Source organism: Desmodus rotundus, chromosome 9, assembly GCF_022682495.2.
Source record: "Desmodus rotundus isolate HL8 chromosome 9, HLdesRot8A.1, whole genome shotgun sequence".
NCBI lineage: Eukaryota > Metazoa > Chordata > Mammalia > Chiroptera > Phyllostomidae > Desmodus > Desmodus rotundus.
Window position 1 is genome coordinate 41,675,601 of NC_071395.1, and position 72,089 is coordinate 41,747,689.

The 72,089-nt window shown below is 40.8% G+C and overlaps 4 protein-coding genes across 5 annotated transcripts in view; 2 read left to right on the top strand and 2 right to left on the bottom strand.

Annotated features, from left to right (window-relative positions):
- Positions 1-28,920: 28,920 nt before the first annotated feature.
- Positions 28,921-29,823, top strand: LOC128779220 (olfactory receptor 7C1-like). Its single transcript, XM_053911226.2, is given in 2 exon segments — positions 28,921-29,171; positions 29,174-29,823. Coding segments are annotated over 2 exon segments (861 nt in total). The 5' UTR covers positions 28,921-28,960.
- Positions 29,824-35,463: 5,640 nt separating this feature from the next.
- LOC128781564 (olfactory receptor 7E178-like) lies at positions 35,464-42,356 on the bottom strand. 2 transcript variants are annotated; one of them, XM_053930487.2, is made up of 2 exons: positions 42,038-42,356; positions 35,464-37,704 (listed from the first exon to the last, which is right to left on the bottom strand). In XM_053930487.2, exons 1-2 carry the CDS (start codon positions 42,153-42,155, stop codon positions 36,779-36,781), a joined length of 1,044 nt encoding a protein of 347 aa, XP_053786462.1. In that variant the 5' UTR covers positions 42,156-42,356; the 3' UTR covers positions 35,464-36,778. The 2 variants fall into 2 exon arrangements, with proteins under 2 accessions (XP_053786462.1, XP_053786463.1); XM_053930488.2 differs by lacking the exon at positions 42,038-42,356 and adding an exon at positions 41,302-41,348 and having other exon boundaries at positions 35,464-37,696.
- A 9,859-nt stretch (positions 42,357-52,215) lies between these two features.
- Positions 52,216-59,376, top strand: LOC112301390 (olfactory receptor 7C1). The gene is made up of 2 exons (XM_024556847.3): positions 52,216-52,333; positions 57,429-59,376. The coding sequence occupies exon 2, from the start codon at positions 57,455-57,457 to the stop codon at positions 58,385-58,387; it is 933 nt and encodes a 310-aa protein (XP_024412615.2). The 5' UTR covers positions 52,216-52,333; positions 57,429-57,454; the 3' UTR covers positions 58,388-59,376.
- A 12,425-nt stretch (positions 59,377-71,801) lies between these two features.
- The window catches only part of LOC128779221 (olfactory receptor 7E178-like), a 4,272-nt gene continuing 3,984 nt past the window's right edge, over positions 71,802-72,089 (bottom strand). Inside the window, exon 2 of the mRNA XM_053911227.1 lies at positions 71,802-72,089. This exon is cut by the window's right edge and continues 638 nt beyond it. Coding sequence (XP_053767202.1) covers positions 71,802-72,089 — 288 coding nt within the window.

Sequence of the window (72,089 nt, forward strand, 5' to 3'; positions counted from 1 at the left end):
TGCTACCCTCCGCTCTGCCTGCCCCGTTCTCTGCCATTCTGAGTCCGGCCCTCTCGGTTTATCTGTGTGCAAATGTAGGGCCCTAGGGTCTGCTAGCGGTCAGACTGCCTGCCTCGTTCATCCCACACTCTGCCAGTCTCGGTCCCGCCACAGCAACGTGAGTCCTCTCTGCCCCGGCTGCCCGTCTCTGCCCCACCTACCAGTCTGGGTGAATGTTTCTTTTTTATCTACTTTGTGTTGGACTTCCTTGCCGTTCGGTTTTCTGTCACTTCTGGTTGTGTGAGGATGCACAGTGTGTCTACCTACGCCTCCATCTTGGTTCTCTCTCTGTACTTGTCTTTTTTTTTATATTTTTAAATTTTGAATGATTATAGTTATCCTACCTTTCTCCCCATTGCCCTCACTTACCCCTTCCCCCCATGTCCCTCAATCAATCTGCTTCCAATTATCTGAGCCCACAAGTCCTCAATTTGTGTTCCTTTGTTTGCCTCTTACCCTTCCCCACTTATCTCACTCCCCATGTCCCTCTGGTCACTGTCATTTTGTTCTTTATTGCCAAGTCTCTGGTTCTATTTTGCTCTTTTGTTTGGTGGATTAGATTTCTAACTTTAAATGTAAAGCTGTTGTCATATCAAGTGTTGATTAAGTTTCCCAGAAAGTTGTCCTCACACCTGACTGATCTTCACCTAAATTTCTTTGTATTAATGGGTACTTCTGCCAGAAAAAATGGAGTGAAAATCACACTGCAATCAAAGCAACGTGATTACAGTGTCAGGACTCTACATGTTTCTCCACAGGAATGACTTCATTTCATGTTAAAACATTTTTGGAGGTATTTTCTCTTATTTGCTTCAATTTTAAAAAGAAAAGACTGAATTTCAGGTGGACTACAACCTGGACAGGTGATTTTGCTATTCTACCTTCCACAACAACAGTGATGTGATTTCAACTTCAAAGGAGGAATCTAGGTTTGAAAGGTGTTTTCTTCAGATGGCACAGAAAGCACTGACTGGGAACATTGATATGTGTCACTCCTTGTGATTGATTCTTCCATCCATCACCCTTCCTCTCCTATTTTCTTTGACCTTTGTTTTCCATTATTGCAATTTTGAGATATGCCTTCTAGGAACCAAAAACATGTAAAAATGAATACAATAAAGTAAGAATTGTTTTCTCCCATGTTTTAATAATTTTGGAACTCTGTGGGAGTGCATCGGGAATAGTTACAAATTTGTGGACCATGTTTAGAACTTTATTCACTGTAGAGGAAGAATGTTGCTAGAAGTGAGTCTGCAAGGAAGCATGGAGGAGTCCATGGTTCCTCCCACATTCCTCCCCCATTCCCTGGGATCCTCTGGCCACCTCCACTGTGTGGCTGCCAAGATCCAGCACCAGCTGGAACCTACTTTTCCTGACATGTGGCAGCAGAAGCAACAAAGAATTATGTAACTCCACTAAAAACTTTAAATTTTTTATTTTTTAACATTTTTATTGAGATATAATTTAAACACCGAAATTTACCTATTGATGTAGCAAGTCCAATATTCTTAGTAAATTTATAGATTTATGTGATCATTAACAAAATACAGTTTTAGGACATTTTTATCTCCTCAAGTAATATCTTTTTGCCCATTTATCACTCCAACCTTAGCTCCAGGAAACCACTCCCACCTCAGCCCTAGGAAACCACTGATCACTTTCTGTCTTTATAAATTTTTGTTTTCTAGATATTTTTATATAAATTGAATCATAAAATATGTGACCTTTTGTATCTGGCTTCTTCTACTTAGTGCATGTTTTTGAAGGTCATCCATGTGGGAGTATGTGTCTATATTGTCTTTTTGAATTAAAATGTTGGATTCTGTTGTATGTTTACACTTATTTTGCTTATCCATTCACAGTTGTTGAACACTTCGATATTCCACTTTAGAGATATTATGAATAGTGCTTCTGTGAACATCTGTACATGTCTCTTTGTGTTGATGCACATTTTCATTTACGTTGGGTAGGTATCTTGGAGTGCAGTTACTGGGTCATATGGTAAATTTATATTTAACTTTTTCAGAAACTGCCAAAATGTTTTCCCAAGTGTCTGCACCAATTTACTTTCCCACAATAAATTAATGAAAGTTCCAGATTTTCCACATCTTCACTACTACTTAGTATTCATGGAAAATTTCTCATAGGAGAATATGCTTGAGTATTGAATAAAAAATGGGTATAAATTTAACTGCAGAATATGTTTAGGTGACAATCAAGTGAATTTCAAGGGTATAATAATAAGGAAGACATATGGAACTATGACTGGGCTACTAGAAATAAGGTGGATACATAGATGGAAGTCAGACCATTGAGGTTTTTAAATGTTTTTCATTTGCTTATATAACATAGTATGGGTGCTTCTATTCCACCCCTAAGGACTTCTTCTCCATTCACCTACTGTCTTGGCTAGAGGCTAGTATTTTAGATTGCTTCTGCCTGAGCCTCAGCAAAACCAGGGTCTTCCCATAACTTCATTTTTTTAAAGATTTAATTAATTTATTTTCACAGAGATAGAAAAGGAGGGAAAAACAGAAAGAAAGAAACATCCATCGGTTGCCTCACACCTGAGCCCAAACTGGGAACCAAACTTGAAGCCCAGATATGTGTCCTGACTGGAAATTGAACCAGTGACATTTCAATCAACTGAGCCACACCAATCAGGGCACCTAACTTCATTTTTATCTGCATTGTACTTTCCTTCGATCTTCTCAGTCATGGTAGATCAGTGGTTCCATCCAGGAGTGATTTTGCTTTTTAAGAACATAGAGTGCACATTTGGCCTTAAGACCACCTACAGTAGCAGAAGCTATAGATTGTCCCACTGACCTTTCTCTTCTTAGTGTACCCTACTCCCACTCTCCCCTGCAAAAGACCAACAGAAATTGTCAAAGAGGTTCTCCCAAAACTCATACAAAAAGTTGATCCAAGTAAAGGTAAAATAATCACATATAAATCAGTGGGACCACATTCACCTGAAAAGCTTCTCAGAGCAAAGGAAGCCACTGACAAAAAGAAAAGGCAAAGTACTGAATAGGAGAAAATATTTGCAAATGTGATGAGGGGTTAAATCCAAAATGTATTTAAAAACTCATACAACTAAATAGCAAAATCTAAAAAAAAATCTAATTTAGAAATAAGCAGGGGATCTGAATAGACATTTTTCCAGAGAAGACATACAGTTGGCCAACAAGTACATGGAAAGGTGACTGAATCAAGATGGCGGCACAGTAGGTGGAAGGTACATTCCCCTCCTCCCAGGACCAAACTGGATTTTCAACTAAAATGTAAGACAATCAACCTTAGAAACTAACTGAACACTAGCTGAGCAGAAGTCTTATAACCTAGGATTTCCAAATAAAGCAACATCAGAACTGGAAGGAAGGTCAGAGATGAAAAAGAATCTAGCCCTGCTCCCACAGCAGCAGCTTAGATGCCAAAGGGATATCTCAATGGCAAAGGTTCCCCCTGTGAAGCATGGGTTCTCAATGTCAAGCAGAGCTCCTAGCCCAAAGCACCAGAGTTGGGAAGAGTTGCTCACATAACATCTGGCTGTAAACATTAGCGGGGATTCTGTCCACCAGAGAGACATGAGTCTGCTAGAGACACAGGTGCCCACTCATTAGGGACAATGCACATTTCCACATATGACTAAAATTATGAGATACTTATTCTTCTCTGACAGCCTGTTTCAATTAGCAAAATACTCTCTAGGCCAAAAAAGAAAAATTATAAAACACAAAAAAAATTAAAAAGTAAGAAAAAACTAAAAAGAAAAAATTTTCTTCAGGTCCCTACATGCTGTTGCCAGAGATAAAAGATTCATGTTCTTTTATTTTTTTTTCTTTCATTTTTTTTATAGCCATGTAGGATTTCATTGTGTAAATGCACAACAGCTTTTTTTTTATCCACTTTTCTTTTTTTTTAATTTTTAAATATTTCATTATTTTAAATTGAGGTAAAATACACATAATTTTATTTTTATTTTTTTAAAAAATTTTATTGTTATTCAATTACAGTTGTATGCCTTTTCTCCCCATCCCTCCACCCCACCCGAGCTGAACCCACCTCCCTCCCCCACCTCCACCCTCCCCCTTGGTTTTGTCCATGTGTCCTTTATACTAGTTCCTATAATCCCTTCTTCCCACTCCCCCCCCCCCCCGAGCTATTGTTACATTGTTCTTAACTTCAGTGTCTCTGGTTATATTTTGTTTGCTTTTCCTTAAAATTTTTATTGCTATTCAATTACAGTTGTATGCCTTTTCTCCCCATCCCTCCACCCCACCCCAGCTGAACCCACCTCCCTCCCCAACCTCCACCCTCCCCCTTGGTTTTGTCCATGTGTCCTTTATAGTAGTTCCTGTAATCCCCTCTTCCACTGTCCCCACCCTACTCCCCACTGGCTATTGTTAGATTGTTCTTAACTTCAATGTCTCTGGTTATATTTTGTTTGCTTTTTTCTTCTATTGATTATGTTCCAGTTAAAGGTGACATCATATGGTATTTGTCCTTCACCACCTGGCTTATTTCACTTAGCATAATGCTCTCCAGTTTTATCCATGCTGTTGCAAAGGGTATAAGCTCCTTCTTTCTCTCTGCTGCATAGAATTCCATTGTGTAAATATACCATAGTTTTTGGATCCACTGGTTTGCTGATGGGCACTTAGGTTGCTTCCAGTACTTGGCTATTGTAAATTGTGCTGCTATGAACATTGGGGTGCACAGGTTCTTTTGGATTGGTGTTTCAGGGTTCTTAGGGTATAATCCCAGCAGCGGAATTGCTGGGTCAAAGGGCAGTTCCATTTTTAGTTTGCTGAGGAAATTCCATACTGTTTTCCACAGTGGCCTCACCAGTCTGCATTCCCACCAACCGTGCACTAGGGTTCCCTTTTCTCCGCATCCTCTCCAACATTTGTTTGTGGATTTGTTTATGCTGGCCACTCTGACTGGTGTGAGATGGTACCTCATTGTGGTTTTAATTTGCATCTCTCTGATGGCTAGTGGTGCTGAGCATCTTTTCATGTCTCTGGGCCCTGTGTATGTCTTCCTTGGAGAAGTGTCTCTTCAAGTCCTTTGCCCATTTTTTAATTGGGTTGTTTGTCTTCCTGGAGTGGAGTCGTGTGAGTTCTTTATATATTTTGGAGATCAGGCCCTTGTCTGAGGTATCATTGGCAAATATGTTTTCCCATACTGTTGGTTCTCTTTGTAATTTGGCGCTGCCTTCTTTAGCCATGCAAAAACTTTTTATTTTGATCAGGTCCCATTTGTTTATTCTTTCCTTTATGTCCCTTGCTTTAGGGGACATGTCTGTGAGGATGTTGCTGCATGGAATGTCTGAGATTTTCCTGCCAATGTTTTCCTCAGGACTTTTATGGTGTTAGAACTTATATTTAAGTCTTTTATCCATCTTGAGTTTATTTTCGTGTATTGCGTAAGTTGGTGATCGAGTTTCATTTTTTTGCACGTAGCTGTCCAGATCTCCCAACACCATCTGCTGAAGAGGCTGTTTTTGCTCCATTTTATGCTCCTGCCTCCTTTGTCAAATATTAATTGACCATAAAGACTTGAGTTTATTTCTGGGCTCTCTGTTCTGTTCCATTGGTCTATGTGCCTGTTTTTATGCCAGTACCAGCCTGTTTTAATTACAGTGGCCTTGTAATATAGTTTGATATCAGGTATTGTGATCCCTCCTGCTTTGTTCTTCTTTCTCAAAATTGCTGCAGCTATTTGGGGTCGTTTATGGTTCCATATGAATTTCTGAAATGTTTGTTCTATATCTGTGAAATATGTCATGGGTACTCTAATAGGGATTGCATTGAATCTATAAATTGCTTTGGGTAGCATGGCCATTTTGATGATGTTAATTCTTCCAATCCATGAGCATGGTACATGCTTCCATTTGTTTGTGTCTTCCTTAATTTCTTTCTTCAGTGTTGTGTAGTTTTCTGAGTACAGGTCTTTTACCTCCTTGGTTAGGTTGATTCCTAGGTACTTGATTTTTCTTGTTGCTATATCAAATGGGATTTTTTTCCTGATTTCTGTTTCTGCAGTTTCATTGTTGGTGTACAGGAATGCCTTTGATTTCTGAGTATTGACTTTGTATCCAGCTGTTTTGTCAAATTCATTTATTAGGTTCAGTAGTTTTTTGGTGGAGTCTATAGGATTTTCCATGCACACTATCATGTCATCTGCAAACAGTGACAGTTTCATTTCCTCCTTTCCAATTTGGATGCCTTTTATTGCTTTTTCTTGTCTGATTGCTGTGGCTAGGACTTCCAATACTATGTTGAATAGGAGTGGTGAGAGAGGGCATCCTTGTCTTGTTCCTGATCTTAGTGGGAAAGCTCTAAGTTTTTGTCCATTGAGTGTGATGTTGGCTGTAGGTCTCTCATATATGGCCTTTATGATGTTGAGGAATGCTCCCTTTATTCCCACTTTGCTGAGTGTTTTTATCAGAAATGGGTGCTGTATCTTATCAAATGCTTTTTCAACATCTATTGATATGTTCATGTGATTTTTGTCTTTGCAGTTATTGATGTGATGTATTATGTTTATTGATTTGCGAATATTGTACCATCCTTGCATCCCTGGGATGAATATCCACTCTTCTAATGACAGGCACTTTGGCTGCTGTCAACTCTTATCTAATGTAAATAATGCTGCAAATGAACACATACAACGTCTGTCCAGAAAGTATCCACCCACGTACTAGGAAAAATAGAGACATTTATTGAAGAAGATCCAAAATACAAAAAACATTGTACATAGAAGAATGATGCCTTTGAATGATGCCTTCAAAGTAGGCGAGTTGGGACCTCAAACAGTTCTCCTGGAATCACTTCCACTGTTCAAAACATTCTGCAAAATCCTTTGAAGGAAGCACCATCATCTTCCCCATCATATTTTCCTGAATATCATGGATGGTCTGCAATCTCTTCCCTTTCAGAGATGATTTTAGTTTGGGGAAAAGCTAGAAGTCACAGAACACCAAATCTGGGCTGTAGGTGAGCTGAGTCACCTGGGTCACTTGATGTTTTGCCCGAAATTGTTTCATGAAATGTGATGAATAAGCAGTCATATAAATTGTGGTGAATCTCCCAATGACCAGTAGCCCATAGGTGTGGCCTTCAGAATCATCTGCATAGTTTCCACAGAGGAATGTTCAAGCTTAATGTAAAATTTGATGCAGATTCATTGCCTTATGTGCCCAGTCATTTTAAATGTGATGGCTACACACTACATATGCTCACTCTGTGGCGTCCACCCCCACGCCTGCCCGCCACAAACTAGTACAGTGAAGTTGTCCTTATTCAGGCATATGCAGTCCTGTCCACTCTCCTTGGCTGCCAGGTTACATCAATGTCAGGCAAACCATTCTCATTATATTAACAGTGGCTGGAATTTTTCAGGACAAACCTCATATATTCTTTTCAATTCGTGTTTGGGATTCTTCAGATACATTTCCAGAAGTGGAATTGTTGGGTCATAAGGCAGTTCTATTTCTAATTTTTTGAGGTAACTCCATACTGCTTTCCAAAGTGGCTGCACCAATTTGTATTCCATCAAAGTTCCAGAGGGCTCTATTGTTTATTGATTCATTGATGACAGGCATTCTGACAAGTGTGATGTGATAGCTTGTTGTGTTTTTAATTTGCATTTCTTTGATGATTAGTGACATTAAGCATTTTTCATGTCTATTGGCCATCTGTATGGCCGCTTTGGAGAAGTGTCTATTCAGGTCCTTTGGTCATTTTAAATTGGATTACTTAAGGTTTTTTATTTTTTTACTTGCATGACAATTTTATTTGTTGCATTTATTTATTTATTTACTTATCTATTTATTAATTGTTGATCAAGTACAGTTGTCTCCATTTTCCCCACACCACCCATCCCCACATCCCACCCTCCACCCTCGATCCTACCCCCTTTGGCTTTGTCCTCCATATATGTTCCTTGACAACCCTTCCTCTATTGTCCCCTATTATCCCTCATCCCTACCCTTCTTGTTACTCTCAGTTTTTTTCTTTATTTCAATGTCTCTGGTTATATTTTGCTTGCTTGTTTGTTTGTTGCTTGGGGAGGGGTTAATGTTGAGTTTTATTAGTTCTTTATAAAAGTTGAATATGAACCTATTGTAATTGGCAAATATAGTCTCCCATTCAGTGCACTGTCTTTTCATTTTGTAACTGTTGTCTTTGCTGTGCAAAACGTTTCTAGTTTGATGTGCTCCCATTTGTGTATTTTATTCTTTTGTTTGCCTTGCCTGAAGAGAGATAGCAGGAAAAAATATTGCCTTGAGAAATGTCTAAGATTTCACTGCCTATGTTTTCTTCTAGGATTTTTATTGTTTTGAGTCTGAAGTTTGTCTTTTATCCATTTTGAGTTTATTTTTGTGTATGCTATAAGAAGATTGTGTGTCATGTTTCATTTTTTGCACATATATATCCAATTTTCTCAACACTATTTATTAAATAGACTATTTTTAGCCCACTGAATTTTTTTGCCTCCTTTATCAGGAGTTACTAGACCATTTGGTGCGGGTTTATTTCTGGGTTCTATGTTTGTTCCATTAAGCTATGTTTCTTTTTTTCCTGTGAATACCATCCTGTTTTGATTACTAGGGCCTTGTAATATAGTTTAATATCAGGTATCATCACTCCTCCAAGTTTGTTCTTCTTTGTGAAGACTGCTGTGGATATTCAGGGTGTTTCGTGCTCCTATAATTTTGAAACATTTGTTCTAGTTCTGTGAAATGCACCATTGGTATCTTGCTAGAAATTGTATTGAATCTTATATTCAATCAACTGGATTGTTTTGGATTGTATGGACATTTTAATAATGTTAACTCTTTTATCCATGAACATGACATGTGCTTCTATTTATATTTTCTTCAATGTCCTTCTTCAGATTCTTATTATTTTCCAAGTACAACTTTTTAAAAATATATATTGTTATTCAATTACACTTGTCTGCCTTTTCTCCCCATCCCTCCACCCCACCCCAACTGAACCCACCTCCCTCCCCCACCTACACCCTCCCTCTTGATTTTGTCCATGTGTACTTTATAGTAGTTCCTGAAAACCCCTCTCCCCACTGTCCCTTCTCCACTCCCCCCTGGCTTATTTCATTTAGCATAATGCTCTCCAGTTCCATCCATGCTGTTGCAAAGGGTATAAGTTCCTTCTTTCTCTCTGCTGCGTAGAATTCCATTGTGTAAATGTACCATAGTTTTTGATCCACTCATTTGCTGATGGGCACTTATGTTGCTTCCAGTACTTGGCTATTATAAATTGTGCTGCTAGGAACATTGGGGTGCACAGGTTCTTTTGGATTGGTGTTTCAGGGTTCTTAGGGTATAATCCCAGCAGTGGAATTGCTGGGTCAAAGGGCAGTTCCATTTTTAGTTTGCTGAGGAAATTCCATACTGTTTTCTACAGTGGCCTCACCAGTCTGCATTCCCACCAACCGTGCACTAGGGTTCCCTTTTCTCCGCATCCTCTCCAACATTTGTTTGTGGATTTGTTTATGCTGGCCACTCTGACTGGTGTGAGATGGTACCTCATTGTGGTTTTCATTTGCATCTCTCTGATGGCTAGTGATGCTGAACATCTTTTCATATGTCTCTGGGCCCTCTGTATGTCCAAGTACAACTTTTAAAGCCTTGGTTAAATTTCTTCCTAGGTAGTTTTTATACAACTATAAATGAGATAATTTTTATCTTTTTTCTGATTGTTTATTGTTGGTGTATAAAAATGAAACTGATTTCTGGATATTTGTTTTGTATTCTGCTATTTTACTGAATTCATTTATCATTACTAGTACTTTTTGGTGGTATCTTTAGGGGTTTTTATAGCGTATCATGTAACCTGCAAATGAGTTTTGTTTTTCCTTTTCAATTTGGGTGCCTTTTATTTCTTCTTCTTGCCTGATTGCTGTGGCTAAGATTTCCAGTGCTAAATTGAATAAGAATGGTGAAAGCAGACATCTCTGTTTAGTGCTTTACCTTAAGAAAAAACTTTTAGGTTTGTCCATTGAATATGATGTTTGTTATAATTTTGTCATATATGGCCCTTATTCTGTTGATATATGTTGCCTCTATTCTGACTTTGCTTAGCATTTCTATCATAAATGGGTGTTCGATTTTATCAAATTCTTTTTCTGCATGTGTTGACATGATCATGTGATTTTTATCCTCCACTTTATTTATCTGGTGTATCACATGTATTGATTTGCAATGTTGTACCAACCTCGCATCCCTGGAATAAAACTCACTTGATCATGGGGTATGATCATCTTAATGTATTGCTGGATCCAGTTTGCTAATATTTTGTTAAGGATTTTAATATCTATGTTCATCAGGGATATTACCAGTGATTTATTTTCTTTGTAATATGTCTTCCTGGTTTTAGAATTAGGATGATGCTAGCCTCATAAAATGAGCTTGGGTGTTTTCCTACCTCTTAAATTTGTTGGAGTAGTTTTAGAATAGATATTAGTTCTTCTTTGAACGTTTGGTAAAATTCATCTGTGAATCCATCCAACCCAAGACTTTTCTTTCTGGGGAAATTTTTGACTACTCTTTCAACTTCACTGGTTTTAATCTATCTATCAGATTCTCTGATTTTTTTCTGATTCAGTTTTGGAACATTGTATTTTTCTGGAATTTATCTTTCTTCTAGATTGTCCAATTTGATGGCAAATAGTTGTTCATAATATTTTCTCAGAGTCTCTGGGGAGTTTTTGGTGTCAGTTATTTCTTCTCTTTTTTTTAATTTTTTTTCTTCTTTTTTTAAAAATTTTTATTGTTATTCTATTACAGTTGTATGCCTTTTCGCCCCATTCCTCCACCCCACCCCAGCTGAACACACCTCCCTCCCCCACCTCCACCCTCCCACCTGGTTTTCTCCATGTGTCTTTTATACTAGTTCCTGTAATCCCCTCTTCCCACTGTCCCCCCCACCCCGGGCTATTGTTAGATTGTTCTTAACTTCAATGTCTCTAGTTATATTTTGTTTGCTTTTTTCTTCTATTGATTATGTTCCAGTTAAAGGTGAGATCATATGGTATTTGTCCCTCACCGCCTGGCTTATTTCACTTAGCATAATGCTCTCCAGTTTCATCCATGCTGTTGCAAAGGGTATAAGCTCCTTCTTTCTCTCTGCTGTGTAGAATTCCATTGTGTAAATATACCATAGTTTTTACTCTTACATTTCTGATTTTATTTGGGTTCTCTCTTTTTTCTTTATGAATCTGGTTAAAGGTTTGTCAATCTTGTTTATCTTTTCAAGGAACCAGCTTTTGGTTTCATTGATCTTTGGTACATTTAATTTTTATTTTTTTAATTTTTTTCAAGTTATTTTTTATTGTTTAATTACAGTTTTCCCCACTCTCCCCCATTACTCTCCCCTGCCTTACCCACCCTCCACCTTCCACATTCAATCCTCCCCCTTGTTTTCTTTCTCCATGGGTCCTTTATACAAGTTCTTTGACTGGACCCTTCTCCTTTTCCCCCTGTTATTCCCTGCCACCTTTCCCTCTGGTTACTGTCAGTTTGTTCTTTATTTCCACATCTCTGGTTCTGTTTTGTTCACTTCTTAGTTTTGTTGAGTAGGTTCCACTTATAAGTGAGATCATATGGTATCTGTCTTTCACCATCTGCCTTATTTCACTTAGCATAATGCTCTCCAGTTCCATTAATGCTCTCATGAAGGGTAGAAGTACCTTCTTTCTTTCTGCTGCATAGTATTCTATTGTGTAAATGTACCAAAGTTTTTTGAGATACTCATTTATTTATGGGCACTTAGCCAGTTTCCAGAACGTGGCTATTATAAATTGTGCTGCTATGAACATTTGGGTGCATAGGTTCTTTTGAGTTGGACTTCAGGATTCTTTTTTTTTTAATATATTTATTGATTATGCTATTACAGTTGTCCCATTTCCCCCCCACACTCCACACCATCCTGCCCACCCCATCCCTCCCACATTCCCCCCCTATACTTCATGTGCATGGGTCATACATATAAGTTCTTTGGCTTCTACATTTCCTATACTATTCTTACCCTCCCCCTTTCTATTTTCCACCTACCATTTATGCTACTTATTCTCTGTACCTTCCCCCCCTCCCCCTCCCACTCCCCTATTGACAACCCTCCATGTGATCTCCATCTCTATGGTTCTGTACCTGTTCTAGTTGTTTGCCTAGTTTGCTCTTGTTTTTGTTTTTGGTGTTGTCGTTAATAACTGTGAGTTTGCTGTCATTTTTAGTGTTCATATTTTTTATCTTCTTTTTCTTAGATCAGTCCCTTTAACATTGCATATAATAAGGGCTTGGTGATGATGAACTCCTTTAACTTGACCTTATGTGAGAAGCACTTTATCTTCCCTTCCATTCTAAATGATAGCTTTGCTGGATACAGTAATCTTGGATGTAGGTCCTTGCCTTTCATGACTTGGAATACTTCTTTCCAGCCCCTTCTTGCCTGTAAGGTCTCTTTGGAGAAATCAGCTGACAGTCTTATGGGAAGTCCTTTGTAGGTAACTGTGTTCTTTTCTCTTGCTGCTTCTAAGATTCTCTCCTGTTTAATCTTAGGTAATGTAATTATGATGTGCCTTGGTGTGTTCCTCCTTGGGTCCAGCTTCTTTGGGACTCTCTGAGCTTCCTGGACTTCCTGGAAGTCTATTCCCTTTGCCAGATGAGGGAAGTTCTCCTTCATTATTTGTTCAAATAAGTTTTCAATGTTTTGTTCTTCCTCTTCTCCTTCTGGCACCCCTATAATTCAGATGTTATAGCGTTTCAAGATGTCCTGGAGGTTCCTAAGCCTCTCCTCACTTTTCCAAATTCTTGTTTCTTCATTCTTTTCTGGTTGGATGTTTCTTTCTTCCTTCTGGTCCACACCATTGATTTAAGTCCCGGTTTCCTTCACATCACTATTGGTTCCCTGTACACTTTCCTTTGTTTCCCTCAGCATAGGCTTCATTTTTTCATCTGGTTTTTGAACCAATTCAACCAATTCTGTGAGTGTCTTGATAACCAGTGTTTTGAACTGTGCATCCGATAAGTTGGCTATATCTTCCTGGCTTAGTTGTATTTTTTCTGGAGCTGTAAAGTGTTCTGTTATTTGTGCCATTTTTTTCTTTTGTCTTGGTGTGTCTGTTATTTAGAAGGGCGGAGCCTTAGGTATTCCCTGGGGCGGGGTAACACTGGTTGCTCGCTGTGACCCTGTATGTGGGGGATGGGCTGAGAGGGAGCAATGGCGCCCGCTCCCTCTCCACTGGATTTGAGTCTTTCACTCTGCTACCCACAATCAAACTGGGCCCCTCTGGTGCTGGTTCCTGAGTGGGTGGGCTTGTGCACACCCTAGGACCCTGTGGGTCTCTCCAACGACCTCTCCGGTGAGGCTGGCAGTCTCTCCTGCTGCCGCCCCAACCCCCACGGGCATTTTTAATCAGAGGTTTGAGGCTTTATTTCCCCAAGCTGGAGCCCTGGGTTGCGCGGTCTGCTTTGCTCCCTGCCGTTTGTCCCGGTTTATCTGTGCAGGAATGTGGGACCGCGGGGTGCTACCCACCGCTCTGCCTGCCCCGTTCTCCACCACTCTGAGTCTGCTCCTCTCGGTTTATCTGCGTGAATGTGGGGCCCCTGGGTCTGTCAGTGGTCAGACTCCCTGCCCTGTTGGTCCCACACTCCACCAGTCTCGGTCCCGCCACTGCAATGTGAGTCCTCTCTGCCCCGGCTGCCCGTCTCCGCCCCTCCTACCAGTCTGGATGAATGTTTATTTTGTATTTACTTGGTGTCATACTTCCTTACCATTCGATTTTCTGTCAGTTCTGGTTGTGCGAAGAGGCGCAGTGTGTCTACCTACGCCGCTATCTTGTTTCTGGTCGGGCTTCAGGATTCTTAGGGTATAATCCCAGCAGTGGAATTGCCAGGTCAAAACACAATTCCATTTTTAGTTTTGAGGAAATTCCATACTGTTTTCCACAGTGGCTGCACCAGTCTGCATTCCCACAAACAGTGTACTAGGGTTCCCTTTTCTCCACCTCCTCTCCAGCATTTGTTGTTTGTTGAGTTGTTTATGATGGCCATTCTGCCCGGTGTGAAGTGGTAGATCTCATTGTGGTTTTAAACTGCAACTCTATGATGGCTAGTGATGCTGAGCATCCTTTCATATGTCTCTGGGTCCTCTGTATATCCTCCTTGGAGAAGTATCTGCTCAGGTCCTTTGCCCATTTTTTAATCAGCTTGTCTGTCTTCCTGGTGTGGAGCCATGTAAGTTCTTTATATATTTTGGAAATCAAACCCTTGTCCGAGGTATCATTGGCAAATATGCTTTCCCATACAGTTGGTTCCTATCTTAGATCCTATTTTGTTTACGTCTCTTCTGATCTTCATTATTTCCTTTCTTGCACTTTCAGCTGTTTCTTGTTTTTTTACAGTTGTTTTTCATATAAAGTTAGTTTGCTTGTATTTTTCCTTGTTTCCTGAGGTAGGACTGTATATTTTCCTCTTAGGGCTGCTTTCATTGTGTCCCATAGATTTGGGTTGTTGTGTTCTCATTTTCACTTCTTTCAAGGTAACTTTTGATTTCTCCTTTGATCTCATGGTTAATTCATTCATTGTTCAGTCACACATTATTTGGTCTCTATTATTTTATGTTTTTCAGTTCTTTACTTATGGTTTATTTTTAATTTCATACCACTATAGTCAACAATGATGCTTGATATGATTTCAGTCTTCTTAGATTTGAGACTTGTTTTGAGTCCTAACAGGTAGTTTTTCCTAGAAAATGTTCCATATGCACTTGAAAAGAATGTATATTCTGCTGCTTTGGGACAAAATACTCTGAAGATATCACTTAAAGTCATCTGATCTAGTGTGTCATTTAAGACTACCATTTCTTTGTCATTCTGCCTGGAAGGTCTATCCATTGTTGTCAATGGGGTGTTAAAATCCTCAATAATGACTGTATTCCTGACAGTCTCTCTCTTTACATCCGTCAAGAATTGCTTTATATATTCTGGTGCTCCTGTGTTGGATGCATATGTTCTCAAGGGTTCTATCATTTTGTTGGGTTGCTCCACTTATGATTATGTAGTATCTTTTTCTGTCTCTCATTGTCATCTTTGTTTTAAAGTGCAGAATTTTGGTCATTGGACATTTCAAGAATTTTCTGTACAATGTCCTAGAACAGTATTTCCTCAAAACTGATCCACTGGCATGCTTTAAAAATAGATTCTTAGGATTCATCAATTCAATGGCTAAGTATATTCCCCAAAGATGTAAAAGCACAAGCTCAAAATGGTTATGATTTTAATTTAAATATTTTATTGTTTATGGTACTACAGTTGTCCCAATTTTCCCTCTTGGCACCCCTCCAGCTAAACTCAAATAGATTCTGGCAGACCAATGTTCATAGCAGAAATAGTCAAAATATGGAAATGATTCAAGTGTACATCAAAAGATGAATGTATAAATAAAATCATATATATATACAATGGCATATTATTCCACCTTTTTAAAGGAATAAAATTCCAGTACGTGTGCAACATGGTTGAAACTTGAAAACATTACGCTAAGATAGATAATCCAGACACCCAAGGATAAGTGTTGTAAAAGTTCACTTATGTGAGGTACATAAAATAAGCAAATTCATAGAGACAAAAAGTAGAATAGAGATTTCCATGGGCTGTGGGAAGAGAAGAATGGAGAGATGCTATAGAACGGGGATAGAGCTTCCATTTGGGGTGATGAAAAGGTCTGGAAATAGATAGTCATGATGGTCTCATGATATTATGAATACACTTAATGCCACAAAACTGTAGTTTTAAAAATGGTGAAAGTGGCATATACATATGGATAATTAAAATATAAATGAAATGGAATAAAGTAAAATAATTGCAATTTTATCTTTTTATTTGAAAATCCCTTTCTGAAAGTGTATCCTGAAGTATGTCTGCTTTATATCTTAGATCTCTACTTTTGGAAATATATGTGGAGATATATGTAATAGAAATACATATGGAGATATATTTAAAGGTTATTCAGAAGAACCAAGATGGTGAATTCCAGACAAGATCCTATATTTTTGGAGTACCAAGTTGGCGGCGTAGGTAGACACACTACGCCTCCTCGCACAACCAGAACTGACAGAAAATCCAACGGCAAGGAAGTCCGAAACCAAGGAAATAAAAAATAAACATTCATCCAGACCAGTAGGAGGGGTGGAGACGGGCAGCCAGGGCAAAGAGGACTCACGTTGCTGTGGCTGGACCGAGACTAGCGGAGTGTGGGACCAACAGGGCAGGGAGTCTGACCACTGGCAGACCCAGGGGCCCCACATTCGTGCAAATAAACCAAGAGGGCCAGGCTCAGAATGGCAGAGAACAGGGCAGGCAGAGTGGCGGCTAGCACCCCGCAACCCACATTCTCGCACAGATAAACCGGAAAAATGGCAGGGAGCAAAGCACACCGCACAACCCAGGGCTCCAGCATGGAGAAATAAAGCCTCAAACCTCTGATTAAAAATGCCTGTGGGGGTTGGGGCGACAGCAGGAGAGGTCGTTGGAGAGACCCACAGGGGCCTAGGGCGTGCACAGGCCACTCACTCGGGAACCAGCACCAGAGGGGCCCAGTTTGATTGTGGGTAGCAGAGTGAAAGACTCAAATCCAGTGCAGAGGGGAGGAGGCGCCATTGGTCTCTCTCGGCCCCTCCCCCCATACAGCATCACAGCTCAGCCACCAGTGTTACCCTGCTCCAGGGAACACCTAAGGCTACACCCTTTAAGTAACAGACACGCCAAAAAGAAAAAACATGGCCCAAATGACAGAACACTTCAAAGCTCCAGAAAAAATACAACTAAGCGACGAAGAGATAGCCAACCTATCGGATGCACAGTTCAAAGCACTGGTTATCAATATGCTCACAGACTTGGTTGAATCTGTTTGAAAAACAGATGAAAAAATGAAGCTTATGCTAAGAGAAACAAAGGAAAATGTACAGGGAACCAATAGTGATGAGAAGGAAACTGGGACTCAAATCAATGGTATGGACCAGAAGGAAGAAACAAACATCCAACCAGAAAAGAATGAAGAAACAAGAACTTGGAAAAATGAGGAGAGGCTTAGGAACCTCCAGGATACCTTGAAACGTTACAACATCCGAATTACAGGGCTGCCAGAAGGAGAAGAGGAAGAACAAAAAATTGAAAACTTATTTCAACAAATAATGGAGAACTTCCCCCATCTGGCAAAGGAAATAGACTTCCGGGAAGTCCAGGAAGCTCAGAGAGTCCCAAAGAAACTGGACCCAAGGAGGAACACACCAAGGCACATCATAATGACATTACCCAAGATTAAACGCAAGGACCTACATCCAAGATTACTGTATCCAGCAAAGCTATCATTTAGAATGGAAGGGAAGATAAAGTCCTTCTCAGATAAGGTCGAGTTAAAGAAGTTCATCATCACCAAGCCCTTATTATATGAAATGTTAAAGGGAGTTACCTAAGAAAAAGAAGATCAAAAATAGGAACAGTAAAAATGACAGCAAACTCACAATTATTAATGACCACACATAAAACAAAAACGAGAGCAAACTAGGCAAACAACTAGAACATGAGGGTTGTCAATAAGGGAGTGGGAGGGGGAGAGGGGGTAAAGGTACAGAGAATAAGTAGCATAGATGACAGTGGAAAATAGACAGGGGGAGGGTAAAAATAATGTAGGAAATGTAGAAGCCAAAGAACTTATAAGTATGACCCATGGACATGAACTATGGGGGGGGGGAATGTGGGAGGGAGGGGGGTGGGCAGGATGGAGTGGAGTGGGGGGGAAATGGAACAACTGTAATAGCATAATCAATAAATATATTTAAATTAAAAAAAAGAAAAAAAAAGAAATTTTGTAACTATGTATGGTGACAGATCTTAACTACACTTATTGTGGTGATCATTTTGCAATATACACAAATACTGAATCATTCTGTTGTATATCTGAAACTAATATAATGTCACATGTCGATCATACCTTACTTTTCTGTAGACAAAGGATTAGTATCTTTAATAAATACAAAAAGCTTTTACAAATTAATCAAAAATTAACAAAACATATGAATAGTCATGTCACAAAAGAAGAAATACAAGTAGGCAAAAATATAGGAAAAACATCTTCAACCTAACTAGGAAATAAACAAATTAAATCAATACTATTTTTCACCTATCAATTTGACAAAGATTGTAGATACCTGGTGTTGACCAAGATACAAAAAAGAGGTGCTCTCAGCCACTACTTGTAGGGGTACAAACTGATTTAACATTTACTTAATTGTATGCCGATCATATCTCACTTTTAAAAAAAGACCAGGTCCTCCCTTTTTTGGTGACAGGGAGAGATTTGCATTCGCAGGAACTCCCACTCTGAACCCACATCCTAACCACAATGATTTTTGTTTGTTTGCTTGCTTTTACTGTTATTCAGTTACAGTTGTCCCACCATTTTCTCCATCGCTCACCCCTGCCCTGCCCACCACCTCCCCACTGTCAATCCCCACCCCATTTTCCATGCCCATGAGTCCTGTACCCAGGTTTTTTAAAGCTATTTTCCTTGACCTCTCATGGCATTTCAGACCAGCTTAGAAGGGCTGCTATGTTCTCTACAGACAGAGAGATCTTCATATTAGGATTAAAAGTTTTCATACTCTCCTCTATGTGTGGCATTTTCAGCTTCAACATCCAAGCCCAATTTTGGGTGGCAGTTCATCCTATTTCTGTAGAGGAAGAGATAGCCAACTTATCGGATGCACAGTTCAAAACACTGGTTATCAAGACGCTCACAGAATTGGTTGAATTGGTTCAAAAACCAAATGAAAAAATGAAGCCTATGCTGAGGGAAACAAAGGAAAGTGTACAGGGAACCAATAGTGATGTGAAGGAAACCGGGACTTAAATCAATGGTGTGGACCAGAAGGAAGAAAGAAACATCCAACCAGAAAAGAATGAAGAAACAAGAATTTGGAAAAGTGAGGAGAGGCTTAGGAACCTCCAGGACATCTTGAAACGCTATAACATCTGAATTATAGGGGTGCCAGAAGGAGAAGAGGAAGAACAAAACATTGAAAACTTATTTGAACAAATAATGAAGGAGAACTTCCCTCATCTGGCAAAGGGAATAGACTTCCAGGAAGTCCAGGAAGCTCAGAGAGTCCCAAAGAAGCTGGACCCAAGGAGGAACACACCAAGGCACATCATAATTACATTACCTAAGATTTTTTTTTTATGGTTAAATCTTTTTTTTCTTAAAAGGTAGAATTTAATATTTTTAATATATTTATTGATTATGCTATTACAGTTGTCCCAATTCCCCCCCACTCCACTCCATCCTGCCCACCCCATCCCTCCCACATTCCCCCCTATAGTTCATGTCCATGGGTCATACTTATAAGTTCTTTGGCTTCTACATTTCCTACACTATTCTTACCTTCCCCCTCTCTATTTTCCACCTATCATCTATGCTACTTATTCTCTGTACCTTTTCCCCGCCTCCTCCTCCCACTCCCTATTGACAGCCCTCCATGTGATCTCCATCTCTATGGTTCTGTTCCTGTTCTAGTTGTTTGCCTAGTTTGCTCTTGTTTTTGTTTTAGGTGTGGTCGTTAATAACTGTGAGTTTGCTGTCATTTTTACTGTTCCTATTTTTGATCTTCTTTTTCTTAGGTAACTCCCTTTAACATTTCATATAATAAGGGCTTGGTGATGATGAACTTCTTTAACTCGACCTTATCTGAGAAGGACTTTATCTTCCCTTCCATTCTAAATGATAGCTTTGCTGGATACAGTAATCTTGGATGTAGGTCCTTGTGTTTAATCTTGGGTAATGTAATTATGATGTGCCTTGGTGTGTTCCTCCTTGGGTCCAGCTTCTTTGGGACTCTCTGAGCTTCCTGGACCTCCTGGAAGTCTGTTTCCTTTACCTGATCAGGGAAGTTCTCCTTCCTTATTTGTTCAAATAAGTTTTCAATTTTTTGTTCTTCCTTTCTCCTTCTGGCACCCCTATAATTCGGATGTTGGAACGTTTCAAGATGTCCTGGAAGTTCCTATGTCTCTCCTCATTTTTCTGAGTTCTTGTTTCTTCATTCTTTTCTGGTTGGATGTTTGTTTCTTCCTTCTGGTCCACACCGTTGATTTGAGTACCAGTTTCCTTCGCATCACTATTGGTTCCCTGTACATTTTCCTGTGTTTCTATTTACATAGGCTTCATTTTTTCATCTACTTTTCGAACAGATTCAACCAATTCTGTGAGCATATTGATAACCAGTGCTTTGAACTGTGCATCTGATAGGTTGGCTATCTCTTCCTCGCTTAGTTGTATTTTTTCTGGAGCTTTGAAGTGTTCTGTAATTTGGGCCTTTTTTTTTTTTTTCTCTTGGCGCTTCTGTTACTTTAAGGGGCGGAGCCTTAGTTGTTCACTGGGGTGGGGTAATGCTGGTGGCTGTGCTGTGACGCTGTACGTGGGGGAGGGGCCGAGAGGGAGCAATGGCGCCCGCCTCACTCTCCTCCGGATTTCAGTCTTTCACTCCGATACCCTCAATCAAACTGGGCACCTCTGGTGCTGGTTCCCCAGTGGGTGGGCTTGTGCACACTCTAGGCCCCTATGGGTCTCTCCAACGACCTCTCCTGTGAGGCTGGGAGTCTCTCCTGCTGCTGCCCCAACCCCCACGGGTGCTTTCAATCAGAGGTTTGAGGCTTTGTTTCCCGGAGCTGGAGCCCTGGGTTGCGCAGTCTGCTTCGCTCCCCGCCATTCACCCGGTTTATCTGTGTGTGAATGTGGGGCCCCCGGGTGCTACCCACTGCTCTGCCTGCCCCGCTCTCCGCCACTCTGAGTCCGGCCCTCTGGGTTTATCTGCACAAATGTAGGTTTGCAGGGTCTGCTAGTGCTCGGACTGCCTGCCCTGTTCGTCCCACACTCCGCCAGTCTCAGTCCCGCCACGGCCACGTGAGTCCTCTCCACCCCAGTGCCCGTCTCCGCCCCTCCTACTGGTCTGGATGAATGTTTATTTTGTATTTCCTTGGTGTTGGACCCTCTTGCCGTTCGATTTTCTGTCCTGGTTGTGCAAGGAGTCGCAGTGTGTCTACCTATGCCGCCATCTTGGTTCTCTATACATTACCTAAGATTAAAGAGAAGGAGAGAATCTTAAAAGCAGCAAGAGAAAAGGAGACAGTTACCTACAAAGGACTTCCCATAAGACTGTCAGCTGATTTCTCCAAAGAGACCTTACAGGCAAGAAGGGGCTGGAAAGAAGTATTCCAAGTCATGAAATGCAAGGACCTACATCCAAGATTACTGTATCCAGCAAAGCTATCATTTAGAATGGAAGGAAAGATAACGTGCTTCTCAGACAAGATCAAATTAAAGGAGTTCATCATCACCAAGCCCTTATTATATGCAATGTTAAAGGACTTATCTACGAAAAAGAAGATCAAAAATAGGAGCAGTAAAAATGACAGCAAACTCACAGTTATTAACGACCACACCTAAAACAAAAACAAGAGCAAACTAGGCAAACAACTAGAACAGGAACAGAACCATAGACATGGAGATCACATGGAGGGTTGTCAATAGGGGAGTGGGAGGGGGAGTCGGGGGAAAGGTACAGAGAATAAGTAGCATAAATGGTAGGTGAAAAATAGACAGGGGGAGGGTAAGAATAGTATCGGAAATTAGAAGCCAAAGAACTTAAAAGTATGACCCATGGACATGAACTAAAGGGAGGAATGTGTGTGGAAGGGGGTGTGTGGGCGGATAGAAATAAAGGTGAGGAAACGAGACACCTGTAATAGCATAATCAATAAAATACCTTAAAATTTTGAAAAAGATGTTATATTTTTTAAATTACTTATTGTTGTTCAATTACAGTTGTCTGCATTACTCCCTACCACTCCCACCACCCCAATCAATCCCACCTCCCTCTCTTGCTTCCACTCTCCCCCTTGGTTTTTCCATGTGTCCTTTATAGTAGTTCCTGAAAACCCCTCTCCTCACCATTCCCTTCCCCCTCCCCTCTGGCTATTGTTAGATTCTTCTTAATTTAAATGTCTCTGCTTTGCTTTTTATTTGCTTTTTATTTTGCAATGTCATTTTATTTGCTTTTTTCTTTTGTTGATTAGGTTCCAGTTAAAGGTGAGATCCTATGGTATTTTTTCCCTTACCACCTGGTTTATTACACTTAGCATACTGCTCTCCAGTTCCATCCATGTTGTAGCAAAGCGTAGGAGTTCCTTCTTTCTCTCTACTTTGTAGAATTCCGTTGTGTAAATGTACCATAGTTTTTTGATACACTCATTTGCGGATGGGCACTTAGGCTATTTCTAGCACTTCACTACTGTAAATTGGGCTGCTATGAACATTGGTGTGCATAGGTTCCTTTGGAGTGGTGTTTTAGGGCTCTTAGGGTATAATCACAGCAGTAGAATACAACTTTCTTTTCAATGTAGATTCTTGAGCACCCCCCCCAACCCCCCCCGCCAGAGATGTTGACTAGATGAGTCTAGGGAAAGTCCAAGTCTGGGAGGATATCTATTGACAAGAGCCTCAGATAATAGTTTTCATAGTGGTAAAATTATAAAACATTGCCTCAGGGCAATGGGTCACAGGGATTGTCATAGGGAGAAGCAAAATTTGAAACCAGTGAAATTCCAAATTGTCAGATCCAAATTCAGGCCTACAGAGGCAGACACTGGGGAATAGGACTCTGAAATCTGCTCTAACACATCCTCAAGGTCATCTTGGTGCAAGTTAAAGTTGGAGAATCATTCCCTAGTGAATCCTGGGAGCCTTTGCTACCCAGCCATCTATCCAATGACAAAACTATAAGTCAGGAAATAATGACACTTTTTCCTGACAGGAGATCCAAGGAAGACTAGAGTGATTCTTCCCAGAGGAAAGGGATGCAGGGGGAGAGAATCACAGATGGTCCCACTGTTAGTCTCCCAGGGGTAAGGAATTGGCAAGACAGACACCTTCCTTTTTGACCCTGCCCCTGAGGAGTCACCTGATCAGGGAGTCAAAGACCCATTGATCAATTTGTCTAACAAAATTCACAGGGGCATTTGCCCCCAGGGTCCATTAACCTGTAACATAACAACTTACAGTCAGTCACCAGTGCTGTCCTGTGCCAGAGCCAAGACACTCATACCTCTCCAGCAGATACAGCCAGGCCTTATATCATGTACCTGGCCTTGTACCCCTGCTATTATGGAGGACAGACCTTCCTTTTTTACCACCACACTTCAATGAAAGAAAAAGATTCACAAGTTAACCCTGCAGAGCCCAGTAAGTGTCACAGGAAATAAGAAAAAGGGGTGGTAGAGTGAATAGGGTATTGACTATTGTTGAGCACAGGACAGGGAAAACCCTGTTCTGTCTGTGGAGAATGAGCTCTAGAAGTCACTTGCTTGGGAGGGTGAATGGCTAGACTCCTTGTTTGAAGTTGCCATTGCGTGATGAGCTTTTACTTCAATGATATGTTATTTGGTTAGATTGTTGTTGGGATTATGGGAATGGGGAGGCAGAGGCTAACCCCCATGTCCCCTCTGACACCATTGCACTTCCCACAACCACACTGTGTAGGGGTACGGTCACTAGTCTTTGGTGTGCAGGTTGATGCCACCAGGTGCTGATAGAGCTTTAGGTCCTTTACAGTGAAGTCCTCATCTCTTCTTCTTCTTTTCCCTTGCTACCCAGCCCAGGAGCTCGGAGCCTCTGTCTTCACTCAATGTAGACAAATCATTCTTAATAATTTTCCAGACTCTCTTACTTGGGAACATCTCATTTCTCAAAAAAGATTTGTGTTTCTCCTCCTACTGCACCCTTATTCATGGTCCTTATTAGGAAGCTTCAAAAAGGAAGAGTCTGAGGTCCCTAGCATCTAGGGCCACATTGTATGAAGACCGGGATGAGGTGGCTGAGAGAAAGTAAAGGATGTATGAAAGTCCAACATCTAGTCCCTTATTGACATCTTACCCTTTCGTTCCGGGAATTCTGGGAAACCCTAGAACTGGCATGTCCATTTCCCATACTTTCCCCTGACCACACTTGGGTGCCAGATCCCATCCTTAACAAGGAATATGGAGTCATTAGCAAGATCAAAATTAGTTCTTCATCTTTTGTGATTTCTGTTCCTTTTTTTAAAAACAAGTGACTTGGTTCTTCAACCTTAATTATACAAGAATTCACCACCCCATTACCTTTGACCTTAGCTTTGTCTGCTTTAAATACATCTTTACTCCAGACACCAGGGAGAATTGTGACACAAATCATGCCCCTCCTTTGGTTGCACCTCCTCCATAGCCTCAAGCTTTCTCCATTATTCTTTCCACGTTCTCAGGGATGTGGTCACCTCTTCGTCCTAATTCTCCACTGTCCCTCTACCCCACAGTGTGCTTCACCTAATGGCTAAAAGCAATCTGACCCATGCTGTGTCTTGCTCATGGTCTTTCTCCGGCTAGCTTCTCTGCCAGGAGAGCCCATATTCAACAGTCCACCTGTGTAACTTCTTGCCCATGGATCTCTTCCTCCAGGAATTCTTCCCTCACTCCATCACGCCAGGCTGCATTTGGGACTTCTCTCAGAGTCCCACTCTCCAGACAGCCCTTATCCCACCATTTAAGTCACTGTATTACAATGGCCTGTTTGTGCATCCATCTCTGGAAGGCGGGCTCCCTGAGGTTGACAACCATACCCAATAGCTGACACCTACCCTGTCCCTAATGAGTCCTTCTTGCCAAGTGCCTTTCAGGAGATCTTTGGTGTCTGAAAAATGGCCTAGTCAACTCTCTACTTCCCAGTATGGCTCAACAAACTGCCCACCTCCATGAAACACCAGAAAGACAATAGGATGTATTTATTTGGTGCATGAGTAAAGTGGAAAGTACAACTGACGCAGGGCTGTATCCTCCCCTTTTGATTCCTAACCTCTGGTCCTAATGTAAAGGGTTTCTGATATGTGGGAAACTCTTTCTAAAGATGATCATTATTATTCATTTCATGACTCTTTAAATCATAGTTCAGCTGCTTTTGCATCTGCAGAAAAAAAAAATCACTGTGGTGGATTTGAATTCCAACAACTTCAGGACAAACCCTGCAGCAGCCAGGCCCCTGGCTTTGTCCATCAGAACAAGGTGAACTCTCATTAGTCTCTCTCCCTCATTTCCAATATTTCTTCATTGAATATTTCTCACTATCTCAGTCTTTTTCTTTGGCACAAAAAGCAATATTTGACAATTCTAGAAATAAATCTTCTTGTACTTTATCAAACACACTTACTACTTAAACTTGGAAGGTTTGCATGGCCTCAACATTTCTTCCTCAGTGGTAGCAATACGCAGCTGAGGAGATGGTCCAGCTTCAAGGGGCCAACCCCTTCTTTAACCATCCACTCAGCAGCAAAGTCATGAAAAGAATTTTAATACTGCCCTCCATGGTGGTCATAGAGAACACTATGTTCTCCCTAAATGTCCTCAATGGGTCCCTGACTGTGATAAAACACATACAAACTATTTTTGCCATAGGTTAATCTAATGGATACAAACAGGGTTAAGGTCCTACAGCATCTCACCAACTTAGAACGAAACAATATTGAATTAAAAAATGTTGACAACATGAATAAAACAATGGTAACCACATTGAATAAAACAATGTTACTTGAGGACCTGCTGTGCTTGTAAGAAGAGAGAAATTGCACCAGGATGTTGCATATCAGCCCAAAAAGATGAGCATCAAACATGAGGTGATGCTTAAAGTAGCACTGGGAGGGTGGAGGGAGGGGCCATTGGTCCACAGCCTGCCTACCTCTGGCTCTCTCCTTGGCGGGTGGGGGTCCTGGAACCAGAGGGGAAAGAATGGGTGTCTTCCTTCCCATTCCCATTTTTTTTCTCTCCTGCAAAGTGGATCTTCACATGTTTGGGGAGAAAACACAAAGGAGGCCGTGTCTGCTCATACAGGGATGAGTGTTCAGCCGTTTCACATGCAAGAAAGACGACTGAGAATGTGAATGGTGAGTGGCTTCCAGAAGGGAATTAAAAGATGATGAAAGTCCTCATTTATGAACCGAGAAAAGTAACTGTGTGAAATTATCCTTTGTGAAATTGTTCGTACACGTGTCATTTTCCTGTTTAGTCTCAGTCATCTTCTGTTTTTGCCTCTGGATAATTAGGATAGAAAGTCAAGGGTGTGTATGCAGGTATTTCAGACAAAGGCTGTGGAGAAACAGTTGCTGATGCTACTCTGGGTGAAGAGCCCAGGTGAGCTGCAAGAACAAGAGAAAATAGGCTGAATTGTTTGGACCTGATAGGGGTCAACAGAGGGAATGCGTGTTGCCCAGGTCTGAGAAGAGGACGTGGCTATTTAGTGTGCAGCAACTTTATATTCCTTTTCTGCCTTCATTTCTCTCTTTTCTCCCTCAACATCTTATTTATCCTCACTCCATACAGTAACCTCCTTGCACATAAGAAGTGCTAAAAGTTTTATAGTAGTGGACACCCAGGGACTATGATGAGCTGCGGGAAAGGAAAATATTTTTTATAAGCTCTTCCACTTATTAATTCTGCCACACAACCATTACTAAGAGTGCCCTTTGTGCTAAGACTCAGCTAGTATTGAGAACTGAGGTGATTGGGAATTACTTAAGCAGGTGAGAGCCTGTGCCATGTATGTAGCAACAGGTAGGAATGAGGAGAAGGAAGTAGGGAGAGGTTTAAGTGGAGGGAGAAGGTCCTGACAAGTAGCAGAGACATAAGAGAGTATGGCCCATCTGGGCAAAGAAAAGCTTTTCAGAATGATCAGAATTGAGGATAAAATTGAGAAGTGGTGAGAAATACAGCTGGGGGGTCAGACTAGAGTCATGATACACCAAGGAGTTAGGATGATTTCAGCAGGTGGCACAAAGACATTTCAATAATTGTAGGCAGGAGAGTGATATTATCCAATTTCCGTTTTGGAAGTCTCTGTCAGACAGCTGTGTGGAAGAATGGAAGGTGAAACTGGAGACCAGGAAGGAATCCCTGCAATAGACTGGGACAAAATGAAATTGTTTCCTTTTTTCCAATGCAGTTGATGCTGTTAACACACACGGCACATTCCAGTGAATATACCCACAATCTCAGGCATCTCCCACATTCCCTCTCTTATTCTGCTCATTAAAAAAAAATTCAGTGCAACACAGCAATTCACACTTACTGAAAGTCAAGATAATTTAGAATAAGTCCTGACAATTTGCTTACGATATCTCTCAAACGATTAGAAACCACAAAGAAAATTTGCAAACTACCTGTTTCCTAATAGGTCAGAAGAAAGATATTCATCCACTGCTAAAAGAAATTGGGTACGATATGGACATTTTTATCATTCCAGAAACACCTGAGCTTTGGAGTTTGTTTAATTGAGATATAATTGATATACAGCTTTATATTAGTTTGAGGTGTACAACATAATGATTTTCTTCGTGCATATATTGCTAAATGGTCACCTCAGTAAGTCTAATGTATTTTACCACACATTCTTACAGAAATTTTTTTCTTCTCATGAGAAATTTTAAGAAATATTCTGTTAGTTACATTTAAATATTCAATAGAGTGTTAACTATAGTTACTGTGACATATATTACATCCCCGTGACTTATTTATTTTAAAACTAGGACTTTGTACCTTTTGATCCTCTACCCTATACTCGACATTGGTTTCTATACCTAAGAAGACTGACAGTGACAACAACCAATGATGTTCTCCTGTGGAGTTAAGGGTATTATGGAATAGGAAGTGCAGAAAAACACTGATAACAGAGCACTGAAGTTCACTTACAGTTTTATGATATACCTTGTCCCAGGTTATAAGACTCATTCCTCTCTGTCTGCTTATAGGACCCATAGGCCCTGAGGTGAAGAGAGTCAGAGGTAGGTGGGCTGAGAATGAGTCTCCGCATGTGCCCAGCCCCAATCTAAGCATCACTGAACTGTGAGTGCAAATCCGACTCACCCCTTCCAGCTCCTATGTGAATCCTGATGCATCTTCTCTCTTCCCCCAGTATTTAATGAACATCACAGATGGCGTGACTCCAAATTCTGCTCATGACGTTTGTACTAGTACCTTACAGTACTGGAATGACTTAAGCCTTGATATGCCCTCTTTCCTTGCATATTTTCACCAATCCCTTAACTTCACAGATGAAGACTATTTTGTCAAGTAACAAATGTCCAGGAAGCATCTGTCCTTGTTCCTACAATGTGTTGCTGGTCCCTGGTTCATTCAGCCTTAAGCATTTGTGAATGTCATTTACAATTTAGTAAAAATATTTTTCTTTCTTTTTTTTATTTGAGAAGTAAGCCTACCTTCTACTCATCCTCCAATACTGTTCAGATATTTGAGATACTCTCAAATTTTCTCACTTCTGAGTCATGGTTATCTGACCCTTGTGTGAATCCCAGAGAAGGCAGATAACCCAGATCAAGCTGCTGAGTTTCACCAGACCTCCTGCTCCACACTTGTGTTAGAACAAGTACAAACCATTTTATCTCTAAGCTCCAAGGTTGCTCTTAACTGTTCAGAGATAATCCTAAGAGAGGGATAAAGAAGGCGGGTGAGTGTCTCAAAGGATAATGGACAATGGTTGATCAACATTATTAACTGTTGTACCAAATAACAGAATAAACAGTTCCTAAATTGTGTAATTAAGGGTTATATGTCTAGTCATTTACTCCAAGAAATTTAAAATAGAGTATCTCCATGTCTATTTAGTTTTCTTTTCTTTTCTCAGTCATCTAGATGATTTGTCAGCAACATGGAAACAGGAAATCAAACAAGACTGTCATATTTTATACTTCTGGGGTTTTCCAAAGACTCAGAGAATCAACCCATCCTATTCTGTCTGTTCCTGTCCATGTACCTGATCACTGTGTTGGGAAACCTGCTCATCATCCTGGCTGTCTGCTCAGACTCTCACCTACACACCCCCATGTACTTCTTCCTCTCCAACCTGTCCTTGGCTGACATCTGTTTCACCTCCACCATCATCCCGAAGATGCTGGTGAACATCCAGACAGAGCGCAAAGCCATCACCTATGCAGGCTGCATCACTCAGATGTGTTTTTTATGGTGTTTGGAGGTATGGACACTTTTCTCCTCACAATAATGGCCTATGACCGGTTTGTGGCCATCTGTCACCCCTTACACTACACACTCATCATGAACCCCCGCCTCTGTGGCCTGCTGGTTCTCATGTCCTGGTTCATCAGCATAACATACTCCCTGACCCAGAGTCTGTTGACATTGCGGCTGTCTTTCTGTACCAACTGGGAGATTTCACACTTTTACTGTGAACTTGCTCAGGCCCTCATGCTAGCCTGCTCAGACACACTCGTCAATCACATTGTGTTCTATATGGTAACTGGCTTTCTTGGCATTGTTCCCTTCTCAGGGATCCTTTTCTCCTATATTCGAATTGTCTCCTCAATCCTGAGAATCCCATCAGCAGATGGGAAACATAAAGCCTTTTCTACCTGTGGGTCTCACCTGTCCACAGTTTCTTTATTCTATGGCACAGGCCTTGGTGTGTATCTCAGTTCTGATGCACCTTCCTGGAGGGGCATGATTGCCTCAGTGATGTACACTTTGGTCACCCCAATGCTGAACCCCTTCATCTACAGCCTGCGGAACAAGGACATCAAGAAGGCTCTGCAAAAGTTCTTGGGAGAACACTCTATGTTCCGTAAGAAGCACACTCATCCTGGGATTCTAAACTGACAGGGGGAGGAGCAGTTGGCTAAAGAAATCCCACTTCTTCATCACATTGAATTTTGCTTGTCATCCATTCTCTATGTGAATTTGGTTACGATGGCTTTTTAAGCACTTTGTCTTAACCTCTTATGGTGATTCCTCTATTATTCTCAGTTCTACCCTCCTCATACCCTCTTTCTATTATGTATTACTGCTTCTCATCTTTGATTTCTAGTCCTGAAGTTGGAAAACAGCCACTTCAGGAACCAACTGGGGGGACTTGAATAAGAATTATGGCACAGTGCAATTTATCGAGAACCATTGCTGGTTCTCACCAAGTCACTCATTCAGCAATATTTATTGAGCCTTTCTGATGTTCCATGTTGTTGGTGGTGCCTGGAATACAGCTGTGAAGAACAGAACAAACAAACAAAAACATTGCACTCATAGAGTTTATTCCCTGCATCTCAGATTTTATCATATCACATTACACATCCAACAGAAAATACACTGATGGATAAATTATTTTACTTTTATTCATGAGTTTGAAATGTTGCTTAGTGCATTTCCAAAATAAGCAGTAAAAATGTATCACTAGAGATAGAAAAAAACACATCCAGAATATTAGATTTCATCAGGCACTAATAAGTTGTTCAGTACAGTCTAATTTTGCAGGTGAATTCACTGAGACACAAATAGAAGAGTCCAGAGAGTGACTAGCTGAAAGGGGACATGTCGTCAGGATTGGTTCCAGGACAGAGCACTGCAATACAACTCGAGAGAGCCATATTGAGTCACAGAATTGCCACTGCAGGTATGTGAGGCTGAGAGGCTCAGGTGATGCAGAGTATGTTAGGACTTGTGGATCTCCTGATGTATCTTGCTTAATTCCATATCTTCTTCACCACAGAGAAATTGGATGTTAAATCTTTGGATAGTGGTGTTTCCCAGGCACTGCAGGCAGGAAAGGATGACATAAATGCATGAATATTCACGTTGGTAAACATGAATCGCTGCCTACTCTAGAATGGACGGAGTCTAATGGAGTCACCTTGCGACCAATTGGCCTCGAAAAGGGGTGAACTGCATCTATTTAACCTCTAGGATTTGAGTCTGAAAACAGGCTTGGGTTTGGACACTGGAAGATGAATCATGATATTCAATCTTGGTAGCTAACATCTGACTTTTTCTGGCTTGCCATTGATATTTTGGGTTCTCTGAGTCAAGCAATGCTTTTGGTGTCTCCTCATCTATAATATGTTGCCACCACTACTGAACCTGTGGGTCACAGACCCCGGCTGTCATTCTGGATTTGTTGTTCAACCATGTATCTACCTTGCCACTTACAGTTACTGCTGTCATCTGAGTTTACACCATAACATACTTGTAAGTGTAATTTAAAGCCTCCGCTTTGGTTAGGAAGGTCACTAAAGGGACCAAATTGAAAAACCCAAGAATCACAAAATTGAAACAAGAGTGGAAAGTTTGGATATCAATTGACTTAACATTTACCTCAGTTCAGCTAAACTCAAAACAGATTTAGTCCTGATTTAAGCCCCTGACCTCTCTTTCCTCAGAGCATTTACTTTAGTAAACTTGTCACTACAGGTTTCTTACGCCACTTTGAAATGTAGATAAATTTTCTTCCAGCCTCTTGTCAGTTTTACAACCAAGGAATGTGTTTCTTAAATACCTGGGAGCTTTCCCTTTGAAATGTAGTCATCAAGAAGGGGAGAGTTCCTATCTCCCAGCTCCTGGAGGAGGGTAGGAGCCTAAATTCAGTAAGTAGCAATCAGTAAACTCATGAGGCCTAATCATATTATCCATCCTCCTGCTAACATCTTCCAATACTTATCTATTGGCTCTCCCTCACTTTAAAAATCATCCTGCCTTAAACTGGACAGGTACATGCAAAACAATGAAACTAGACCACCTTCTTACAGCATATACAAGAATAAACTCAAAATGAATTAAAGATCATAATGTAAGAACCAAACCCTAAAACTCCTAGATAAAATATAGGCGGTAAACTCTTTGACATTGCTGTTAGAAATATTTTTTTCTGAAATGACTCCTCAGACGGGGGTAACAAAGGAAAAAATAAGCAAATGGGACTACATCAAACTAAAAAGGTTTTGCACAGCAAAGGAAACCATCAACAAAATGCAAAGCACACCTACCTATAGGGAGAAGATACTCGACAATGATACTTCCAATAAAGAACTAATATCCAAGATTTATAAAAAACTCATACAACTTAACACCAAAAACCCCTAAACAATCCAATTTAAAAATGGGCTGAGGACAGAATATATATTTCTCCAAAGAGGACATGCAGAAGGTCAATAGATGAGAAAAGATGCTCAACTTCACTAATTATCAGAGAAATGCAACTTGAAACTACAATGAGATACTACCTCACACCTGTCAGAATGGCTTTCATCAACAAATCAACAACAAGTGTTGGTGAAGATGTGGAGAAAGGGGAACCCGGTGCACTGTTGGTGGGATTGCAGATTGGTGCAGCCACCAGAGAGGACATTCTGGAGAGTCCTCAAAAAATTAAAAATAGAATTACCTTATGAACAAGTAATTCTGCTCCTGGGTATTTATCTGAAGAAATCCAAATACTTATTCAAAAAGATAGATGCACCATAAGGTTCACTGAAGCATTATTCACAATAGCCAAGATATGGCAGCAACCCAAATGCCCATAAATAGACCAACTGGACAAAAGAGAAATGGTACATTATGCAGTGGAATATTACTCAGTCATTAAAAATGGGATCTTACCATTTGCAACAACATGGCTGGACCTAGAGGGTAAAATGCTAAGTGAAATAAGTCAGTCAGAGAGAGACAAATAGCATATGTTTCACTTATATGTGGAACCTAAAAACAAAATCAATACACAACCAAAAGAGAAGCAGACTCATATATACAGAAAACAAACACATTGTTGCCAGGTGGTGGAGGTGTTGGGAGACTGGGTGAAAAACGTGAAGTAATTAACAAAACAAATTGGTAGTTACTACATAGTCATGAGGATAGAATATACAGCATAGGAAATATGTGAATATGAATATAGAAAATATAGTCAAAAATATTCTAGTAACTGTTTATAATGAATACTGGAGGCGATCACCTCATAAATTATGTAAATGTCTAACCCTTTGTTTTACACCTGAAATTAACATAAAAATAATACTGAATGTCAACTGTGATGAAGAAATTAAAGAAAACCTGTACCTCTGAGGAGTCATTCCCCACTGCCCCCACCCCTGACAACCATTAATCTGCTTTCTGTCTCTATGGATTTGCCTCTTCTGGAAATTTCGTATAAGTGGGATCATACCATTTTAGAAATCTGCCTGCCTTTTCTTTCAGTGGAGTCCAGTTCAATCTCTCCATTATTGCAATCATATTAACTCCCATCGCATAGTCTTAAATGAAGTCTCCCTACCTGTTTGACTATGTCTCCTGCAATTTCTCATTGTCATGATCAACAGCTTTCATAGAAATTTCTCTGTGACAAATTTCTACCAAGGAATCTTTATGGCAGTGAAAGTGCCCGATGTCTTGCTTGCTTATGCCAATAATATCACCTTTCACAAAAAACTTTGGATTGGAAGATGACCAAAACTCACTTTCTTTTTTTTTCTTTTGTCCTCAGTCAAGACAATACCTTTGTTTATTTATTTCTTATTTTTTTGGTTTCATACACTACTTTATTGTTGTTTGCTTACAGTTGTCTGCATTTTCTCCCGACCACTCCCCCCCACCCCATCCAAACCCACCTCCCTCCCCAGCTTCCACCTTCTTGGGGACCCAACTCAGTTTAATTTAGAACAGAGTAATTGAGGAAGCCTGGTACAAACAATATCTTTCATAATACAAAAAACACGTGACTTTGCTCAGAAGGTAATGACAATGTGGGAGGAATACAGACTAGTTGGATGGAGAGAACATCAGGAGAATTCAGATGGTGTTCGGACATCTTTAAGTGCTGATATTTAACTGGAAAGTTGAGTAAGAAAGAGGAAGAACATTCTAAACATAGATAATTAAGTTTAATGGTCTTTAGGTTACAAAGAACATGGGCTGGTTGAAGAACTGCAAGAAAGACGATACGTGTAAACAAACTTAGCATGCAACAGAATCTCCTGTAACAGGTTCCAGCCACAGAGGTTCTGATTCAGCAGCTCTGGAGCAGGGCCTGAAATTTAGCATGTATAAGCTCCCAGGGTAATGCCTACAAATGGACCAGCGACCAGTGAGGGAGTTGGAAAGGGATTGAAAAGAATACACCATGAAGGGTTTAAAGACTTTGGCAAGCAGTTCAAATTTTATTCTAGAAATAACAGAAAACAACTGGAAGGTTCTAAGCAGAGAAGTCAAAGTTTTGATTATAGCTGAAAAAAGTAACTTGGTTGCCATGTGAAGGGGGAGAAAGTGAACATTCAGAAGCCTTTTAGGACACTCTTGCAAGAGCAACAGGTTTCTATGAACTGTTTTGGAAGAGTCAGTAATGCAAACCATGTAACTAAGGCTATGTTGCTAAGATGAATTAATGGCTTTGGTATAAGGAAAGAAGAAAGAAAACTAAAATGACAAAACTTGGGGGATCTGAGTGACCTGAAGAGCGTAGATTTCTCACCAGAAAATCTGAGCAGCTATACTCTTGTAAATTTTGAGAGAGGAAACAGGAAAGGAGTTAAGTAGTATGTTGGCCAGCTCACAGTTAAAGCTCCTTCCACTCTTTGAGGTCACCTGTCTGTGCATCTCTGTGTTCTAACAGACAAGACTTGGAACCTTCCTCAGGCCCTTAGGCATCTCCTCTTCCCAGGAGGACTGCAGTATCCCTAGTGTCAGACACTGTAATTAATATTGTCCTCAGTGCCTTCTGAATCTAAACAACCAGAATCAGGGGAACCTGACCAAACGTGGCACAAAAATCAGGGCCAAGTGGGTGCTTCTGATTGGAACTTAGGGCCTCTAAAAAATTTCAAGAGAATAATGTGAGGCAAATATATAATTTCTCAATCGTTTTGAATATCTACTTGAAACTATCTTCTAGCCAAGTTTTTTTTATATGAGCAATCTTACTGCTTCAAGGAAATATTTTCATCCAGTATATCTCTTCCACAAAGAGAAGTCGTTTGTAAAATTGCTAATAATATTGCTACTCTAAGTACACTAGTTCCTTGAAACACATAGACAAGTCAATACAAAAACTTAAGGAGAAAGCCACGTGGATTTCTAAAGTAAATTCTGATGGTGTATTGGATTTATAACGCTGGTTGATTCTGAAACCCCGGAAAGTATGCAGATTAGTCTAAATCTACTGTTTGGTGTTCTATTAAGAGCAGTTTTAATTAAAAACTGTATAAATCAAAAAAAAAAATTTCAAGAGGATGACAGAGGCCAAATAAATTATCATCCTTAACTCATATTTTGTTTACACTCTAGGGTTTAATATATTAAAATAAACATTCTTGAAGTATAATATTCATGCAGATGTTATAGTATCTTATTATCTCAAATACCGCACAGCTTTTGTATCAAGCATCTCCCAGTTTGAATCTCTAGGTTAATTAAGATTTTGTATAGGGACTACTGCCCCCAAATTTCAATCATCTCCTCTCCCTGAATTTTTCAATCATTAAGCCAAGCACTGGGCTTATAATTTAAGAGCATGGCTGACTATTCAAACAACTACCTTGGAATTGTCTTTTGAAAATGCTCAAAATAATTTTATTAGTAAGGAGATATCCCAAGTTGGCTTCCTTGCAAAAGGACTCAGAGACAGTGATGAGCATGCAGGATGGTTATCAGGTAGTGCCCCTGAAATCAACACCTGTGAAAGATTGGATGTGTGGGAATGAATTTGTCCTCACTGACAGAGAGATATGACCTTTGTCCCAGGTCCTGGGAGGTAACCCTTAAGCCCTTGAAATTTAGCTAGTGACAGAAAGGATTTGTTATTTGTGGTGGATCCCATGGACCATACTTGATAGTTTGTGCTAATGAGATGACTGAAGATGGAAATTGCTTGTTCCAAAAAGACCATGTATATGAAGGGTTGGCACTTTAGGCTAAGTGGTGTCAGCCAAATGTTTGGGGAGGGAGGCTGGAGAATGAGTTTAAAAAAATGGGATATAATTCAATTTATCCCACCAATGATATGAAGCCTCAATAAATTCTCTGGACATTGAAACTCAGGTGTGCTACCTGGTTAGCAAGACTCTGAATTTTGTCTCACATTGTGGCCAGGAGGAGGTAATGGACCTGAACCCCATGGGGAGAGGACAAGAAGCTTTACCTATGGGAACTTTCAGATATTTCCCCATGTGTCTTCCTCTGACTAGTTTTATTTTTTATGCTTTTGCTATAAGAAATCATAATTCTGGCACTGTCCTAAGTTCTGTGGCTCATTCTGGTGAACCTGAGGGAATTCTCTTGTTTTAAGTCATTCTAGCAAATTATTGTGAGGGAGTCCCTTAATTGTGTCCAACTGGTCTGAAGTGAGGGTAGCCCTGGGACTCCTGAACTTGTGGGTGGTGTCTGAAGTGAAGACAATCTTGCAGGGACTGTTCCCTCTCTCTGTGGTTTGGTGAACACTTTGTAGCAAGGGAGAGCAGTGGAAAAGCAAGCCAAGTTGAAGCCCATCAGAGGCCTCCTAAAGTCTCCAGGGAGCTCTGGACCTAGGATGATCCTTCAGAGTTGGCTGGCACTGGTGCCAAGGGACCAAATGACATGACTAATCATAGATGGGCTATGATGGAAGTACGGAGTCTAAATAAGTAAGTTCCCAATTCCACTATGGCTGTACTAAGAGGAAAAACTGCGTAGACATAAACAGAGAGCCATATGGGTACATATACACTATGTGACTGAAGATTCAGAATGTTTTATTGCACATATTTGATCTTGCTGCTTTTTTCAGTCTTGAAAACCAAAAAAGATGTCAGGGGTGTTGAGATTAGGCTATTCTTTGGATCACCCTCCATAGGGCACTCTTGATGTCTCTGTTCCTCAGGCTGTAGATGAAGGGGTTCAGCATGGGGGTGACAACAGTGTACATGATCGAGGCCACCGCACCTTTCCTCAGGGAAGATGACACAGCAGAACTGAGGTACACCCCAAGGCCTGTTCCATAAAATAAGCAAACAACTGACAGGTGAGACCCACAGGTGGAGAAGGCCTTATACTTGCCCCCTGATGATGGGACTCTCAGAATGGAGGAAACAATTCGTGTATATGAGAAAAGAATCCCTGAGAGTGGAACACCACCAAAGATGACTCCAATAAAATAGGTCAATATGTTATTGGTAGAGGTGTCAGAACAGGCAAGGTTGAGGAGTTGAGAAGGGTGACAAAAAAAATGAGGAATTTCCACATCTGCACAGAAGGTAACTTGTGACACCATCAAGTAGTGCAGCTGGGAGTCCAAAAGGCTGAAGAAAAATGACAGCAGGACACACAAGCCACAGAGGCGGGGGTTCATGATGACCAGGTAATGTAGAGGCTGACAAATGGCCACCAACCGGTCATAAGCCATCACAGCCAGAAGTAGACTGTCCAAACTTGCAAACAGAGAAAAAAAGGTGACCTGAGTTAGGCAGCCTGCATAGGTGATGGATTTGCTGTATGTCTGTAGTTTCACCAGCATGTTGGGGACCGTAGTGCTGCTGAAACTGATGTCAGCCAGGGACAAATTGGAAAGGAAGAAGTACATAGGTGTGTGGAGGTGGGAGTCAGAGATGACGACCAGGATGATGAGCAGGTTCCCCAGCCCGGTCACCAGGTACATGGCCAGGAACAGCCCAAACAGAAGAGGCTGCAGCTCTGGATCATCTGTCAGTCCCAGGAGGAAGAATTGGGAGTCACCTGTTCGATTCTGTGGTACTATGCAGATAGAATGCAGTTTGAGAAAGAAGAGAGTGCTGAATACACAAAACAAGGGTGGACACATCCATTTTTTGCATTCAAGCAATTCACAAATAAAGTATTTACCCTTGAGCTTGAGACCACCCACTACCACTCCTTAACTTTCAGCAACATTTCTCAGTTGTGAACTCTTTCAGAACTCTTTCCTTGTGGATGTCTGGGCTGTTTACCTGTTTCTATAAACACCCACTTTAGAGACCCTGGCTCAAGGAATATTAGAGAAGGAAGCACATTTAAGATTAAAAAATCCCATCAACAGAGCACAATACCAGCCTTCCACTTTGGAAGTAAACATATGGAATGGGACATATTATTTCTAAGAAAAAATCATCTTAATTGGAAGATCCTAAGAAGCAGTTGAATGTACTTTATGTCATTCAGGTGCAGTCCCAGAAATTCCCTTAACTTAGAATGTAGTCTTGAAGAGCTAAAACCACATTTCTGTACTCTAACTTAAAATAAAATGTTCATAAGCAGGTATGTTTTTGTATGGCAATACTTCAAGGGTTTTCATCTTCACTTGGATTTAGGACATCCATCTTCCATGGAGATAAGTATTTGCTCAAGTGTGAGAGTTGTCTGGTGAACCACAGTCATTTTTGACCATGGTGGACTTCACCTTTTGAAACACATGTCTTTGAAATGCACAAAATCATACAGCACCCCTGATCCTAAAGATGGTGTCAGTTTACAATGCACTGATGATTAAATAGTAATTCACTTTCATGAGTACTCTGTTCTCATTTTTCTTTGTGAAACTTATTATCTATCAGTGATACACAATCTCAAAGAAACATCTGAGCTTCAGTTTGCACTTTACTGTTTTTATTCATTGTGGCGGGTAAAACTTACATTTCTCTCTAACCACAAACATCTGTGAAGTGTTGATTTCTGATCAAATCCAACCCTCTAACGAGCTGTTGAGAAACTGAGGACAAAGCCAGGCCTCAAACCATATGTTGGTCTTCTTATGCCAGCCTAAGGCATTTCAAGTCAATTCTTCCTGAGAGAGGGATTGCATTTCTCCTCAGTTCAGCTCCCTGAAGGCTACTCAGGTCATTTCTCCTGACAGGTCAAACATGATGAATTACTGAACCATTACATTGTCAACATATTTCTTCCTCTGTGTGACATCCTAGGTTCCTATGGATATAGCTGATCATTTCTAATTTAAATACTACCTACATTTACATAAACTACAATCAAAACTATTTTACATCAAAAATGATATAACTTGGCAAAATCAATAGAGAAAAGAACAAAAACTGATATTACAACATTTGGGGAGTTTGTTCATCTGTAAAATAGGTATATTAATTGAACTGACATTATAGTGTTGTAAGAAATAAAATTAAATTATTTTTTCCATTTTTTAAATGTTATTGTTGTTCAAGTACAGTTGTCTGCCTTTAACCCCCACCACTGCCTCTCACCCCAGCCATCCCCACTTCCCTCCCCTGATTCTACCCCCCTTTGGTTAATACAAATAAATTATAAAGGTAAAATAGTTAAACACTGGTTACCAATGCTGGCTGATACTATAATTACCTATCCATGTTTTCAAATTTAGACATCAGTGATATAAGCCAGTCAGAGAAACACAAGCACCATATGATTTCACTCATATGTGGAATCAAATGCACAAACTGAACTAACAAGGAAAATAGAGACAGACTCATAGATAGAGAGCAGACTCACAGCTCTGGGGGGGAAGGGTTTGGGGGAGGGTGAATTGAGCAGAAAAGAAAGAGAGAGAAAGAAATTATGGACACAGACAACAGTGTGGTGATTGTGGTGGGGGCCAGTCAGTATAGGTGGAAAAAGGTTTAGGGGAGATAAATGGTAATGGGAAAAATACAATTAAATATAATAATAAAAAAAATTTAGTGATGGGCTGTCCATAAGCTGGAACCAGTTAAATCAGAAATTCCACACATAAGTCCTTTTTGCATACTATCATAAAGCCAGAGCAGACAACCATTGTCAGACAATTAGTAAATGTATTAATGTTATCAATTCTTTTCAATACCACTTTTAATCACCACCCGTATTAAAATATAAATATTTAATAATACATGCAGCAGAATTTATATATTTTTATTGTTGTTCAATTACAGTTGTCCCCATTTAGACTCTGCCCTACCCACCCCCCACCTCCTACATTCAATCCTCCCCCCTGTCCTTGTCTGTGTCCATGGGTCCTTTATACATTTATTACTGATAAAACTTGAGGCTTTTTCCTATCCCTGCATGATCTTGCCCTGTGCTTCAGTTGTCCGAAGGCAAAAACTGTCATGAATCTGGTGGATGCATTTGCCTTTCAATGTTTTTATATTTATGTATTCATAGCATTTTTCCTAAAACTAACCTAAATACTCACATACTACACATATGGTTCCTTGAGTTCTCATTTACCACAGCTTTGCATTTTAAGTTTCTCTGTGAAATACATATATTTATTTCAGCAATTTATTTTTTTAATATTGTATTTATTTATTTTTAGAGACAGGGGAACGGAGGGAGAAATACATCAAGGTGTAGTTGCCTCTCGTGCACCCCCAACTGGGGACCTGGCCTGAAACCCAGGCATGTGTCCTCACTGGGAATCGAACCAGTGACCTTTCAGTTCACAGGCTGGTGGTCAGTCCACTGAGCCACACCAGCCAGGGCACATTTCAGCACTTTAAATGATGGACAACATTACCTGTGGGATAAATTTCATTTTATTCTTTTTTAATGTTTTTTTATTATTTTATTGTTGTTCAATTAGAGTTGTCTGCATTTACTCCCCACCACTCCTCCCCCTCCACTGAACCCAAACCCTCCTCCCTCACTTGCTTCCACCCTTGGTTTTGTCCAGGTGTCCTCTATAGTTGTTCCTGGAAATGCTTCCCCCATTCTTTGATTTTTGATTGTGACAATGCTAAGACACTTCTTATGCCCCTCTCATAACACACAAGTCAGAGTTTCTTATGGATATGCACCTTAAAGATAAAAGAATTGTTTGAGTTGTAAAAAATTGGTATATGTGCAATTTTACTATTAATTACCTGTATTTATTTTCCCAATAGAGAAATGAGACAAAAAATGATTGCCAAGGGATGAAATCAGCAAGTTCCCTGACATCTGACTAGCAGTAGTCTTTCCATGGTAGAGCCACATCAAAGTTCCCATCTCGTATAGGGAACAGTGTTTCCATATCTCAGCTTTACAAAATGTGCTCACACAGGTGTTACTATTCATAGAAACCCCTATAGTATCCACACACCCATTCAGTAAAGGTCCCCGCAAACCACTGGGTCCATTTTGCTAATTCATGGGTGAACTTGCCCAATCCCAAGAGAAGGAAGTGTCAGTTGAGCCCCTGTTTGCTCATCTGAGGATCAAGCAGGTTTGGAAAGAAACCATCGTTGTGCTGTGGTGGAGGGGACAGAGACCTGGTGGGAATCAGGGACTGAGTCCCCCAGCTGTCACCTGCTCAATGTGAAGTGTGTGTGATCTCTCCACCCCTCTGGGCAGGTATCTCTTGCATAGAAATGGGAGAATAACACCCACCTCTGGGAAATGTGTGGCACCTAACAGAGGTTTGCCCTCAAGAAATGTTCAGTCATGCTTCTGAAATCACACTGAAATAGTGGGTTTGTTGATGAACAGTCCTGAGAAGCGTGTAATGACATATTATTCCATCATATCACAGCGAGGGAAGGAAGCCTATCAGGTCCCAGGTAATTCGTTCACAGAGTGAGTGGAAATTCTAATGTGTCTCAGTCCACACAGTAAGACTTACTTCTCTTTCTCTTTTCCTCAATTTTTAATTTTTTTCCCATTTATGAAAATCAGCACAGCTCTTCTTTATGTTTAAGTGTTAGATTCTACTAATGAAAATGGATAGGTTTCTTAGAAAATCGCTGCCATTGATACATGCAGGAACAGTTGTATCTCCCGTCTAGTCCTACGAGACACTGCTGGAAGACTGAAAGCACGGGAAGGACAGCACCTGCTGTGTGGAAGCAACATCGCCTACTCTCTGCCTCTGAGATCCAAGGCAGAGCCTGTTCAATGTTTAACAGAGATTGTTCTTCTGTGCCGAGCAGAGTGTAGGTCCTGGGGGATCAGAAATGAATTGGACCATTGTTTCCCTCCACAGATTCAGAACGTGCATGTACAAGGACCAAAATATCTGAAACTTTCCTTGTTGGTGCCCTCCCATCTGTTTCCCCAACTCTCCTATTTGTCTGAATGACAAAAGAGAAAATGCCCCTTCTCCATCCATCATCCCCACAGTACTCACTGGGCTGTTCTGTCTCTGCTGGAGTAGGACCAGGCAGTGAGAATCCACTGCCCCTGCCCTGCGTGGGCACTGGAGGTTCAGGCTCTGTTCCCAGGGCTGGCAGTTTGGCTGCGTTCATCACGGGCCTCCTGATGCAGTGATGTGAGAGGAGAAAACTCAGATGTGAAGCCCACTGGACTGAGATGGGGAACTTCGAGGGCTGGAGGAGAAGCTGATGATCTATTCTTGCATGGACTTGGGAGCTCAATGCTCAGAGCTCATAATTAGCCAAATCGGTCTGTGTCATCTGAGTCTCTGAGGACTTGCTATTATTAACAGAAGAGGAAAATGGAAGGTACCTTCAAGGGCTTGACCCTTCCTCTTCTCAGGAGGAAGCTCCCCTGTACTCCTCACTTCCGACCTCCAAGTTGCAGGAATTTTACAAATTCAGACAAGTTTTTTCAGTTAAAAAAAGCAATGTCTGACTTGTATGTCTGCTCATTCACTGGATTGATCATTCTATGTGAAGATAATTATGTTGTCTCTCCCAAGAATACGATATAATTTCTATTTTCTCATTTAAGATTTATGTCTCTAAGGAGAAACTTTCTCTTTTTCTTCTCTAGTCTGCTTTGGGATTTTGGATATTGTGCATTAATAGATGTGTTGTTGCCATCAGCAAACGAGTGGATCCAAAAACTATGGTATATTTACACAATGGAATTCTATGCAGTAGAGAGAAATAAGGAGCTTATACCCTTTGCAACAGCATGGATGAAACTGGAGAGCATTATGCTAAGTGAAATAAGCCAGGCGGTGAGGGACAAATACCATGCGATCTCACCTTTAACTGGAACATAATCAACAAAAGAAAAAAGCAAACAAAATACCACCGGAGACATTGAGGGGGGGAGCTGTCTAGCAGTGTCCAGGGGGGAGTGAGGTGGGGACAGTGGGAAGAGGGGATTGCAGGAACTATTATAAAGGACACATGGACAAAATCGGGGGGGGGGATGGTGGGGGGGGCAGGGAGGTGGGTTCAACCGGGGTGGGGAGAGGGAAAGGGAGAAAAGGCATACAACTGTAATTGAATAACAATAAAAAATAAATTTAAAAAAAAGAAAGATGTGTTGTTGTTGCTATTGTGAAAGCCAAAATCCTAATTTTTCCATAGAATTTATGTTTGTCATTAAATTAGAAATCCATCTACTTTGATGTGCTAAATGGCTATTTTCATAAATCCATCTGGGGGTCTCACAGATGTCTGTTCGAGATGTATGTCTGCAGTCATTTCAAGTCCTTTTTTCCTTTTTCTATATTGAATTTATTGGGGTGGCATTGGTTAGTAAAATTATATAGCTGTCAAAGTGCACAGTTCTATAGTACATCATTTGTATATGTATTGTGTGTTCACCACCCCAAGTCAAGGTTCCTTCCATCCTCATTTAATCCCCTGATCACCCTTCTACCTCGCCCACACCCTTTCCCTCTGGTAACCACCATACTGTTGTCTGTGTCTCTATGGATTTTTCGTTTTCTTTTCTTGTCTTTTCTTTTCTTTTTTTTAGCTTAATCTCCTCACCATTTAGCTCCTCTACCCTCTTTCCCCTCTGACAGCTGTCCATTCATTCTCAGTATCTATAAGTCTGTTTCTAGTTTGTTTGTTAGTTTATATTGTTCATTAGATTCCACATGTAAGTGAAACAATATGGTACCTTTTTTTCTCTGACTGACCTATTTCACTTAGCATACTACTCTCCATGTCTAATAATAATAAGAATAATAATAATAATAATAAAAACAAAGGTATAAAAAAAACTTTTAAAAATAATCCTCCAGGTCCATCCATGTTGTCACAAGAAGTAAGATTTCCCTTCTAATTACAGCCAAGCAGCATTTCATTGTGTAAATGTGCCACAACTTTTTTTATTCACTCAGCTACTGATGGGCACTTAGGCTGCTTCCAAGTCTTGGCCATTGTCAATAACACTGCAATGAACACTGAGGTGCATATATTCTTTCAAAACAGTGTTTCGGGAGTCTTTGGATATATCTTCAGAAGTAGAATCTTTGTGTCATAAAGCAGTTCCATTTCTAATTTTTTGAGGAAACTCCATAATGTTTTCCATAGTGACTGCATCAATCAACAGTTCAGGAGGGTTCCCATTTCTCCACATCCTCACAAACACTTGCTGCTTGTTGACTTATTTTTTTTAACCTTTTTGTTGTTGTTGCTCAAGTAGTTGTCTCCATTTTTCTCCCATCACTCTCCCGTACCTCAACTATCCCTACATCCCACCCTTGATCCTACCCCTTGTTGCTTTTGTCCATGTGTCCTTTATAGATGTTCCTGAAAACTCTTCCCAATTTTCCCCCCATCACCCCCTCCAACTTGACCTCTGGTTACTGTCAGTTTGTTCTTAATTTCAATGTCCCTGGTTTATTTATTGATGATAGCCATTCTGACAGGAATTAGGTGATATGTCATTGTGGTTTTAATTGGCATTGGATCTCTGGTGATTAGCGATGTCGAGCATCTTTTCATATGTCTATTGGCCATCTGTATGTCCTCTTTGGAGAAGTGTCTATTCAGGTCCTTTGCCCATTTTTTAAATTGGATTGCTTGTTTTGTTTTTCGGTTTGAGTTATACAAGTTTATAAATTTGGGATATTTACCCTTTGTAATTGGCAAATATGTTCTTCCATTCAGTGGGTTGTCTACTCAATTTGGGGATGGTTTAATTTGCTGTGCAAAAGATTTTTATTTTGATGTAGTCCCATTTCTTTATATTTTCATTTCCCTTGCCCAAACAGATATATCAGAGAAATATTGCTAAATATTGAGAAATGTCCGTAATTTTACTGCTTATGCTCCTAGGATTTTTATGGTTTCAAGTCTAACATTTAAGTCCTTAATTTTTTTTGAGTTTATTCTTGTGAATGGTGTAAGAAGGTGGTCAAATTTAGTTTTTTTTGCATGTATCTATCCAATTTTCCTAACACCATGTATTTAATAGACTATTTTTACCCCATTGTACTTTCTTGCCTCCTTTGTCAAATATTAATGGACCATAAATGCATGGGATTATTTCTACGCTCTCTGTTCTGTTCTATGGATCTGTATGTCAGTACCATGTTGTTTTGATTACTTTCACCTTGTTGTATAGTTTAATATCAGATAGCATGATTCCTCCAAATTTCTTCTTCTTTTTTGAAATTGCTGTGGCTATTCTGGGTCTTTTGTGCTTCCATATAAATTTTATGATTATGTGTTCTAGTTCTGAGAAATATACCATTGGTATTTCTATAGGAATTGCATTGAATCTATAGATTGATTTGGGTAGTATTGGCATTTTAATAATGCTTCTTATCCATGAGCACAATTTATGCTTCCATTTATTTGTATCTTCTTCAATTTCTTCCTTCAGATCTGATTTTGGTGGGGGGAGCATTTTCCTTTTATTTTTTAATTGTTTATGCTGTTACCATTGATACCATTTTTTCTCCATTTCCCCACATCTGCCCAGCCCCACTGAGTTGCAGCCTGTCAAGGCCTGGCAGTTCCACTCTAGATTCTGGGAGACAAAAGAAAATGTGCAGAGTTGTGGGTATGCTTGATGTGCCTTTATTCACAGGTGGGCAAGCCATACATGCTGCAAGCTACATGTCTCTGCATGTCTCTGCATCTCTGCATGTCACCTGTTCCCCTGCGTGGCACGAAGTGTGCCCCTTGCTCCCCAGCATGGCGCACAGCAGGAGCCCCTATCCCGTTTTAAATATAGAACAAACAAAGCCAGCTTCAAGCCAGAAAATTACTGTGTTTTTCAGACTATAAGATGCACTGGACCATAAGACATACCTGCATTTTAGAGGAGGAAAATAGGGGGAAAAAACCCGCTCCACCACCGTCACCCCCACCCCAGCAAGCCAGGTAAGCCACATTCAGACTATAAGATGCACCCCCATTTTCCTCCCAAATTTGGGGGGCAAAGTGCATCTTATAGTCTGAAAAATACGGTATATAACATAGCATAATTCTGCCCATGCGAGCCCACTTCTTGTTACGGGAACAGTTTATTGGACCCAGTCTCAAGGCTATGAGAATACTACTTATCAGGCCCATTCAAGGTTATGGGGACACTGCTTCCCTTAGCTACCCAGACATCTGGGTGAGGAAGTCAGACTGCCTCCACTTACCCTACATTCACCCTCTTCCCATCCCAAGCCAATCCCCATATTGTTGTCCATGTCCATGGGTTTTCCATAAATGTTCTTTGGTTAATTCTTTCACCACCTTTCATCCCATTACCCATTCTCCTTTGTAGCTCCTGTCAGTCTGTTTTATGTACCTAAGCTTCTGTTACTATATTGTCAATAGTTTACTGTGTTCTTTAGATTTCACATATTTCACATGTAAGTGAGATCATGTGGTATTTTCTTTAATTTCTACAGATTCTTATAACTTTCCTAGTAAAGGTTTTTTACATCCATGGTTAAATTTATCCCTAGTTTTTTTGTTTTTTGATGCAGTTGTAAATGAGATTGTACTCTTAGTTTATTTTTTTCTGAGTGTTATTGATATATAAAAAATGCAACTATTTCTGGATATTGATTTTGTATACTGCTACTTTTCTGAATTCATTTATCAGCTCTTGCAGTTTTCTTGGTGGACTTCTTAGGGTTGTCTAATATACAATAGCATGTCATATACAAATAATGACAGTTTTACTTCTTCCTTTCTAATTCAATGCCTTTTAGTTCTTCTTCTTGTCTGATTGCTGTGTCTAGGATTCCAATTCTGTGTTGAAGAAGAGTGTTGAAAGCAGACATCCCTGTCTTTTTCCTGATCTTAAGGGAAACACTTTTAGTTTTAGTCTATTGAGTATGATGTTGACTGCGATTTTGTCATATTTGGCCTTTATCATGTTGAGGAATGTTCCTATATTCCCACTTTGCTGAGAGTTTTTACCACAGATTGGTTGGATTTTATCAGTTACTTTTTCTGAACCTATTGACATAGTCTCGAGGTTTCTATCCTTTAATTTGTTTAGGTGATATATCACGTTTATTGATTTGTGACTGTTGTACCAAACTTGCATCCCTGGAATAAAACTCACTTGATCATGGGGTATTATCTTTTCAATGTATTGCTTGATCCAGTTAGCTAGTATTTTGTTGAGGACTATACTGTCAAAGTTCATTATGCATACTGGTCATAATTTTATTTCTTTGTACCATTTGGTTTATAATTAGGATAATGCTGGCCTCATAAAATGATTGTGGGAGTCTTCCATCCTCTTGAATTTTTTGAAGGGTACATGTTAGTTCTTCTTTAAATGTTTGGTTAAATTCACCTGTGAAGCCATCAGGTCCAGGACTTTTGTTTGTGGGGAGTTTGTTTTTTATTATTACTGCTTTAAGTTCAGTAGTTGTAAATCTATCTATTCAAATTTCTGATACTTCTTGATCCAGTTTTGGAAAATTGTGTTTCTAAGAATTTACCCATTTTACCCAGATAGTTTAATTTCTTGGCCTATAGATTTTCATAAGATTTTTTACCATCCCTTGTCTTTTGTTGGAGTCAGTTGTCACTCCTCCTCTTTCATTTCTGATTTTACAATATTTATTTGGGTCCCATCTCTTTTTTTCTTGATGAGTCTGGTTAAAGAGTTTTCAATCTTGTTTACTTTTCTAAAGAAACAGCTTTTGGTTCCATTGACCTTTGGCATTGTTTTGTAGGGTCTTTATCACTCCTTTCTTTTTAAAAAAAAAAATATTTATTTATTTTTATTCAGTTACAATTGTCTGCATTTTTTCCCCATCCCTCCACTCCACCCTAGCCAGCCCCACTTCCCTCCCCCACCTCTACCCTCCCCCTTGATTTTGTCCTTGTGTCCTTTATAGTAGCTCCTATAGACCCCTCTCCCCACTGTCCCCTCCCCACTCCCCTCTGGCTATTGTTACAATGTTCTTAATTCTGCTCCACTCTTTATATTTATTTCTCCTACTCAGTTGGGGCTTTGATTGTTGTTCTTTTTCTAGTTCTTTTAAGAGTAAAGGAAGATTCCTTATTTGAGCTTGTTCTAGTTGCTCATGGTAGACCTGTAATGCTATGAATTCCCCTCTTAGGTCTGCTTTCACTGTGCCCCACAGATTCTGGGTTGTCGTGTTCTCATTTTCATTTGTCTCAAGGTATTTTTTAAATGTTTTCCTTGATCTTACCATTAATCCATTTGTTGTTTAGTAACATGTTATTTAGCTTGCATGTCTGTGTGTTGTCCAGTTTTTCTTCTTGGGATTGTTTTCTGGTTTGTATCACTATGTTTAGAGAAGATGATTGATGTGATCTCAATTGTCTTAAATTTCATGAGACTTGTGGTCTATCCTGACATGTGATCTGTTCAGGAAAACTTTCCACATGTCATTGAAAATAATAGATATTTTGTTCATTGGGGTAGAATGCTCTGAAGATAACCATTAAATCCATCTGATCTGGTGTGTCCTTTACGGCTGCTGATTCCTTGTGATTTTCTATCTGCACAATCTGTTCATTGATGTCAGTGGGTGTTAAAATCCCCTACTATGACTGTTTTAGTGTCCATCTCTCCCTTTATGTCCATCAAGATTTACTTTATATATTTAGGTGCTCCTAAGTTGGGTGCAGAAATGTTCTCAAGAGTTTGTCGTCTTGTTACAGTGCTCCATTAATCATTATGTAGTGTCTTCCTTACTGCAGCCTTTGTTTTAAAGTGCAGCATGGAGGTCATTGGGCCTCTCCAGGATTTGTTGTTCAAGGTCCTAAGATAGTGTCCCTCAAAGATCTGATCCTTTGGCATGCTTTTAAAAGTAGTTTCTCAGGATCCATCAATCAATGTCTAGGCAGCTACTGAAAAGCATTAAAAAGAAAAACTCACATAGATTCTTGCAAGCCAATGTTCATAGCAGAATTAGCCAGAATATTAAAACAATCTAAGTGTCCACCAACAGGTGAATGGATAAACAACATGAAATATATATGCAATGGAACATTATTCAAATTTTTTAAAGGAATGAAATTCTGAATCACATGCCATGTAGTTGAAACTTGAAACCATTTTGCTCAGTGAGATATGCCAGACACAAAAGGATAGGTATCGTATGAATTCACTTTTACGTGGTACCTAAAATAAGCAAATTCATAGAGGTAGAAGTGGAATACAGGTTTCAATGGGGAGGGGGTGGAAGAATGGGGAGTTGGTGTTAATAAGTATAGAGCTTCTCTTTGGGATGATGAAAAAGGTGTGGAAATAGATACGAGTAATGGTTTCCTGATATTGTGAATATACTTAACACTACAAAATTATATATTTTAAAATGATTAAAATGGGAGTTCTGGCCAAGATGGAGGCATAGGTAGAAACCCTTTGCTTCCTCACACAACCAAAAGGAGCATAACAACCCATGTAAAATCAATAAACAACCAAAAGTACCAGGAAATCAAACTGCATGGAACTCCACAAACAAGGAATTAAAGAAAAAATCAACCGAAACAACCAGACAGGTGAGGCAGACCTCATGGGCTGTCTCAGAAAAATCATGGCGAGGCAGCTGAGGTGCAGGGCTGACTGCAGAGCTCGGCAGAGCTGTGCAAGAGGGACTGACTTAGGGGAAAACTGAGACTCAGAGCTGACTGTGGGCTAAGGCTGGGGCTGCCTCGGTGGGAGATACTTACAGTCTGACACGAGAGTCTATTACAAAGCACACTAGAGACAAGCAGGCAAGCTGCATTGTTCCCTCTCTGGCCCCTCCCCCACAGGCAGCACAGAAAAGAGGGTTGCCCTGTCTGGGTGAATACCTAAGGCCCTCCCCCCTTACAACTTATCAGGGGCACCAAGACAAAGAAATATGGTCCAAATGAAAGAACACAGCAAAACCTCAGAACTAAGCAATGAGGAGACTGCCAACCTATCTGACGGAGAATTTAACGCCCTGGTCATCAAAATGCTCACAGAACTGATTGAGCTTGGTCGAAAAATGAAAGAACAAATGAAAGATACCCAAAATGAAATAAAGCAAAATATTCAGGGAACCAACAGTGACAAGAAGGAAACCAGGATTCAAAGCAATAATTTGGAACAAAAGGAAGAAATAAACATCCAACTGGATCAGAACAAAGAAACAAGAATCCACAAAAATGAAGAGAGGCTGAGGATATCTGGGACAACCTGAAATGTTCCAATATTCGAATTATAGGGGTGCCAGAAGGAGAAGAACAACAGCAAGAAATTGAAAACTTATTTGAACAAATAATGAAGGAAAACCTCCCCAATCTGGCGCAGGAAATAGACTTCTAGCAAGTCCAAGAAGCCCAGAGAATTTCCAAAGAAGTTGGACCCAAAGAGGAACACACCAAGGCACATCATCATTAACTTACCCAAGATTAAAGACAAAGAGAAAATCCTAAAAGCAGCAAGAGAAATGGAGACAGTTACCTACAAAGGAGTTCACATAAGGATATCAGCTGATTTCTCAAAAGAAACCTTACAGGCAAGAAGGGGCTGGAAAGAGGTATTTCAAGTCCTGAAAGGCAAGGACCTACATCTGAGATTACTCTATCCAGCAAAGCTTTCATTTAGAATGGAAGGGCAGATAAAGTGCTTTCCAGATAAGGTCAAGTTAAAGCAGTTCATCATCACCAAGCCCTTATTAAATGGGTTAACATGAAATGTTAAAGGGACTTATCTAAGAAAAAGAAGATCAAAAATATGAACAATAAAATGACAACAAACTCACAACTATTAACAAATGAACATAAAAGAAAAGAAAACAACAAAAACTAAGCAAACAACCAGAACAGGACAGAATCAGAGAAATGGACATCACACAGAGGGAGTTCAGTGGGGAGGGGGAAGGGAGGAATAGGGGGTAAAAGGTACAGGGAAGAAGAAGCATAATCAGTAGGCATAAAATAGATCTGGAAAGATAAAAATGGTATAGGAAACAGAGGACTCAAAGAACTTATATGTACAACTCATGGACATAACTAAGGGGGAGGGGAATGCTGGAGGGTTGGGGGGACAGGGTGGAGGGGGGATAAAGGGGGAAAATTTGGTAAAACTGTAATAGCATAATCAATAAAAAATATTTTAAAAATAAATAAAAATGATTAAAATGATACATATACATAACACTTTTTCTATATAAACATGCATAGCCATGATAAAAATATACAAATAAAAGTAAAATGAAGTAAAACCATTCTAATTTTCTTTTGAATGTAGATTCTGGGGCTCACCCCCTGGAGACGTCGACCAGATGAGTCTAGAAAAAGTATAAGTCCGGGAAGATATATATTAACAAGAGTCTCAGTTGATATCCTGATAAAGCTAAAATTATGAACCATTGCCCAAGAGAAATGAGTCTCAATGGATTATAATACGGATCAGCAAAATTTGGAACTCGCTGAATATTCTGAATTATCAGATCCAAACTCAGGTCCACAAAGGCAGAAACTGGAGAAGGAGACTCTGAAATCTGTTCTGACAAATGCTCCAGATCATCTCATGCAAGATAAAGCTTGAGAGCCATCCCCTCGTGAATCCTGGGACACTTTGCTACTCAACTATCTATCCAATGAGGAAACTACAAGTTGGAAAACGATGAAAGCTGGCTCTGACTGGTGGTGTTCAGTTGGTCGGGCATCATCCCACAAAGTGAAAGGCTGCCAGTTCCATTACAGATCATGGCACATTCCTGGGTATCCAGTTCAGCCACCAGGCTGAGCCCCTACAAGAGGAAATCAATTGATGTTTCTCTCCCACATTAACGTTTTTCTCCCTCTCTTTTTCGTCTCACTCAAATAAATAAATAAGACATAAACAAATATTTAAACAAATAAAATGATGACACATTTTCCCAAGAGGAGATCCAAGAAACACTAGAGTGACTCTTCCCAGAGGAAAAGAATCACAGCTGGTCCCACTGTTAGTCACTCAGAGATAAGAAATTGACAAGACAGAGACCCCTTCCTTTGTGACCCTTTCCCTGAGGAGTCCCCTGATCAGGGAATCAAGAGGCATTGATCAATTTCTCTAACAAGTTTCAGAGGGGAATCTGCCCCCAGGGCCACATGACGTGTAACATGTCAATTTGTGGTCAATCACCAAGGCTCTCCTGTGCCAGACCTAAGACATGCATGCCTTCTCCAGCTGATACAGCCACCAGGCCCTGTCCCACATGCCAGGCTCAGTACCCTTATTATGGAGGACGGACTTTCCTTTTACATCACCCACCTTCCATGAAAGAACAAGATTCACACTGTCAACCCTGAGGAGCCCAGTAAGTGTTGTAGGAAATAAGAAAAAGGGGTGGTAGAGTGAATAAGACTATTGACTATTGTTAAGCACAGGGCAGGGGAAACCCTGTGCTGTCTATGGAGAATGAGCTCTAGAGATTATTTGCTTGGGAGGGTGAATGGCTAGACTGCTTGTTTGAAGTTGCCATTGGGTGATGAGCTTTTCCTTCAGTGATATGTTATTTGGTTAGATGGGTGATGGAAATTATGGGAATGGGGAGGCAGAGGCTAAACCCCCAGTCCCCTTTGACACCATCACACTGCCCACAATCATGCTGTGTAGGGGTACAGTCACCAGTCTTTGGTGTGCAAATGGATGCCCCCAGGTGCTGAGAGAGCTTTAGGTTCTTACAGTGAAGTCGGGGTTTTTGGTGTTTTTTTTTAGCATTCATGACAATTTATTGGTACTACTACAAGAGTCAAGAAGGCAGTGCAATAAAAGATCAATTAACAAAAATCAAAAGAATTCCTATTCCATAACAAACATCAATTAAAGCATATAATAGAAAAAAGGAAACCATTTATAGTCATAAAAACTGCAGAATTCCCAAGGAAAAAACATAACATGATATAAACAAAATATGTATGAAGAAAATGGTAAGATTTTACTGTCCATTACCATTAGATCCTAGAAACAGAAGACAACATATTTATTTGGGGCATCAGTAGAGAGAAAAGTATAACTGACAAAGGCCTATATCCTCCAGTTTTGATTCCTAACCTCTGGACTTAATATTAAAGGATTCTAATATGTGGGGAAATTTGTTAAGATAAATGTCGTTATTCTTTTCACAACACTTTAAATTACAATTCAGCTGCTTCTGCAACTCCAGGTGGGACTCAAAGGGGCAAAAAGTCACTGTGGTAGATTTCACTTCCAAGAAACTAAGAGCAAACCCTGCAGCAGCCTGACTCCTGGCTTTGTCCATCAGAACAAAATTATTTCTCATTAGTTTCTCTCCCTCATGTTCATTATTATTTTCATTGAATATTTTTCACTGTCTCAACCTTTTTACTTGGCTTGAGGAAGCAATATTTGACAATCCTAGCAATAAAACCATCTTGTACCTTTATCAAACACGCTTAGCTTCTTAACCTGGAAGTTTTCATTGGCTCTGCACCTTCCCTCAGAGGAAGCAATAGTGCATCTGAGACCCTGTTCACTTTCTGAGGCCAGCCCCTTCTTTGCCATTCCTCCAAGCAGCAAAGGTCCTGAAAAGTATTTTAATACTGTCCTCCATGGTCCTCATGAAGTACATCAGTCTTCTATTAATGTCTTCAATCAGTTCTTGGAATTGGGAAACAACAGGTAACAAAACCAATTTTACTATAAGTTAATCTAATGGGTACAGAGAAGAGTTAAGTTTTTACAGCATCTCATCAACCTTATAATAAAACAACACTGAATGAAACAATGTTACTTGCAGACCTGCTATGTTTGTAAGAAGAGAAAAATTGCACCAGGATGTTTCCATATCAGCCCAAAACCATGAGGGCCAGACATGAGGTGATGCCTAAAGTAGCACTGGGAAGGTGGAGGGAACCGGCATTTGTTCAGAGTCTTCCCACCTCTGGCTCTCTCCTTGCCAGGTCCTGGGGGTCCTGGAACCAGAGGGGAAAGAATGGGTGTCTTCATTCACTTTCCTGTTATCACTCTCCTGGAAAGTGGATCTTCATGTGTTTGGGGAGAGAACACAGAGGAGGCCATGTCTGCTCATACAGGGATGAGAGTGTTCAGTAGTTTCACATACAAGAAAAAGGACTGAAAATACGAATGTTGAGGGGCTTCCAGGAAGGGAATTAAAAGATGATCAACGTCCTCATATATAATCTCAGGAAAAAATGTGTGACAAGTATCTTTTGTGAAATTGTTCGTACACATGTCATTTCTTTGTTTTTTTTTTTCTCTCAGTCATCTTCTGTTTGTGCCTCTGGATTTATAGGACAGAAATTCAGGGATGTGTATGCAGGTATTTCAGACAAAGCCTGTGGAGAAGCAGAGTTGATGCTACTCTGGGTAAAGAGCCCAGGTGAGCTGCAAGAACAAGAGAAAATAGGCTGAATCATTTGGACCTGATAGGGGTCAACATTGGAAATGTGTGTTGCCCAGGAATGAGAAGAAGACATGGCTATTTAATGAGCAGCAACTTTATATTCCTTTTCTGTCTCCCTTTCTCTCTTTTCTTCATCAACATCCTCTCTCCATATAGTGACCTCCTTGTGGGTAAGAAGTGCTAAAGGTTTTGGAGCAGTGGACACCTAAAGACTACATGATGAGCTGCAGCAATGAAATAATATTGGTTTGTAGCTCATCTTTTTATTAATTCTACCACCAAGCCAATACAAAGAGTGCCCTTTGTGTTAAGAACTCAGATAGTATTGAGAACTGAAGTGGTTGGCAATTACCTAACAAGGTGACAGCCTGTGCCATGTATATGGTGACAGGTAGGAATGAAGAGAATAAAGTAGAGAAAGGTTTAGGCAAAGCCCTGACAAGCTTTGAAACATATAGTGGTATGGGACATGTAGGAAAAGAAAACCTTTGAATAATGATCAGAATTTAGAATAAAAATTGAGAAGTGTTGAGAAATAAGACTGGGGCATCAAAATGCAGCCATGATATCTGAGGAGTTTGGGTGATTTCAGCAGGCGGCACAAAGGAAATTCAAAGAACTTAGGCAGGAGAGTGATATTATCCAATTTCCATTTTGGAAATCTCAGTCAGACTGTTGTGTAGAGGAACCAAAGATGAAACTGGAGACGAGGAGGGAACCCCTGCAATAGACTTGGAAGAAATGAAATTGTTTCCTTTTTTCCAATGCAGTTGATGCCGTTAACACATACAGCACACTCCAGGGAATATCTAGAATCTCTGGCATCTCCCACATACTCTCTCCTATTCTGCTCAATAAAAAAATCCAATGCAAGACAGAAAGCTAACCTTATTGAAAGTCAAGAGAATTTTTTGTAAGCTATCATACTTCAGAAATGCATCATGACAATATTGATGAGAAACAACCAGAGGTGCTTACAAACTGCCCCGTCCGCAAAGGATCAAAACAAAGATATTCATCCATTGTTTAAAAAATCAGGTATGAAATGGCCATTTTATCATTCCAGGGACAGTAGCAACTCTGGGGTTGATTTAATTGAGATATAATTTATATATAACATTATATTAGTTTCAGGTGTACAACATGATGATTCACTATTTGTTTATATTGAAAATGAACTCCCCAATAAGTCTAGTTACCGCCTTGCACCTTACATTCTTACAGAAATTTTTTTCTTGTGATGAGAACTTTTAAGATCCAGTCCCCTAGAAACTTTCAAAAATTCAGTACAATATTATCTATAGTTATTATGTCATATATTACATCCTCATGACTTATTTATCTTATAACTGGAAGTTTGTACCTTTTGATCCCCTGCCCTCCCCTCCCACTTTGGTTTCTATACCTAAGAAGACTGACAGTGACGACAACCAACATTGTTCTCCTGTGCAGTCAGGGGCCTTACACAACAGCAAGTGTAGAAAAACACTGATAACAAGGAAAAATAGAACACTGGAGATCACCGTATGGTTTTATGCTATTCCTTGTCCCTGGTTACAGGACCCATTCCTCTATGACTGGTTACAGGACCCTAAACACCTGGGGTGAAGAGAGGAAAAAGGAGGTGGGTGGTGAATGAAAGCCCCCATGTTACCTCTCCATTCTAAACATCACTGAACTGTGAATGAAAATCCAACTCTCATCCCTTCAGGCTTAAAAGTTAAAATCCTGCACAATTTCTCCTCCCCCAGTATTTAATGAACAGCGCAGACAATGATTCAAAATTCTGTTTGTGATCTTTGAAGTGTATCTTAGGGTACTGAAATAATTTAAGCCTTGCTGTCAGTTCTTCCCTTGGACATTTTAACCAATCTCTTAACTTCACAGATGAAGGGTATTTTGTCAATTGACATACATCCAGGAAGCATCTGGTCCTGTTCCTGCAAGGTGTTGCTGGTCCCTGGTACATTAAGTCTTAAATGTTGGTGAATGTGGTTTATTATTTGGTGAAAATGTTCCTTTATCTTTCTTTTTTTCCTTAAGAAATGAATCTACATTCTACACATCTTCTAATACTCTGTCCAGATATTTGAGATAATTCCTCAAATTTTCTTGCCTCTGAGACATAGTTATCTGACCCTTTTGTGAGTCCCAGAGAAGGCAGATAACCCAGATCCAGTTACTGAGTTTACCAGACTGCATGCTTCACATTTGTGCTACAGCCAGTACAAACCATTTTATCTCTAAGCTCCAAGGTTGCTCTTAACTGTTTAGTGATAATTCTAAACCAGAGATAAAGAAGATGGATGAGTGTTGCATGGGACAGTAAGTAAGGATTGATCAACAATATGAAATGTTGCATGTAACAAAACAATATAGAATTCCTAAATTTTGTATTAAGGTTTCATGCCCAGTCATTTACTTCAAGAAGTTTAAAAAGCAGAAATAATCTAGGGATATCTGGACCCAATCCCAGGTTGGCTGCCTGCCACAACAGATGCCAAAGTCACGAGACAGGTGCTGGTGAAAAGGAAAGAGGTGTATTCAAGTGCAGGCCATGTGAGAAAATGGAGGTCTCTAGTCCCAAAGCTAATCACAACATCTCAGTGCAGGCAAAGGTTTTTATAAGCAAGGAGACAGAAAGCAGAACGAAAAGAGATCGAGGAAGGGCTGTGGGCATGCCAGCAGTGCCATCGATGGTCTCAATATGGATTTTCCTGGGCAGCATCCTGGATTTGGCCTTATGGCTTATGTCAGTTGCATTCCTGTGTCTGGGCAGTCGGCATTGGCTGGGGCCTCGAGCTCAGGCTGCTCCTTAGATTCACACAAGATCTGAAGCTGCTGAACTGTAAAGCTTACTAAAAAAATTTGAACATGCAAGATCTAACTTTGAGGGGAAAAAAAGGTTAGAGTAACATGCTGGGTTTAACATTTACTAAGATTAATGCAGGCAGCTTTATATAAGTAGAGTGTATTCATTCTGTTATATCTCCAGTGTCTATTTCATGCTATTTTCCTTCCTCAGTCATCTACCTGATATGTGGATGAAACATGGAAACAAGAAATCAAACAAGGGTGTCATATTTTATACTCCTGGGATTTTCCCAAGACTCAGAGAATCAACCCATCCTGTTCTGTCTGTTCCTGACCATGTACCTGATCACTGTGTTGGGAAACCTGCTCATCATCCTGGCCATCGCCTCTGACTCCCGCCTCCACACCCCCATGTACTTCTTCCTCTCCAACCTGTCCTTGGCTGACATCTGTTTCACCTCCACCACCATCCCAAAGCTGCTGCTGAACATTCAGACACAGAGCAAAGTCATCACCTATGCAGGCTGCATCACTCAGATGTGTTTTTTTATGGTGTTTGGAGTTATGGACACTTTTCTCCTCACAATAATGGCCTATGACCGGTTTGTGGCCATTTGTCACCCCTTATACTACACACTCATCATGAACCCCCGCCTCTGTGGCCTGCTGGTTCTCATGTCCTGGTTCATCAGCATAACATACTCCCTGACCCAGAGTCTGTTGATGTTGAGGCTGTCTTTCTGTACCAACTGGGAGATTTCACACTTTTACTGTGAACTTGCTCAGGCCCTCATGCTAGCCTGCTCAGACACACTTATCAATCACATCCTGCTCTATATGGTAACTGACCTTCTTGGCATTGTTCCCTTCTCAGGGATCCTTTGCTCCTATATTCGAATTGTCTCCTCAATCCTGAGAATCCCATCAGAAGATGGGAAATATAAAGCCTTTTCTACCTGTGGGTCTCACCTGTCCACAGTTTCTTTATTCTATGGGACAGGCCTTGGTGTGTATCTCAGTTCTGATGCACCTTCCTGGAGGGGCATGATTGCCTCAGTGATGTACACTGTGGTCACCCCAATGCTGAACCCCTTCATCTACAGCCTGCGGAACAGGGACATCAAGAAGGCTCTACAAAAAGTTCTTGGGAGAACACTCTATGTTCCGTAAGAAGTACACTCATCCTGGGATTCTAAACTGACAGGGGGAGGAGCAGTTAGCTAAAGAAATCCCACCTCTTCATCACATTGAATTTTGCTTGTCATCCATTCTCTGTAAGTGACTTTGGTTATGATGGCTTTTTAAGCACTTTGTCTTAACCTCTTATGGTGATTCCTCTGTTATTCTCAGTTCTACTCCCCTCACACCATCCCTTTATTATGCATTACTGCACTTCATCTCAGTTCATACCCTCTGCAGGTCCATACCAGCCACTTCAGGAATCGACTGGGAACAGTCGAATAAGAATTATGACATAGTGCAATTTATTGAGAACCATTGCTAGTTCTTACCAAAGTCACTCAATCAACAACATTTACTGAGCACTTTTGTTGTGCCATGCTGTTGCAGGTGTCTGGAATACAGCAGTGAAGAAAAATACTTCGGCCTCATACAGCTTAAATCCTGTATCTCAGAGTTCATCATATCACCTTATATAAGGGGAGTCTCCCCCAAAAAACTGGAATTATCTTCTGGAGGGTGGGCCCCCTGTAGTATAGGCTTCCCCTACAGATGAGTGTTCCAGGAACCCATCTGTATCAGTGTACCAGCTGGCATTGTTGTGAGAGGCTATGTTTGGCTTTAGTGAATTTTTTTTTAAGACTCTTTCAATGTATTTGCCTATTTCATGATGGGTGATTTACAAGCACACCTGCCCATATTGCGCTGAGTATTCAGCAGTTTTTGACCTAAAATTGCATGATTCCCGTGCTCCACCCTCCCTATCACCTGATCTCACCCCGAGTGACTTTTTTTGTTGTTTCCCTGGATGAAAGTAGTCATCAAAGGGAAATGTTTTGCCGATATGGAAGAGGTGATACAAAAAAATGGCAGAAGCACTAAATTGCATCGAAATCAATGAGTCCAAAAGCTGTTCTGAGCATTGGCACCTATGGCTCAATAGGTGTATTGCATCAAATACAGGAGTATTTTGAGGTGATGAAGTTTAAACATGTAATAATAATTATACAATTTTTTTATAAATAAATTCCTTTTTTTTGAGGGTTGACCTCCTCCATATGTCCAATAGAATATACAATGATGGATAAATTATTTATTTGGCTATTCATGAGGTTGAAATTTTCTCTATATGTTTGCTTAGTACATTTCCCAAATAAGCTATAAAAATGTATCACTAGAGATTAAAAAACCACATTTGTAAGTTGCAGGTTCTATTTTGCTCCTTTGTTTTGTTGATTATGTTCCATTGATAGGTGAAATCATATGGTATTTGTCTTTCACTGACTGTTTATTTCACTTAGCATAATGCCCTCTGGTTCCATCCATGCTGTCACAAACAGTAGTAGTTCCTTCTTTCTTTCTGCTGTGTAGTATTCCATTGTGTAAATGTACCACAGTTTTTTTATCCACTCATTTACTGATGGGCACTTAGGCTGTTTCCAGCACTTGGCTATTGTAAATAAAGCTGCTATGAACATTGGGGTGTATAGGTTCTGTAGAGTTGGTGATTCAGAATTCATAGGGTATAGTCCCAGCAGTAAGATGGCTGGATCAAAAAGCATTTCCATCTTTAGTTTTTTGAGGAAATTCCATAGTATTTTCCACAGTGGCTGCACCAGTCTGCATTCCTATCAACAGTGTACTAGGGTTCCCTTTTCTCTACAACCTCGCCAGCATTTGTTGTTTGTTGATTTATTAATGATGGACATTCTGACCAATGTGAAGTGGAATCTCATTGTGATTTTAATTTGCATCTCTCTAACGGCTAGTGATGTTGAGCATTTTCATGTGACTTAGGGCCCTCTGTATGTCCTCCTTGGAGAAGTGTCTGTTCAGGTCCTTTGCCCATTTTTTAATTAGATTGCTTTTCTTCCTGGTGTGGAGTGATGTGAGTTCTTTATATATTTTGGAGATCAAAGTCTTGTCTGAGGTATCATTGACAAATATGTTTTCCCATGTGGTTGGTTATTTTTCCATTTTGTTCAAAATAAAGAACAAACTGACAGTGATGGGCAGGAAGGGATAACAAGGGAAAGAATGAAAAAGGGCAAGAAAAGGACACCAGTAGAGGACTCATGGTCACAGACAATGGGTGGGGATTGACTGTGGGAGTGGAGGGACAGGGTAGAGGTGAGAAATGGGGAAAAGTCAGGGCAATTGTAACAGAACAAAATTTTTTTAAAAAAGAGAAAGATGGTATTTTCCCCAAAATTTAATGCCATAATCCCAGCATGTTGCTCAGTAACGATTCACCAAGATGGAGGATGAGTACATGTCTAATTTACCTGAATTTATAAATATTAAAAATATGAGCAGTGTAAATAGATAAATAAATAAATAAGGTGACTCCATAAAACACACACACATTTGATCAAAAACTAATAAGTTGTTCAGTCCAATCTAATTTTCAGGTAAATTCATGGAGGCACAAATATCAAAATCCAGACAGTGACAAAGTCTACCAGAAAGGGGGACATATCTTTAGGATTGGTTCCAGGACAGAGCACTGCATTACAGCTCAAGAGCACTAATTGAGCCACAGAATTGCCACACAAGCTATGTGATGTTGAGAGACTCAGGTGATACAGAATATGTTAGGACTTGTAGATCTCCTGATGTATCATATTTAGTTCCATATTGATAGGGGACTCAAAAGCTGGAAAATTTTAGTCTAAGGTAAATAGTTCTAAGGCTAGTGAGTAACGCATATGTCAAAGCTATTGCTTCAGAAGCTACAAATAAGGCCAATCCTGGCTCCTGGGAGGGACAGCTGATCTCCTAGGGAACCACTAAAGATTATCGCTTGGGGACGAGTGGAGGCATCCAGGCCATTGTGTTCTGGAAGACTACCACCCCTGGGAACAGCAAAATGCCCAGAGAGAGAATACTGCAGTTTTTGTTTTAATCTAATTTTCCCTGAATTTCAAAACCCCTCACTGTACTTTGTTCTCTGTTATAAAAAGGTTGGCTTGGAAGGAAATGTAAGAAGTTCCATTAGGGTGCAAACCCGCCATCTTCTCAGATCTCTAGCTATCTGAATGAAGTGCCCATAAAGATACAATCCCTGTCTCTGCTTATTGGATTCAGTATATGACAGGAAGCACAAATGCCAGTCTTTTCTGGTTTCAATATCTTCTTCACCATAAAGAAATTGGGTGTCCTAAATCTTTGGATAGTGGTGTTTCCCAAGGCACTGCAGGCAAGAAAGGATAACATAAATGCATGAATATTCATCTCAGTAAACATGAATCGCTGCCTACTCCAGAATGGACAGAGTCCAATGGAGTCACCTTGCCACCAACTGGCCTCCAAGGGGGGATCTGCATCCAATTAACCTCTAGGATTTGAGTCTGAAAACAGGCTTGGGTTAGGAAGCCAGAACATGAATCATGGTTTTTATTTGTGATAGCTGACATCTGACTTTTTTTGGCTTGCCATGGATATTTTTGGGGTTGTCTAAGTTAAGCAATACTTTTCATGTCTCATCTATTTTATGTTGTCACCACCACAGATTTGTGGGTCACAGACCCTGGCTGCCATTCTGGATTTGCTGGTCAATCATCTACCTACCTAGCCTCTCACAGTTACAGCTGCCGTCTGATTTTTTTTTAATTTTTATTGTTATTCAATTACATTTGTATGCCCTTTCTCCCCATCCCTCCACCCCACCCCACCTGAACCCACCTCCCTCCCCCACCTCCACCCTCCCTCTTGATTTTGTCCATATGTCCTTTATAGTAGTTCCTGTAATCCCCTCTCCTCACTGTCCCCACCCCACTCCCCCCTGGCTATTGTTAGATTGTTCTCAACTTCAATGTCTCTGGTTATATTTTGTTTGCTTTTTTCTTTTATTGATTAGGTTCCAGTTAAAGGTGAGATCATATGGTATTTGTCCCTCACTGCCAGGCTTATTTCACTTGGCATAATGCTCTCCAGTTCCATCCATGCTGTTGCAAAGGGTATAAGCTCGTTCTTTCTCTCTGCTGCATAGAATTCCATTGTGTAAATATACCATTGTTTTTGGATCCACTCATTTGCTGATGGGCACTTAGGTTGCTTCCAGTACTTGGCTATTGTAAATTATGCAGACGCTTCTCCAAGGAAGACATACAGAGGGCCCAGAGACATATGAAAAGATGCTCAGCATCACTAGCCATCAGAGAGATGCAAATTAAAACCACAATGAGGTACCATCTCACACCAGTCAGAGTGGCCATCTGATTTTAAAACTTAAGATACTTAAGAATTACAAAAGAATTACAAAATTGAAACAACAGTGGAAATTTTGGATATCAATTGACTTAACCTTTACCTCATCTCAGCTAAACTCAAAGCATAGCCCTGCCTGGTGTGTCTCAGTGGGTTGAGTGCCAGCCTGCAGACCAAAGTGCTGCCAGTTCAATTCCCAGTCAGGGCACATACCTGGGTTGTGGCCCAGGTCCCCAGTAGGGGATGTGTGAGTGCAACCACACATTGATGTTTCTTTCCCTCTCCTTCTCCCCCTGCCCTTCCCTTCTGTCTCAAAATAAATTTAAAAATCTTTTTAAAAAGGAAAATGTTAAAAATTAAAAACTCAAGCATATTTCATCCTGATTTAGGCTCCTGACCTCTCTTTCCCCAGAACATTTGCTTTGGAAAACTTGTCACTGCAGATTTCTTAAGCCCCTTTGAAATGTAAATAAGTTTTCTTCCAGCCTAGGGCAGCTTTACAACCAAGGAATGTCTTTCTTAAACACCTGGGAGCTTTCCCTTTGAAATGTAGTCATCAAGAAGGGGAGTGTTCCTATCATCCAGCTTCTGGAGGAGGCTAGGAGTCTAAATGCAGTAAGTAGCAATCAGTAAACACATAAGGCCCAATCACATTATCAATCCTCCTGCTAACATCTTCCAATACTTATCTATTAGCTCACCCTAACTTTAAAAATCCCCCTGCCTTAAACTGGACAGGTACATGCAAAAGAATGAAACTAGACCACCTTCTTACACCATACACAAGAATAAACTCAAAATGGATTAAAGATCATAATGTAAGAACCAAACCATAAAACTCCTAGAAAAGAAAACATAGGCAATAAAGTCTTTGACATTGCTCTTAGTAATATTTTTTCTGATATATTTCCTCAAACATGGGAAACAGAATAAAAAATAAGCAAATGGGACTACATCAAACTAAAAAGTTTTTGCACAGCAAAGGAAATCATCAACAAAATGCAAAGCACACCTACCTATTGGGAGAAGATATTTGTCAATGATATTTCTGATAAAGAACTAGAATCCACGATATATAAAGAACTCATACAACTTAACACCAAAAAACCCCAAACAATCCAATATAAAAATGGGCTGAGGACCTGAATATGTATGTTTCTCCTAAGAGGACATGCAGATGGTCAGTGGATATGAAATGACGCTCAACCTCACTAATCATCAGAGAAATGCAAACTGAAACCACAATGAGATATCACCTCACACCTGTCGGAATGGCTATCCTCATAAACCAACACACAAGTGTTGGCCAGGATGTGGAAAAAGAACTCCTGCACCCTTGGTGGAATTGCAAATTAGTGCAGCCACTATGGAGAACAGTCTGGAGATTCCTCAAATGTTTAAAAATAGAACTACCTTATTGAAACCAGAAAAGCCAACCTTAGTGCTGCCTGTCTTACATTTCCCTTCAAGCCAGTCTTCTTATAACAGAAAACAAAGTGCGGTAAGGGGTTTTGAAATTCAAGGAATATTAGATTAGAAAAACTGCAGCATTCTCATCCTGGGTTAGCTGTCCCCAGGCAGCAGTCTGTCTCTTCCTGGAACCCAGCAGCTCCTATATCTCTAGCTGTGCCCCAGGCAGTGGTCTTTAGCTGTGCCCCAAGAGGTCGTCTCTCTCCCTGGAGTCAGGATGGGCCCAGCCACTGTTCCTGAAACAATAGCTTTAACATATGCATTACCTACCAGGCTTATTAACTATTTACCTTAAACCAAAATTTGCCAACTCTTGAGTCCCCCATCATTATGACCCAACAATTCCGATTCTGGGTATTTATCTGAAGAAATGCAAAATACTAATTCAAAAAGATGTATGCACCCTTACATTTATTGTGGTATTATTTACAATACCCAAGATATGCAAGCAACCTGAATGTCCATAAATAGATCAATTGGACAAAAAAAAATGGTATACATATAGAGTGGAATATTATTCAGCCATTAAAAAATTGAGTCAGCCCTGGCTGGTGTGGCTCAATGGATTGAGTGCCAGCCTGTGAACCGAAATGTCACCAGTTTGATTCCTAGTCAGAGCATATGCCTGGGTTGCAGGCCAGGTCACCAGTTGGGGACGTGCAAGAGGCAACCGACCAAAGTATCTCTTGCACGCTGACATTTCTTTCCCTCTCCTTCTCCCTCTCTTCCCCTCTCTCTAAAAATAAATCAATAAAATCTTTTAAAAAATGGAATCATACCATTTGCAACAAGATGACTGGACCTAGAGGGTATTATACTAAGTGACATAAGTCAGTTAGAGACAAAGAGCATATGATTTCATTTATATGTGGAACTGATAGGGGACTCAAGAGCTGGAAAATTTTAGTTTAAGATAAATACTTATAAGCCTAGTAAGTAATGCATATGTTAAAGCTTTTGTTTCAGAACCTACAGATAAGGCCCATCCTGAGTCCTGGGAGAAACAACCGACCTCCTGGGGCACACTAAAGATTACGGCCCAGAGACAAGTGGAGGCATCAGGGCCATTGTGTTCCAGGGAGAGGCAGATGACCACCCACCCCTGGGAACAGCTAACTGCCCAGGACAAGAAAGCTGCAACTTTTTAATCTAATTTTCCCTGAATTTCAAACCCATCACCTCACTTTGTTCTCTGTTATAAAAGTCTGGCCTGGAGAGAAAAGGTAAGATGGTTTGTTTTAGGGTGAGAACCTGCCGTCTTCTCAGATCGCCAGCCATCTGTATGAAGCTCCCATAAAGATTCAATCTCTGTCTCTGCTTACAGTGGAATATTATTTGGTAGTGACAGGCAGCATGAGCTCCATGTCTTTTCTGGTTTCAAAGCCTAAAAACAAAATAAACGAGGTGGAAGATGGCGGCAACATAGGTGGGAGCGGAGTCCACTTCCCCTCAATGCCAGGGAAATACCTAGCTGATCTGAGGAGCAGAGCGAACAGCCAACAGTATTCCAGCATATATGAAGATCAGAGACCAAAGATAGAGGACATTGAAAGATCTGACGGTAAGAAGAGTGCTTAAGGACAATAAGGTCCCCGGGACCCGGGACGGCGCAGTACAAGGGCGGCAGAAGCGCCAGCCCAGGCGCAGGGGCTGCTGCAGGAGTCTTGGGAGAGGGCCAGGCTGAGCTGTGAGCAGCCAGGTGCTTGATTGGACCAGGGGGGCTTGAAAAGGAGGAATTTCTCAAAAAGAAAAAGAAAATAAAGACACTCAGGGGCTAGTTAGAGAACTCTCCGCAGCAGCCGTGGCCCCTGGCGCCCCTCCCCCCTCCGCCCCTGGACTGCGAGCGCGGGATGAGCAGCACTGGAGCCCCAGCGCTCACCTGAGGCCCGGTTGTGCGCGTGCAGTTTAGCGAACGGGGGCCCTTACATGAAACCCTGGAGGGGCGCCCACACCTGAAACCTCTGAGAGCATCTGGAGCAGAGGCTAGCTGCTCCACCCACAGGCCCAAAACCTCGGAACCGAGTGCCGCGTGATTCAGTCCCAGGGCGGCCCCGCCCGCCCGAGAGACTCAAGCCCAGGGCGGCTGGATAGGCCTCCCAAGCACAGGGCCGCTGGCTCCGCCAGCTGCACGCTCGCCAAGCACAGGGCTGGCTGGCTGCGCGCTCCAAGCACAAAGCCGCTTGAGAGCGTCCCAAACCCAAAAGCGGCTAGATCCCCCTGCTGCGCGGGCGCACGCATCCCAAGCCAAAGCGGCTGGAGCCCCCGCTTGAGCGTCCCAAGAACAAAGCTGCTGGATTGGCTGATCAACAGCCTGATTGCCTGCCAGGGACCACACCTACAACGCCTACCTAACACTTGCGCACCCTGCAGGGCCTACTAGCTCTCTAGGACAAAGGCAGAACACCCAGCAGAGGAGAGCTGCAGTGATAGGGGAGTCTGTAGGCTGAACAACAGCGAAGAGTGTGACCCAGGAAGGGAGAAAAGTGAAACCAATCCTTCCAACCACCCCCTCCCGTTGCACAGACAGGACACCAGCAGAACTAACCTGACCGGTTAAAGCCAGCAGAAGATTTTTTTTTTTCCTTTCCTCCTTTCCCACTGAATTCCTTCTTCCTCTCTCTTTTTTTTTTTTTCTTCATTCCTTCTTCCTCCCATCCTTTACCATTTTTATGTCTTCTTCCTGCCTTCTTTTATCTATTTCTAGTTTTAATTTTTGTTAAAATTCCTTCTTATCTTGCCTCCGATCTTTCTTTATTCCTTCTTCCTTCCTTCCTTCCTTTCCTCCTTTTCTATTTCCTTTTTCCCTCCTTCCCATCTTTGTTGTTGTTTTTTTTGTTTTTTGTTTTTTTTTTTTCTTTCTTCCCCCCTTTCTTTTTTTCCCACAGGTGAGACAACAAAACCTGGAGTGCTGAAAAGACTAGAGTTAGACCGTGTTAAACCCATAAACGTCAGCTCAAGACCAGTGAGCACAGGAGATTAAGGAGACAGCACCACCGAATCCCATTGGCATTCTACCATAGAAGTTCATATCATAAACCCAGGGAGTCAGAATAGAGCAATTTAAGAAGCAGAGGCCAACAAGAAGAGCCTCACAAACAATGGGAAGACAAAGAAACAATTCCCAAATGAAAGGAAAGGAGGAAGTCTCAGAAAGAATGCTAACTGAAAAAGAGGCAAGTCAACTATCAGATACTGAGTTCAAAGCAATGGTCATCAGGAAGCTCACTGAGCTCTCTGAGCTCAAAGAGAACTACCAGAAACTACAAGGAAACTACAATGAACTCACTGCAAACTATATCAACATGAAAAAGGAAATAGAAAATATCAACAAGAGCCAAGAGGAAATGAAGAATACAATTTCTGAATTGAAGAACACAGTAGCAGGAATAAAAAGGCCCTCTAGAAATTTCAAGATGATGACACAGGCCAAATAAATTATCATCCTTAGCTCTTATTTTATTCACACTCTAAGGTTCAATATTTTAAAATAAACATTTTTGAAGTATAATACTCATGCAGATGTTATTACCTCAAACTCTGTTCTCCCTTTGTATCAAGCATTTCTGAGTTTGGATTTCTAGATTCATTAATATTTTCTATGGGGACTTACCTACTCCCCCAAAATCTCAATACCTCATCTTCTCTCCTTGAATTTTTCCATCACTGAGCCAAGCACCAGCCTTGTAATTTATAAAGCATTGCTGACTGTGTTTTTTTAAAAAAACTACCTTGGAATTCTCTTAACATCATCCCAAAATAATTTTACTAGTAAGGAGATATCCCAAGTTGGCTTCCTCAAAAAGACTCAGAGACAGTGATGAGCATGCAGGATGGTTACCAGGTAGCACCCCTGGTATCAACACCTGTGGAAGAGCACCTGTGTGGGAAAGAATTTGCCCTAATTTGCACAGAAATACGACCTTTTCCCCAGGTACTGGGAGGTAACCCTTAAGCCCTTGAAATTTAGCTAGTGACAGAAGTGATTGGTTATTGTGGGGGGCCCCATGGACCATACCTGATAGTTTATGCTAATGAGATGACTGAAGATGGCAACTGGTTGTGCCAAAGAGACCAAGCATGTATGTGAAGGGTTGGTGCTTTAGGGGAACTGATGTCAGCCCAGTGTCTGGGGAAGAAGGCTGGAGAGTGAGTTCAACCAAATGGGAAATGATTCAATTTATCCCACTGATAAAATGAAGCCTCAATAAAATCTCTGGACACTGAAGCTCAGGTGTGCTACCTGGTTAGCAAGACTCTGACTGTTGTCTCACATTGTGGCCAGGATGAGGTAATGGACTTGAGCCCCATGAGGAGAGGACAACAACAAGATTTACCTGTGGGACCTTTCATACATTTCCCATGTGTATCTTCTTTTGACTGGGCCTATTTTGTATTCTTTTGCTATAAGATATGTGTAATCATAAATCTAGCACTGTCCTGAGTTCTGTGGCTCATTCTGGTGAATTATTGAACCTGAGGGAATTCCCTTGCTTTGATTGATTCTAGCAAATCATTGAAAGTAACGGAGTCCCTTAATTGGGGGCAGCTGATCTGAAGTGAGGGTGCCCTGGGGACTCCTGAACATGTGGCTGGTTTCTGAAGTGAAGACAGTCCTGCAGAGACTGTTCCCTCACTCCGTGGTTGGGGGAACACTCTGTAGCAAGCAAGGGCAATGGAAAAATAAAGCCAAGGTGAAGCCCAACAAAGGCCTCCTAAAATCAATGGATATAGGGAGCTCTGGATCTAGGATGAATCTCTAGAGTTGGCTGGAACTGGTGCCAACGGGCCAAATATCATGGGATGTGGGCGCTGCACAAGGAGCCATGACCTTGGTTATAGTGGCTCTTGGCAGCTGAGGCAGGTCCCTGTGGGAGCTGATGTGGAGGGCTGAGTGGTACACCCGGCACTTGGAGCAACATGTCCCTCCTTTCTGGTAGGAAATCGTTTCTTTTATGTAGTAAAATATCCTAATGCAAAATTTGCAGTCTTAACCAATTTAAGTGTCCCGTTCAGTGTCATTAAGTACATTCACACTGCTATACAACCATCGTCACTAGCCATCTCCAGAAGTCTTTTCATCTTGCAAACAAGGAACTCATTATTTCCCAATTAAATGCTAACTCCCTGTTCCCTCTTCCCCTCTCCCCTGGCAACCATATTCTCCTTTATGTCTTATGGATTTCACTACTTTAGGTGCCTCACGTAAGTGAAATTATACAGTATTTGACCTTTCATGTCTGGCTGTGAAATTGATGAGAAGATGTTAGATGGAATGGGAAAAAGAATTATCAAAATATTGGAAACCCTACATCCCAGTTTTTCTATGAAAATCCCAGTTGATAAGTATTTATTCAAACTCAGTATTAATGCCATCCCATTTCAATTTCAAAATACCTTGGACTGGAAAAGACATTAAATACTCTATCTTCTCAAGCATCTGACCACCATCAGGAAGGATCAAAAATATGGAAAAATCGGGAAGAACCATGGGGAAACTATATAAAGAACAAACACTGAAAAACAGAGAGCTATGATCTTTATAATGTACAATCAAGACAGCTCAGGGAGAACCAAGATGGCGGCGTAGGTAGACACACTGCGCCTCCTCGCACAACCAGAACTGACGGAAAATCGAACAGCAAGGGGGACCAACACCAAGGAAATAGAAAATAAACATTCATCCAGACCGGTAGGAGGGGCGGAGACGGGCACCGGGGTGGAGAGGACTCGCGTGGCTGTGGCGGGACTGAGACTGGCGGAGTGTGGGAAAAATGGCTCAGGCAGTCTGAGCACTAGCAGACCCTGTGGCCCCACATTTGCACAGATAAACCCAGAGGGCCGGACTCAGAGTGGCGGAGAGTGGGGCAGGCAGAGTGGCGGGTAACACCCCGCGGCACCACATTCGCCCACAGATAAACCGGACAAACTGTGGGCAGCGAAGAAGACGGTGTAACCCAGGGCTCCAGCTCAGGGAAGTGGAGCCTCAAACCTCTGATTGAAAACGCCCTTGGGGCTTGGGGCGGCAGCAGGAGAGACTCCCAGCCTCACAGGAGAGGTTGTTGGAGAGACCCACAGGGGCCTAGAGTGTGCACAGGCCCACTTACTCGGGAACCAGCACCAGAGTGGCCCAGTTTGATTGTGGGTATCGGAGTGAAGGTTTGAAAGCCGGAGGAGAGTGAGACGGGCGCCATTGCTCCCACTCGGCCCCTCCCCTACGTACAGCATCACAGCGCAGTGACCAGCATTACCCCGCCCCGGTGAATACCTAAGGCTCCGCCCCTTAAAGTAACAGACGCGCCAAGACAGACAAACAAAAAAAAAATGGCCCAAATGACAGAACACTTCAAAGCTCCAGAAAAAATACAACTAAGCGACGAAGAGATAGCCAACCTATCGGATGCACAGTTCAAAGCACTGGTTATCAATATGCTCACAGACTTGGTTGAATCTATTCGAAAAACAGATGAAAAAATGAAGCCTATGCTAAGAGAAACAAAGGAAAATGTACAGGGAACCAATAGTGATGAGAAGGAAACTGGGACTCAAATCAATGGTGTGGACCAGAAGGAAGAAACAAACATCCAACCAGAAAAGAATGAAGAAACAAGAACTTGGAAAAATGAGGAGAGGCTTAGGAACCTCCCAGACGCCTTGAAACGTTCCAACATCCGAATTATAGGGGTGCCAGAAGGAGAAGAGGAAGAACAAAAAATTGAAAACTTATTTGAACAAATAATGAAGGAGAACTTCCCTAATCTGGCAAAGGAAATAGACTTCCGGGAAGTCCAGGAAGCTCAGAGAGTCCCAAAGAAGCTGGACCCAAGGAGGAACACGCCAAGGCACATCATAATTACATTACCCAAGATTAAACGCAAGGACCTACATCCAAGATTACTGTATCCAGCAAAGCTATCACTTAGAATGGAAGGGAAGATAAAGTGCTTCTCAGATAAGGTCAAGTTAAAGAAGCTCATCATCACCAAGCCCTTATTATATGAAATGTTAAAGGGAGTTACCTAAGAAAAAGAAGATAAAAAATAGGAACAGTAAAAATGACAGCAAACTCACAGTTATTAACGGCCACACATAAAACAAAAACGAGAGCAAACTAGGCAAACAACTAGAACATGAGGATTGTCAATAGGGGAGTGGGAGGGGGAGAGGGGGGGAAAGGTACAGAGAATAAGTAGCATAGATGATAGGTGGAAAATAGACAGGGGGAGGGTAAAAATAGTGTAGGAAATGTAGAAGCCAAAGAACTTATAAGTATGACCTATGGACATGAACTATAGGGGGGGAATGTGGGAGGGAGGGAGGTGGGCAGGATGGAGTGGAGTGGGGGGGGAAATGGGACAACTGTAATAGCATAATCAATAAATATATTAAAAAATAAAATTAAAAAAAAAAAAAAAAAAAAAAGACAGCTCAGGACCAAGAGTCCTGGGTAATGTACAGGAAAGCAAGAAGGGTATACTGACGGGCTTTGCATAATCCTGGAGGGACTCTGACTGATGTACAGAGTCAAAATGACCTTGGAATTAATTACAACTGTGCCAAAAGGAAAAACTGAAAAAAAGAAAAAGAGGAAAAACTGAGTAAACAGAAAGCAGATCCACATGGGTAAAAATACCCTATGAGACTGTGAATTCAGAATTTCTTCGTGTACATGTTTGATTTTGCTACTATTTCCAGTCTATGAGCCAAAAAAGGATACATAGGTATAAAACTAGGCTATTCTTCTGATCACCCTCCATAGGGCACTCTTGATGTCTCTGTTCCTCAGGCTGTAGATGAAGGGGTTCAGCATGGGGGTGACCAGAGTGTACACCACCGAGGCCACTGCACCCTTCCTCAGGGAGGATGACACAGCAGAACTGAAGTACACCCCAAGGCCTGTTCCATAAAATAAGCAAACAACTGACAGGTGAGACCCACAGGTGGAGAAGGCCTTATACTTGCCCCCTGATGATGGGACTCTCACAATGGAGGAAACAATTCGAGTGTAAGAAAAAAG

Excerpts from the sequence above, each read along its gene's own strand:
- LOC128781564 (XM_053930487.2), bottom strand. The coding sequence starts at position 42,155 with ATGAACGCAGCCAAACTGCCAGCCCTGGGAACAGAGCCTGAACCTCCA. Across the intron at positions 37,705-42,037 it reads AGCAGAGACAGAACAGCCCA|TACCACAGAATCGAACAGGT; the intron begins GTGAGTACTGTG and ends CTATCTGCATAG.
- LOC112301390 (XM_024556847.3), top strand. The coding sequence starts at position 57,455 with ATGGAAACAAGAAATCAAACAAGGGTGTCATATTTTATACTCCTGGGA.